Source organism: Platichthys flesus, chromosome 19 (assembly GCF_949316205.1).
Source record: "Platichthys flesus chromosome 19, fPlaFle2.1, whole genome shotgun sequence".
NCBI lineage: Eukaryota > Metazoa > Chordata > Actinopteri > Pleuronectiformes > Pleuronectidae > Platichthys > Platichthys flesus.
The window spans coordinates 18293821-18344816 of record NC_084963.1 but is presented as its reverse complement, the minus strand read 5'-3'; the positions used below and the strand labels follow the sequence as shown (position 1 = coordinate 18344816).

Here is a 50996-nt window from a genome sequence, read left to right as displayed (position 1 = left end):
AATTTGTCTGATGATAACTCAGTGTAGTGGTGTCTGATGTCTTTTTGCCATCGTGATTTATTATTAGCTCCTAATAATCACTGACTGGCAGTTATGTAATACAGCTTTTACCTCTGCCTTGGCTTACAGCGCCACCCACTGGTGACACCACTGAAAGTTACGTGAAGTTGGAAAACAGGTAACGTTACTGCAAAAATGCAGTGTTGGCAGTGGCGGTTTCGGGCACGGGCGAACCGGGCAGTTGCCCGGGGCGGCACCTTCTCATGTCACGTAGGGGGGTGGCACGAGCACAAAAAAAAAAAAGTAAACTAGCCGGGGAAGCCGTTTTCAATTATCTATCATATCACTGTGTGTGGAATTGGCAAATTGGCGCCCCCTACAACTGCAGCGCCCCTGATTGATGCTGTGTGAGAAAGGGGAAGGGGAGGGGGCGCGGGGGATAGGTTACCTCTGGGTCTCCCAAATGGAACGGACAAGGGATGGATCCACTGTATAGAGCAGTGATTATCAAACTGTGTGGCGCGCCCAATGTTTTAACGTCCGCATCTCTTTAATCGCTCTTTCGCCGTAGACAGGGGTCTGCAACCCGCGGCTCTGAAGAGCCGCATCTCTGCAGTGGCTTCCTGTTTGTGTCACTGTCACACAGTATATGTGGAGGTTTTAAGTACAAAGTACTGTACATTCCACTCATTCCAACATTCAGTGGCGGTTCTCCATGGAATTGCGCCCCGGGCGAGACCCCCTCCGAGCACACAATTCTGCACAACACAGTTTAAGTTACAAATGCCCCAAAAAAAATAAAATAAAGTGAATGCAAATACGCTTCCGTATTCTTCTGTTGACTTTTTTTTTTTTTTTATCTTGCCACTGAAATAGGCCATCACTTCTCAAAATAACCCACATACATAAATCGATTTTGTCCTGTATAATTAAATGTTAGAATATCAAATTTAATAAAAAGGCTGTTATGAGGGGTGGAACTTCTAGCTCTAGTTCCAACCCGTGTGCTGCAAGATGATGTGCGTCACACGATGATCTGCACCACAGGATGAAGTGTGCTGCATGATGATGTGCGGTGATGATGTGCTCCGGATGATATGAGCCCCAGGACGAAGTGCACCACACAATGATGTGCCCCAAAGATGAACTGCGCCATAGGACAATGTGCGCCTATATGTGCCCCAGGATGATGTGCGCTGCAGGATGATGTGCGCCGCAGGATGATGTGCGCAGCATGATGAAGTGCGCCGCAGGATAAAGTGCGCTGCAGGATGATGTGAGCTGCAAGATGAAGTGCGCTGCAGGGTCGAAGGATCACATGGGACAATGTGCGCTGCACGATGATGTGCGCCACAAGACATGTGCGCCACAGGATGATGTGCGCCGCACAACAAGGTAACAAAAATGCAGATGAAAGTGCACTGCACATAGCACATAGTCCTATGTGAGGCACATCGCCCTGTGGTGCACTTCATCCTGCAGCACATCATAATGCAGCGCACTTCATAGTGCAGCACATCATCCTGCTGCGCACATCATCCGGAGCACATCATCACTGCAAATCATCGTGCAGCGCACTTCATCCTGCGGCGCACCTCATCGTGCATCGCACCTCATCGTGCATCGCACATAGTCATGTGGCGCACGTCATCATGTGACGCACATCATCGTGCGGCACACATCATCTTGCAGCGCACATCATCCTGCGGCGCATATCATCATCACCGCACATCATCGTGCAGCGCACATCATCCTGTGGCAGACACCATCCTGGCGCATATCATCATGGCACATCATCATGCAGCGCACATCATCCTGCGGCATTTCATCACCACACATCATCGTGCAGCACACATCATCCTGCGGTGCACATCATCCTGCGGCGCACTTCATCATGCCGCGCACCTCATCCTGAGGCGCACACATCATCCTGGCACATCATCACCGCACATCATTGCGCTGCACATCATCACCTCACATCATCGTGTAGCGCACATCATCCTGCTGCGCATATCATCATCACCGCACATCATAGCGCAGTGCACATCATCTTGCAGCATCCTGCAGCGAACATCGGCGCACATCGTCCTATGTGTGCCATCGTCCTATCTCATCCTGCAGCGCACATCATCTTGCAGCACACTTCATCGTGCAGCGCACATCATCCTGGGGCGCACATCGGTGCATATTGTCCTACGGCGGCCATCATCTTGCAGAGCACATTGTCCTGTGGCGCACTTCATCTTCCGGGGCACATCATCGTGTGGCGCACTTCGTCCTGCGGCGCATATCATCCGGAGCACATCATCATCGCACATCATCTTGCAGCGCACTTCATCCTGCTGCGCACCTCATCGTGCAGCGAACATAGTCCTGTGGCGCACTTCATCCTTTGGCGCACATCATCATGGCAAACTTCATCCTGCTGCAAATGTCCTGTAGCGCACATCATCCTTTGGCGCACATCATCATGGCGAACTTCATCCTGCTGCACATCTCCTGAAGCGCATATCATCCTGTGGCGCACATCATCATGGCGAACTTCATCCTGCTGCACATCTCCTGAAGCGCACATCATCCTGCGGCGCACATCATCGTGTGACGCACATCATCCTGCGGTGCACATCATCCTGTGGCGCACTTCATCCTGCGGCGCACCTCATCGTGAGGCGCTGTCAGGCGTGTTGGTTTATCCTAAATAAGAGAAGAGCCGGACTGGTCCAATATAAGTATTTATTGAGATGCAATGAAAGTTGAACAACATAGCTATGGACAATTATCACAGCCTAGGCTAATTAAGTTAGCAATAGGTAGTTAATAATGGCCCCGAACAAAAGGGGTTTGATATAGTTATAACAGTAGATATAATATGATTGGTTATGAAAGATTGAAGGGGAGTCACCGCAAATCAATTTGGTTCTCCCTTGTTGGTGCACAGGCATGTCCACGCCTCTTGGCACAGAAATCCAGGAAGTGACAAGAAGCCGCTCTCTGTAACGCTTCTACTACTCTGATAGTTGCTAAGCAAAATGTTCTCTTCATGAAAGGCCTTGACACCTCTGGTGCCATGTAGGCCATTGGAGAAAGGAATATGATGTTCCTGCTATATTCAAACAATGTCCTGTTGATGTAAACATTAGGATCCTCGAAACCAAAACAACTAGACAAAACAATGTCAACAAAGTCACTCTGTCCGACCTCCAGAACTTATCAGACCGCTGCTTAAAATATATTTGGATGAGTCTAAGGGAATAATGGTTTAATACTAAAAGTTAGAATTCAGAACAATTATAAGATTCATTATTAACAATATGCAGCAAGGGTTATTTATAAATCATTTAAAAAAAGGCCTTATATATGGTTCAAACTGATCATGCTTCCCCCCCCCCTCTTTAGTTGCAAATAGTTTCAGTCAGACCCAAATACCAGCTAGAATTTGAAATCCTAACAATCCCTCTTTTCACACCATTTAATGGTGTGAACCACTTACTTGGGATTTCCATGTACCCCTAACCACCATCCCATCCAGTGCTGTTCGGACATCAGTTTAAGAGTCAATGATCTTGGATTTTAGCCTTGTGGAGATCCTTTTGTGGAATTAATACTTTCCGTTTGTCAGGTTGCAAGAGGTGCAGCTGTCACCGGATGGGAGTGGGTTGTGGAGACATGGAGCCCAGATCCCATAGATTGAAAGGAAACAAACAGAAAAGTGATTAATATGCTGCAGTGCGTAACTGAGTTTAAAGTTGATTATATAAACTTATATTTGCAAAGGAAAATAAACAAGTAATCAAAACAAGACATACAGGTAGACCCTTCTTTTGAGGTCAACAATTTCTTTAAGATTTTGAGGTGTAGTAGCCTAATAAGTGGACATTAAAAAATAAAGATTCAAAAAGTGGCAGAAGAGTGACAAAAATATTTGGCATTTCATGAAATATTAAATGATCAACAAGCTAAATTTCAATAAGCAGCAGATATGACAGCGTTTGAGTATTTGTGTTCAAACCATTCTCCAAAAATCATCTGACTGCTTCTATACATGATAATTCAGAAGCTTTGACTTCAAATTGCCCTGTGGTAACACAGGAATCACATACAAAGGAAAAATGTGTTAGAAATGAGATTCAACAAACCGTTTCAGAGTCGACAGCTGAAACAGATTAAATAAAAGTTATTCTGACACACTTTTCTTTCATGATAAAATAATAAAAACATAGGTAGAGCTTAACAACAACTTTCAAATTAAGAGCATTGGATGTTAAGATAACCAAAAAATAAAAACCTTCTTCCCTGAAATTTAAATATAATTATAGATATGGCATTCAATAAAGTGTAAACAAAGGGCTTGTATTATGGTTTGTGCTTTTCATTTAAGATGAAACACGCTATGGGTTAAAGTGTTTTAGACCTCTGGTCCTTGAATTGGATTCAGATTTATTCCTCTTTAAGTGGTGAAACATATTTATTTTTAGGCTTACAAGAGTCTTACAATAGTTACATTGAGGGTGAATCAAACTCCTATTCTAAATTGCCCTGTACTTGGTGGTCAGCGCTTTGAATGGCACATCAGAAACAGGGAAACGGCCCATAGGCATTTATATGGTCTTTTAAGTGTCGTGTGAATTGCATGTATCGTATTTGTGTACTACTGATGCCACCAGAGTATTTCTATGTTCTTCTGAGTCTGTTTCCTACTGATGTGTGTGGGTCCAGGGGCCTGTTTGAGAAATATCTGGGCTAGTTTGGATTGGAGATCTTCGCTGAGTTTGATCTCTTCTTGGGAGAGGGCCTCAGAGTTATGTGGGGCTTGTCCGATATCATTCCATTGGCCATGTTGATGGGTTTGGATCCTTCAGGTGATTTCAGGGTGTTTGAGCACCTGAGCGCTTTTGGTTTGTCGGGGCCGGTGTAAATGTAATTGCTTTAAAGTTCAGAACTGCAGTGATGCCGTGGTCCGAGTTGACTTTTTAGGGGGTGACATATAAAAATGTGGCTATAATGTCACCTATAATCCAGGTGACTGTTTTTGAGGGTTTTGTTTAAAAGTGGGTATTGGGCTGTATTTATTAATGATAAGGGGATGGACTATCCATTAGTTTTAAAAGGTCACTATGGGGTCTAATTTGGGGTATGACGTGACCTTCCGTGGACACTGGGCAACTTCATTGGTCATAGACGTTGCCGTGTTCCCAGGTGGCAGTTTGCATCTGGTGTGGGTGCGGGGGGCATGCCTCTTCCTTGGCCTCGTCCTGGGGGTCCTCCGCGATGGGGCCTTGCCCTCTGTAGGGGTTAGGGTTTGGGTTAGGTGATGATCGTCTTTGTCCCATATTAGGGCAATCTCGGATCCAATGGTCAGATTATCGTTGTAACCTATGGCTTGATCTCCATACTGACCACGGCCGTACCCCCCTCTTGGTCTGAATGGAGGGGATTGAACGTATGGAGCCATGGGTTGATTGTCTCTTTCGATTTTCATAGCCTGCGCTACTGCCTCTGCTATTTCCAAATGTAATTCTGACACGGCAGCCATCTGATTAAGGGGCTCCTCCCCTGACCGACGAGTCTGCAGCTCTTGGAGTTCTCTCCGAACTTCCAGTCGTGATTTTTCCACTTTTCTGAGGTTGTTGCTTAGCTCAGCCACCTCCTCCTCACACTGTCGCTTCATACTGATTCTTTCGGTGTCTGCACTTCGCAGACTTTCTCTCAGTTGGGTGTTTGATTGGCTGAGAGTGTCCCTCTCTTTGCTGACCTCACTGAGGTTGCGTTGCAGCTCCATACTCTCTTTCCTGTGGTTTTCTGCTGCGTCCTGAGTTTGGTTGGGCTGGCGTTTGCCGTTCATCACATCCCGTCTCAGTTGGTCTCTACTCTCCTCGTTCTCTGCGAAAGAAGCTCTGCACTGGTGCAACTGTTCAAGGGCAATATCAGCACGTGACTGAAGGTCGATACTTATCTCTCGTAGACTCTGGATTTGACATTAGTACTCGCAGGCTGCGTCTTCCAGCTGAGAGAGAAGCTGCAGCAGGTTGGTGGGGGTCTGGACAGGGGCGGCGGCCATCTTTCGGGATAAAACACACTGTTTTTGACAGGTTATTATTTATTTTTCTTTAGCCTGTTAATAATAATACCTCCAAAACAGCACACTCATCAGTATTCCAAGCAGAAGGGACAGACTCAGAATAAACCAGATCCTCTACTTCAGCCACTCAATGTTTTGGTAGCGCTGTGCCATGTCGATGAATGTGTGTGTATTTTGGTGGGTCGGTGTTGGTCGTGGTGGTATGTCAGGGGTGTGTATCTCTGTCTGTAAAAAGTTAAAATCAGAATCAGACTCAAAATTCTAATTCAAAATCTAAATCTAAATCCAAATTAAAACTAAAACTAAAACTAAAAAATTAAATTAAATTAAATTAAATTAAATTAAATTAAATTAAATTAAATTAAATTAAATTAAATTAAATTAAATTAAATTAAAATTAAAATTAACATTAAAAACAATAACAAAGACAAAAATAAAACAAAACAAACTTAATAAAATATTAAATAAATACAATTAAACAAGCAAATCCAATGATGTCAAACCAGTTGTAACCTGAGCTTTAATATCTTTAGTTTTCCCCAGGTGTAATACCCTTTATCAGCAACCAGTTGGTGTATAGAGGCCAAAATGGCAAAAGTATTAATTCAAAAGGTCTAAATTTTAGTATTTTGATAATTTCAGGCAGCACAGAATTAAGTTGAAAGTTTAGGTTGAATTTCTCATCATGACTGATTTTGTTCATCGCAAGCACATGGATGACTTCAGCTCTAAAAAATATAAGTCAGTATTAGAGCATTTCCACAAGACTCAAACATGAATCCCTCTTTTGAAACAATTATCCTTTGCTTTCAGTTGATATGAAACAGTTGTTAGATTATGCTCACAGACATAATTGATGATTGTTTCAACATAAATTGTTGCGAAATAAAGATACAAAATAAAAAAGGGTGGAGTATCGATTTATATTAATAAGGAACAGATAGATTTTCCCTTCTCATCAAACTCTGGTGTCACAAAGCAGACCAGCTCTGTCTAGCTTCACAGGGCTCATTGCATAAGAGAATCAAGTTCTCCATACTAAAAAACAAAAACAATTATCGTTTCATTGTGACAAAACCACAGTTGAGGATGACACTTTTCAAGGGTGTAAATGGCTAATAACTATCAAAAAACAAAGAAAGAAAAATCAAAAAACATAACATTTTGACTGTACTCAGAGATGGACTTTTAAAGGACACATTAATGTGATTTTGTAAGGTTGGTTTATCACTCATCCTTGAAGTTATATTACGAATCAAAGTGTTAAACTGGTGTCTACACTTATCCCTGCTGTCGGGTAAAAAATAAGATATTAAATGATCTGATTTTATGAAGAAATTTGGAGGCCTAAACCTTTTTCCTTTCCTCTAATGGATTGGATATATTTGAAAAATCTGAAACCACAAATTTGTGCCTAAAAAGTATAATTTTAACAATTAAGTTTGGAATTTATTACTTCTGAATGAGGCAATAGTAAAAAACAAACAACCCAACATAGAAACAAACAACCAAGCCTCCTTATGTGGTCAATGCCAGTTGCAAGCTGCAAAGCGTTTGGCCTTCCCCATGGCTTTCAGACTACCAAACACTCTTATCTCCCTCCCATTCCTCCAGTTGTGCACGTACAAAATCTTTCTATTCCTAAACATAGCTTCATCTTTCTCGTCATCAGTGAATCTCTCAAACCTTCAGTCAACATTCTTTTACTTTCTTTGGCAAGTTCTTTACAAGTTTACCCCTCCCGTCCATACATACAACATACATCAGATGGCAGGCATATAGCCTCTAGTCTATTTTCCTATTTTTCTAGGAAACAGTCGTTTTCCTGTCAGTCAGTTTTTCGCTCAGTCAGTTTTTTCTGTGTCTCAGTCAGCAGTGTGACCTTGACTCTTTTTCCTCCTCATCTCTCGTTTTCATAGACATACTTTTTAATTCAACCTAGATTTGGTATTCTTTGTGATTCCAGGCAGCCTAAACATAAATTGAAAGATTACTCTCCCTATTTTGTGTCAATTTAGTTAGAATTTCTAGTCGCTATTTTGTTTATAACAATAGCACAAAGTTAAATCTGATATCAGGTATATTAACTTCCCCTCAGAATAAGCTCTTTAAGCCAGTGCTTGATAATAAATAAATGCCCTGAGAATAAACTCCTCAATTCAAAATAGTTCATTTACACGAAACAAAAAATAGGAATCTTAGTAATAGCCCCCCATCGACCTCCTACCCATTTATTTAACCATGACACCTCTCCTGAGAGAAGGGAACAAAACAAAAACAAACTTTTCTGTTCACCTTTGGTGCAAACAGAATATTAATGTCTCTGTGCTTTATAATTTGGGCCTGATTCAAGCAACAAATGAGTCTCTAGGTCACAAAAACATCCTTGAAAAAGTCTATGATCAATGCGTTTTACACAGAGCTAATAATGATTGCAATGATTTTAACAGGTTTTTATAGTGTTCCCCTGCTTTTACGTCTTCAGTCACTGTCTGAAAATCTCAAATAAGCTCTGATTTCTAAAGGTGAAAGACACAACACAATAACTTTTACAAAACTAAGCCAGAATAAATCCTCTCAGGTCTTTGTGTTATGAATAATAAACCACATAAGCCAAAACGGACATTGCATATATGTATGTACATATGGAAGCGTTACCGTGGCGACTGCAGCAACAGCAGCTCCACGGAGACAAAAACAAAACAGCAGACAGCTTCCTACGGTGATCAGCCACTGTGCTGAATCACCATAGATTTTACAAAACTTGTACAATTCAGGTGAGCTCACAATAATATTAATAGCAGCTTGGCGTCTTACCCCATTTTTATGCTAGACTCAGAATAACGGTAAAGTCTGCTAGTCAAGCTCCTGCCTCGTCAGCACAGGTGCTAGATGCAGAGATATCATATTATTACCTGAGTCCCGTTAACTAATCTTAGGCACTTGATTCAAAGTTGCACTCTGGGTTGTTAAGCTCCGTCGAAACTGATGCCACGGTCAGAATACAATATTTTCACAGCCGTTATATTCCGAATTCAAGGGCCGCTCCAAAGCTTTGTGACTGGTTGCAGTGAAGCGTCTGGTCTCGTCATAACAGCGCTGACTTTCCAGTACACAATATTTTCGCAGACCCTTATTATCATTGCTTCAGGATCGATTCAACAGGGTTTCTGGACCATTAAGCAACTGTCCCCGTCAGAACACCACTCCGTCTCCAGATCCCACTGCAATCGTGGTTCCTGAATCCTCTATCTATTAGGACCTGATTCAACAACAGGGTATTTGGCAGTTTGGTCCCTCACTCGCCGGTGCAGGCAAAAACCGCTTCCTCCAAAACCCCCTGACTAATTCAGGTTGCAGTTTGTTGTATTTGCAAACAATTGTTTGAATCGTCAAATTTGGAAATCTTTTGCGCCAAGCTGAAAAAAAACCTCAAATCCTTCTCTTGGTTTCTCTATCTCATCCATCTCATTTCTTTATCACATTTCATTTCATGTCTCCATCTTATTTCATTTCTTTATCCCATTTCATTTCATGTCTCTATCTTATTTCATTTCTTTATCCCATATCATTTCATGTCTTTATCTCATTTCATGTCTTTATCTCATTTCATGTCTTTATCTCATTTCAGTGCATCTCAAAAAAACACAGAACTTATTTATATCTTACCTCCCATCTCTCCACCGCACTCTCACACCTATAACAATGACTATCTAACTAATACAGAATTTGCTTTAACAGGTTTCTGCCTACCTTGTGATTTAGAGCTCTTGTGAGAATGCGGAGGATCGATCGGAGCAGCCTAGACCTCGAGGTCTGCGGTCTTTCTGGTCAAAAGATTCCTTCTCAGGATCACGTCCGTCAAAACTTCTCTTAGGATCACGTCGGGGCCACCAAATTGTCAGGCGTGTTGGTTTATCCTAAATAAGAGAAGAGCCGGACTGGTCCAATATGAGTATTTATTGAGATGCAATGAAAGTTGAACAACATAGCTATGGACAATTATCACAGCCTAGGCTAATTAAGTTAGCAATAGGTAGTTAATAATAGCCCTGAACAAAAGGGGTTTGATATAGTTATAACAGTAGATATAATATGATTGGTTATGAAAGATTGAAGGGGAGTCACCGCAAATCAATTTGGTTCTCCCTTGTTGGTGCACAGGCATGTCCACGCCTCTTGGCACAGAAATCCAGGAAGTGACAAGAAGCCGCTCTCTGTGACGCTTCTACTACTCTGATAGTTGCTAAGCAAAATGTTCTCTTCATGAAAGGCCTTGACACCTCTGGTGCCATGTAGGCCATTGGAGAAAGGAATATGATGTTCCTGCTATATTCAAACAATGTCCTGTTGATGTAAACATTAGGATCCTCGAAACCAAAACAACTAGACAAAACAATGTCAACAAAGTCACTCTGTCCGACCTCCAGAACTTATCAGACCGCTGCTTGAAATATATTTGGATGAGTCTAAGGGAATAATGGTTTAATACTAAAAGTTAGAATTCAGAACAATTATAAGATTCATTATTAACAATATGCAGCAAGGGTTATTTATAAATCATTTAAATAAAGGCCTTATATATAGTTCAAACTGATCATGCTTCCCCCCCCCCTCTTTAGTTGCAAATAGTTTCAGTCAGACCCAAATACCAGCTAGAATTTGAAATCCTAACAGCGCACACATCATCCTGGCACATCATCACCTCACATCATCGTGCAGCGCACATCATCTTGCAGCATCCTGCAGCGCACATCATCTTGCAGCGCATTTCATCATGCAGCGCACATCATCCTGGGGCGCACATCGGTGCATATTGTCCTACGGCGCCCATCATCTTACGGAGCACATTGTCCTGTGGCGCACTTCATCTTTCGGGGCACATCATTCTGGCGCACTTCGTCCTGCGGCGCATATCATCCGGAGCACATCATCACCGCACATCATCCTGCAGCTCATATCATCATCACCGCACATCATCGTGTGGCGCACATCATCATACGGCGCACATCGCCCTACGGCGCACATCATCGTGTGGCGCACATCGTCCTGTGGCGCACTTCATCCTCAAAATCTCATTCATTTGTTTCACATGCTTATTTTGTACTGAGCACTAAGATCTTAATTTCAACACATTACTGTCAGCATAGTACACGCATGTAATATGTGTGTGTGTGTCTGTGTGTGTGTGTGTGTGTTGTCCTAGTTAGCGGTTTTGCTTATTTTAAACACACAATTCAAACACAAACACTTCAGTCGAGTGTCTGGAACAACACAGTATTCATCCTTCTTTAATAAACACTTTCTGGGTTGGAATGCTGGAGGAATCAAGGTCTTTCAAAATCTTTGAATCTTGATCCCTTCAAAGCAAATAAACAAACCGCTTTGTGATAACATGATCATAGGTTGTTTTACAGCACACATTTCTCAGTACTGTCCTCACTTTTTTCAAAATGTTCACTCTACACAGGCAACACAACAGCTCTCAAAGATGATGATGTATTTACACTTCATTTGTCCATTTCAGACAAGTGTTTCAAATTAAACAACACAGAATTAGACTGTAAATTAAAAAGTAAATTAGACGGACATCTGCAACATTCTGTATATTTACCTGTAAAAAACATTTGTTTTCTATTGCATTGCTGGAATAATAAAAAAAAAAAATCAAAGCCTGAAGCAAAGGGCAAAATCTATGACTCACCCTATGATGCAAGGTAGAAAATCAATATTCTTTTAGGATGTGTGGTTCTTTTATTTTGATGGCATCTGGATATATGCATACTCAGGATGCTCCTTTAAAGAGTAGTGATACATTTTGTGATCCCAGTGGTTGTTAGCGTTATGAGAGACAAATGTCAGTGGATTGTAAGATGTGATTGAAGTGCATTTGTTTTTAAAAGGGTAAACCGAATACTAATGTGTAAAAAACTTCAGCTGAGCTTATATTTACATGTCCTGATATGAGTGTGTGTTTAAAAGGCAACATAAAAAAAGCTGAAACCTTTTGTTAAGGCCAATCTCCTGTGTTGTGATTTCTCACCTCGCTGTGGTCAGTGCACCGTGACGTCACTCACTCTGTTCACACATACCCTCTAACAACCAGTTTACAGTTGCCTTCTTGGAGACTGTGGTGGTGACGGTCACTTGACAAGAACTCCAGGTATTGTTGTGTTTACAAGACAAGAGGTTATAAAACGTTGTGACACACAGAAGTCATAGAAGCAAAATTAAAACGTGAGTTATTGATTTAGTTTGATGGTGAGCTCAGATTGCTGTGATTGACCAGTCAGTAAACAGCTATTCATTGATGCTAATATTGGCTATAGCGGCAGCAAAATCGTACCTATAGTCCCTTTAAGTGACTTCCTGTAAAGAAGATGCCTGGTTTGTATAATCGGGGGGTGGGGGATGTTATAGAAAAGTTATTTCCCCAGGTCCATTTCTCCTGGAAAGCGCTGGTTTATGTCTATTCATCTTTTACAAGTGCACGTCTGCATAATTAAAGACTGCAGAGATAGAAAACAATGGCTTTCATTAATTCAGAACCCGAATAGATATGAAACTAACTCGACAGAGCTTGTTGAAGTCAGTTTTCACCACTGAACATTTGACCGGTTATAGATTTTCACTGCTATTTCACTAAGACTCAAAGAGAGCAGCATCTTCTTTTTCCAACATGGTTAAAATACAAACGCCATGTATTCAAAATAAGTGTGGGGTTACAAGTGAAATCCACCCACTGATCTGCTGTTCAGAAACTCTTAAATCAAGTTAACATTAATCACTAATTACAAATGTATACATACTAAGTGAACAGAGGGAGGGAATGGAGAGGTTACTAGTCCAACGGTCTTTTTTTGTCCAGGTGACCCGAAAAAGGTTAATCCATCCCGAGGCTTGATCACTGCAGCCTCCCGTCTCCCCTGCTGCAAGGATTCTGCATCTGTCCGTCCAGAGGAGGAGGAAGAACCTCGACTTTGTAGCTCACCTTCTTAGACTGAAGGAAGCTGTAGCTGTTATCAAAGCACAGCACGTCTGCATAAAGTGAAAACCAGAATTTACAGCGGTTAATCCACAGATGGCTGTTAATTTGGGAGAAATGCCTTTATCAAGTATTTTACAAGAGTTCAACTGAAAAAGTAATCCAGTAATCCGTAAACCTATTCCTGTAACTACACTGATATACAGTAGATTAGTTTATCGAGGTGACTCACAGACTCCAGGCTCAGGGCAGGTGAGCCAGCTGTCTTCAGGGACCAGATGGGCATTGTAGCGTTCACTGGGCAGCACCTGCAGCATCTCAGCTACTTTCTGACCGCCGCCGTCTTTGGTCCGTCGGTAGACTCCGAACCCGATATCTGCTCCATCACTGGCAAACTGACACCTGAAAACGAGTGGGGGGGGGGGCCGGAGTTTCATTGACCAAATTATCACAACCCTCTCCTGTGTTTTTCAAATCTTCCTCTGTGACACATTTTTAGGATGGCCATAAGAACGGCATAAAAATCAAACTTCACATTCGCATTGTAACTAATACAAACTAATTTTTTTTTTTTTTAAAGAAACTCAAGTCCTGGGTTTTACCTGATTACAAATTCCAAGTTTGACAGATTTAATAGTTCTAAGCTGAACACTTAATATTAATTCGAACAGTTTTACACAATCTACTGAAGTTAAAGACTCACTACTGATTTTGTGTCTCTAAGCCCTTAACCTCCAGACGGCTAAAGGGCTGGTGTACAATAATTCAGGATCAGTTTCAAAAAGTGAGGAAGAAAATTTGCAATTGTTTTTCAAAATATTGTTCAAAAACATTATTTTGAAATAAAAAGTCAAAATCACTGTTTTGGTCAAATCAATCTATAGACAGTTTTTGGAATATTCTTCAAATAATATGACTATCAAAAAAAAAGTGTGGCCGACCTTTTTCAATGTTGCAATTTGCTGTGACATGACTTATTTTCATTTACATTTATGTCTGCTTAGGCTGTGTTTAACAATGTTTTGCCTTATCGCAGCAATAAATCTATTTATTAGTAATTAGAATGACAGGCAAAATGTATGGAAAACAGTGATTAAACAAGCTGGTTAAACATCATTTACATGTCTGCACTGCTAAAGAAGGCTCCTAAGAGCACATTAGGGTTTAATGTGTTCGGGTCTTGCTCTGTTTGGTTTGGAGCGTACTGTAAAAAACAAGATCAGTGAGCTTTGTACCTCAGGACGCTGCTGGGTGCAGTGACATCACAGTCCAGCTGGAAGATGGAGCCGCGGCTGATGGTCACGCTATTGTCATACTGAACCTTCACTGAGTCCTGAACATAGTACGACCTGGGCACTGTACCGCCGTACTTGATCTGCAACCGCAAAAAAACACAAAACATCCTCACCCGATCACCACATCGGTCAAAGACAGGAACGCTCCCGGTCAGTGCTTTCTCTTTGCTCTCACCATGGTTCTGCAGCTGGGGTCTCCGTCGGGATCAGTCAGGGTTCCCCCGTACACCACAGGAAGCTGCTTTGGGTCAATGTGTTTACGTAAAACTTCTTGCCAGTTACCTATGGACAGACCAAGGCAGCATGTTGATTTGATTGACCAGCTCGTTTGGCAAGGTCAGAGTTACTGTTTTTTGCAGGCTGAAAAATCCCTTTTTGCCTTGAAGTTAGTTTGAGACATTCCTGGTTCCCATGTGGTCCTCGGCACTACCACTGAGTTTTATGTGAAGGTCACGACAGTAAATGATGCAAAGAGAGCTGTCCCTGAAGTGACAATTGTGTGTAGGAAGGCTGCAGTGCTAAACACTTCTCTGCGCTCCCTCTGGATCAGTCACAAAACCCCATAGAGATTGTGTCTGTTCACCGTCCGATTAAATTATTGAAATTAAACAATAATAGAGCGAGAACTCCACACAAAAATTTAATACAAATTAAAACAACCTCTGAAACAATACAGGAAACCCAGACTTTTAAATGTGGTCTTTTAAACATTAGATCACTGGAAAAAAAGGCTCTTTTAGTTAATGAAATAGTCTCTGATTACAACATAGATTTATTGTCCCTCACTGAGACGTGGCTGCATCCTGATGATTATGTCAGTCTAAATGAATCTACTCCCCCCAGTCATATCAATTCACAGGTTCCTAGAGAAATTGGGCGAGGAGGTGGAGTTGCTGCTATTTTTAACTCCAGTCTATCAATTAATCCTAAACCTAAACTCAGCTACAAGTCATTTGAATGTCTGGTTCTTAGTCTTCCACGCCAATCCAGGAACCACCAACAGCCAATCATATTTGCCATAGTTTACCGTGCTCCCAGGGCTTATACTGAATTTTTAAAGGAATTCCCTGAGTTTTTATCAAACTTAGTCCTAAAGACCGATAAAATTATTATTGTTGGTGACTTTAATATTCATGTTGATAATAATAAAGATTGCCTTAGCGTAGCATTTATTTCAATACTAGACTCTATTGGTTTCAGTCAGTGTGTGCACAAACCTACTCATTGTGGTAACCACACACTTGACCTTGTATTATCGTACGGTGTCGCAATTGAAAATTTAACAGTACTTCCGCGCAATCCAGTTCTATCAGACCATAATTTAATAACCTTTGATTTTTCAATAACTGAATATATGCCACTAATAAAAAATTCATTTTGTAGATGTCTACCTGATAGTGCTGTAGCTAAATTTAAGGAAATAATCCCAATTACATTTAAACCCGTATTAGCAGTAGATATAAACAACAAATTCTTTAAAACCCTGAGCTCCATTGAGATCGACCACCTCGTCGATAGCTCTGCAGACTCATTACGATTAACATTAGACTCAATAGCGCCTCTAAAAAAGAAAAATGTCAAACATAGTAAATTAGCTCCGTGGTATAATTCCCAGACAAATGAGTTAAAACAATTATCAAGAAAACTAGAAAGGAAGTGGCGCTCCAGCAACAATGTTGAAAACCTCATAGACTGGAAGAATAGTGTTAAAGAATATAAAAAGGCTCTCCACAAAGTAAGAGCCGCCTACTATTCAAAACTAATAGAAGAGAATAAAAATAACCCCAGGTTTCTCTTCTGCACTGTAGCCAGGCTGACAGAGAGTCACACCTCCACCGAACCCAGTATTCCTCCATCCCTAAATAGCAATATCTTTATGACCTTTTTTAATGATAAAATTCAAACTATTAGAAATAAAATCAACCATCTCCTGCCCTCAATTGGCACTAATACCCTCCCAACAACAGAGATCTCAGAAACGGCTGAGAATCCTACCCATTACTTAGACAGCTTCTCTCTGATCACCCGTGATCAGTTTACCAAATTAATCTCAGGTTCTAAACCAACAACCTGTATCTTAGATCCCATTCCTACCAACTTACTTAAAGACATTCTGCCCCTAATTGATAGTTCGTTACTTAACATTATCAATCTGTCATTATCATCAGGTTATGTACCACAGTCTTTTAAAATAGCTGTCATCAAACCCCTACTCAAAAAACCCACCCTAGACCCAGAGGTTTTAGCCAATTACAGACCAATATCTAACCTCTCCTTCATTTCTAAAATCTTAGAAAAAGTGGTAGCCAATCAGCTGTGTGAGTTTCTCCAGGAAAATAATATATATGAAGACTTTCAATCGGGGTTTAGAGCCAATCACAGTACAGAGACAGCCTTGGCAAAAGTCACTAATGACCTTTTAATAGCCTCAGATCAGGGACTTGTGTCTGTCCTCGTTCTGTTAGATCTCAGTGCAGCATTCGACACAATTGACCATCAAATTTTATTACAAAGACTAAAACAGTTAATTAACATTAATGGAACCGCCCTTAACTGGTTTAAATCGTATTTTTCTGATCGCTCCCAATTTGTGCAAATTAATGATGAGTCATCTGTGCGCACCAAAGTTAATCATGGTGTTCCACAGGGCTCTGTGCTCGGCCCAATTTTATTCTCATTATATATGCTTCCACTAGGAAACATTATCAGGACACACTCGGTAAATTTCCACTGCTATGCGGATGACACCCAGTTATATTTGTCAATAAAACCTGAACAAAGTAATCAATTAACTAAACTTCGAACATGTCTCAAGGACATAAAAACCTGGATGACCCGCAATTTTCTCTTATTAAACTCAGACAAAACAGAGGTTATAATACTTGGCCCCAAACACCTTAGAGATGCATTATCTAATGATATAGCTGCGCTAGACGACATTGCCCTTGCTTCCAATGAAACAGTCAGGAACTTGGGAGTGATCTTCGATCCTGATTTATCCTTTAATAGTCACTTAAAACAAATTTCTAGGACCGCTTTTTTCCACTTGCGTAATATTTCAAAAATTAGACATGTCCTTTCACAAAAAGATGCAGAAAAACTAGTCCACGCCTTTGTTACATCGAGACTGGACTATTGTAATTCATTATTATCAGGCTCCAGCAGGAAGTCGTTAAAGACTCTACAGCTTGTCCAAAATGCTGCAGCACGTGTCCTGACGAGAACAAAGAGAAGAGAGCACATTTCTCCAATATTAGCATCGCTACACTGGCTTCCAGTTAAATCTAGAATAGAATTTAAAATTCTCCTCCTCACCTTCAAGGCCCTTAATAATATAGCGCCTTTATACCTTAAAGAGCTGTTAATACCTTATAAACCCACTAGAGCACTCCGCTCCCAGAATTCAAGCCTACTTGTCGTCCCTAAATTCTCTAAAAGTAGAGTAGGAGCCAGAGCTTTTAGCCATCAAGCCCCTCGGCTGTGGAATAATCTACCACTTTCAGTTCGGGAGGCAGTCACCATCTGTTCGTTTAAAAGTAGGCTCAAAACCTTCCTTTTTGATAAAGCTTATAGTTAGAGCTAATTAGTGCGCCAGAACGTTACTTGTTCTATTTTATGACACATGACACACGGAGCTTCTCTTTCCAGCTTCTCCTTCCTCTTCTCCATCCCTATCCCCCTTCCCCGGAATCCCTTTGCTTTATCACCCGCAGATCCAGGGCCTCTGTGGCCGCACCATGGATTACGGTTTGTGGATCGCGCACCGGGGGTCGCGGTGTTGGATCCAGTGTGGCGGATTCTGAGTCATGTGGGCTGATCGTGGTGCTGGTGGCGGACCCTGTGTCGCGTTGGCATTGGGCACGGGCGGTGGACCAGGACCGCAGTGGTGGCTTGTGATGGGTCCTCCTGGTGGGCGGCGGTGGACGGTGACTGAGGACTGAAGTGGCGTCTGGTCTGGATGGTGGATCGTGGTCTAGATGGTTGCTGAGCATGGACTGTGCTTCATCAATGCTGCTAGAGACTTTGATTATTGATGATGTTCTCCTGCACGTGGCATCTATTGCACTTCTGTCCGTCCTGGGAGAGGGATCCCTCACATGTGGCTCTCTCTGAGGTTTCTACATATTTTTACCCTGTTAAAAGGGTTTTTTGTAGTTTTTCCTTACTCTTGCTGAGGGTTAAGGACAGAGGATGTCACACCCTGTTAAAGCCCTATGAGATGAATTGTAATTTGTGAATATGGGCTATACAAATAAAATTTGATTGATTGATGATAGGAAGCTATTCTCAATGTCTATAGGAGGCTCCAGCAGTCTGAGCCCCAGAGTTTGTTGTTTTAGCAAAAAATAAATGTCCCCTTAGTGTTTCCCCTCACAGTGTTCTTTCTGTTTTCTGCTGAGTCACAGCAAGAGAAGTCAGGAAACAAATCAGGTTCAAGGTCTATGGATATTATACTCATCACACACACACACACAAACTCACAATCACTATTGATGTCAATGCTACCAGTGAGGACACAACGAACAATTACAAAGACTCCTTGTGTTCATCAATATTGTTCGATGAAAACCTGAAAAAGTGTGAACATGTTTTTTAAACTCTTGCCCTCACACATACACTATTTTTATACCACAACACTTAATTGAGAAAGAGTCTGGTCAGTTTATGAGATATTACTTCTTGTTAAATGTGAAATATAGAATAACAACAACAAAATTATAATAATAATGACAGGGCCAAATAAATTAACTGGATGTGTTTTGCTCTGCCTGCTTAAGTTATCGTTGTGAGCATGTTATCGTACTTAAATTAGCATTTGAGCGCCATTGTGCGGCAGGACTCTCTGCACCCTGGGTTAAAAAGACAAGAGGCAAAAGTTGACTCACTTCCTAAAACGACGATCTTGTGTCGTGTTTCCTCAGAGAGGAAGTGCTTGATCAGGTTGTAGGCCATGGGAAACAGTGTAGGAGCTGCAGCAAAAGCAGAACACCAAGGGAGAATTAACAGGGTTACACTAAAACTAGTCTGAAATCAGGGCAGACAAGCACTGTAAGGCATAAAGCCACAGAGGAGCTGAGGTACCTTTGATAAGAAACACCCTCTTCAGCCCCTCTGGGTAGTTCTCCTCAAACATGGTGAGAATCTGCAGGGGAGGGAGAGAGCGGCGAGATGCTGCAGCAGTTAAACACGGATAGAGAGACGGAACATCAGTGTTAGTGCCGGACAAACCTCTCCATAGGTCTCAATAGCAGGTTTCCATATGTGTTTCAGTCCCAGGCCTTCACAGTCGTGGATCAGAGTGATGGCTTCAATGTTCCTCCCCAACTGGGGAAGAGAGAGATGGATAAGTTGAAGAAATATTTAGAGATGGGGGAGAAGGAAGGGATGGAGAGGAGGAGCCACAAGGAGATACAAAATGAAGGGACAGAACGACAGCAGAGAGGGGAGGAAGAGACAAGGGAGTCAGATGTTTTGGTCCTGACCTTCTCCGACTGCCTCTGACACTCCTGTCGCAGCATCTCCGTGTGTCTGATCTTGGTCTTCAGGATGTCCTGTTTGGTGGCTGACTGCAGCAGCCCTTTAGGATCCAGAGGACCAATCACATCGTACCAGATGGGGCTCCCCTCTCTGTCGTAACCACACATTCCTCCGGACTCATACTTCTCAATAACCTGACGAGAATAAGACTGAGATCGTGAGTCGACACCAAACTGCAGAGCGCTCGACACCACTCTTCAGAACATTTGCAACAACTGTCTCATTTAACCCATTCAAAAAAAGGTTACTTAGATAGTCCAGGTTTTACTCATGTTGTCTGAGCCTAAATCTGTTAACACTCCCTTATGAGAACTAAAAGCTAGTCCCTGTAAAGTCAATCATTACATTTTACAGTGAAGACATGTTTTCAGGTTAGGTTATGGTTTAGACAAGTAGTAAGTATGTTAGTCCTAGATTAAGTGTGTCTATGTGTGTGTGTGTGTGTGTGTGTGTGTGTGTGTGTGTGTGTGTGTGTGTCAACATGTGTCGTTATGTTCACCTCTGGAGGCTTCCAGTCAGAGATGATGGTGTCTGCTTTCATCTGCCTCCTGAACACCACATGCTGCAGACAGACATACACACAGAAAGAGAGGTAGCAGTTATAGGCAGTATTCACACATGCTGAGCTCCCAGCCTTGTGATCTTCAAACAACCACATTCTACACACATGTTGTGGATCAATATTGAAATTGATTCAGTTTCATTTTCCTGCTTTATCGATTGTTTTTTGAGGAAATGTTTTGGTTACACGTTACACATTTGAGATCCGATCACTCATGTGGCCACTATCGCTTGAATTGAAGGGCACGTTGAAGGATCGCCTCCTCAGCTGACATCCTCTGACCTACTACAGCTTCATAATGAACTGAAAATATTTTACACATTTACACAGACATGGTAAAAGTGTCCATATCTGGGTAAATACATGTGAATTTGCATAAAGCGCAGGGAGGTGAGATCCAATCAAAAGTAGACACTAGAGACACATCCAGGACATATTTCAACAAAAGTTGTGATCAGCTTGTGATCACATATCTGTTCATAAAAAGTCTGAACAGAAGCTGAAAAGTCATGAGATGATTAATGAATGACGACAGAAGTAAAAAAAAAAAATGTTCTGCCACAAAAATGTGCTTTTGAACTTTCCTCGTATCCTTACTTTTTTGACAGAGGACAATTTGACCCCTTTGAACTGTGTCCTTGACAAGAAACAGAGTAAACTAGATACAGGCTTTTACTATCACAAGTCTAAGAGGTTGGTAAACGCAGGTTTAATCTTTAACCGTATCATAAGATTAGCAAAGTCTTTTTTTGTGTACGTCCTAATTTCCCCTTTAAAAAGTGGAGCAGTGGAAGGAGAAGCAGTATAAAATAGTAAATACGCAAGGACAGTACAAGGGCTTTAAACCTTCTGCTCATGAGTCATCACTCAAACAGCAGGAGACTGAACAAGGCGCTCACCTTTCTGATCATGGCTTCAGCTTTCACAACATTGAAGCTACGGGCTGGAAAAGAAAAACATCTTTATTAGACATCCGATTAGGCTAGAGTTGGTGTTAATGAACACTTTAAAGACAAGTTATTGACATAATGAGGATGTGAAATGTGCTGCATTTCTCATCTTATAAGATGTGTCAACTAGCGTTACCTGAGGTCAGATATCTATGAGAAGCACAAAGACAAATGATCCACTGTATGTAAAAGCTGTGGCACTGCAGCACTGAGCATGGCTGTTAGACATCGCTCAAACGATCAGCCTGTTCTCTGTCGAGCGAGGACACGTCAAGGTTATCAGTCAATGTAAATATTGATCCTGAGTGACGGGGACCCCGATCGATCCAAGCATCCCAGGACAGTCAACAGATGCCATGTCCTGTTGGAGCCTATAGATCAGCTCTGCAGCGGTGGTCGTGGATCACACTCTGATGCAAAATGCTGTTTTATTGTTAAGCTCTTTGTTAAGAACAACAAACCTGCTCAAAGACTGAACACAACAAGATGATATTGCACATATTTTATTAGAATAATGGCGATTGTCATTAAAAAGGTTTATAAGGTATAAATGAATTTGCTGATTATTCTCTCAACTGATTTGTCTAGAAAAAGTAAAACAAAAAGATATGGAAATGACAAGCATATCCATAAAATCGTTCTGAAGAGTACTGGAACTATCACAGAAGGTTTTAGAATGTTAGAAAATCTGCACATTTAGAAGCTCCCGTAAGAGAGTTTATATGCTGCCACTGTATTGTGAGCAAACTGGCATCACCAACTATCTGTCAATGGTTTTATCAAAGGGGAGAATTGTGTACTGTTCGTATTATTTACAGGAGTTCAAATCTACACCTCACAACAGCGGTCTACTGTATGTTTCTCTCATGTTTGGGATCACAGGTGCACAGAAATTGTCATTACTTCCTCCGTTGTCAGCTTGTGTTTTTATCCCACTCCTTCCTGTTGGTTTGTTTGTTTTTAGACAATAAAACAAGGAAAAGATTAAACACAAACCCCGGCGGAAGGATGTGATATGGGTCAGAGAGAACCATTACATACTGTTGCCACTCTGGATCAGGGGACAGATACATGAATGTTATTTATTACTTTCTTTAACAGTGCAATTTACAATGACATTTCATTGATTTCTCAGATCTTGATGGAAAAAAAACTCAAGCAAGTAAGGGGACTGATGCCAACAAGTGTGTGAAATTTGCTGCAGCTTGATTGAATTAAGATGTAAGGTCTTGGCTTGAGAACCGTTCAAGCTTTTTGTGTGTTTTTATCCATTCGCCTGTTGTATTTGATATCATCTCATATATGTTGACGTTTGCGTGTGAAATATTTGTGTTTTTATTTTGTTATGCGCAAGTTGTTTGTGACAGAACAGGAATAAAATCAAAACCCATGTGTCCTGGTGTATTTGTAAGAATAAACGTATATGTTGGTTTGATTCAGTATCATGACGTCTGCCTTCATCTCGGCTAAACATTTAGAGGAGCTGCCAAACTGATGTGGACATGGGTATGAATTCCTATTTTGTCAATACACCAAGATCAAAACCAGTGACGATAATTAATTTATTGCTTACTGAGAGAGGCTAGCAGGGGGGTCCACTCAATAAAAAATAGTCTCCAACCAGGGCAAGATGCCCCAAACAGTGAAACAACAAAAAACAGGGGGGACTCTTTTGTGTGTTTTAGCAAATTAGACTAGAGTCCTGTGAAGTGAATCTGACCTAATTCAGCTTGAAGTAGAGTTAATGAGTTTACGCCAAGGATAGCATATGAGAATAGCTGCAGCTGCTTCTAGCCCGGAACCAAGTAATGGTCGCATGAGATAAGACCTGACTGTATCTGTATTGGTAGGGGGAGTTTCAAGTTTCAAGAGTTTATTGTCAAATGCACAACAATAACATTAAGCAGTCGCTGGCAATGAAATGCTTGGGTCACAGGCTCTCTTATAGCAATGCTCAGTGTCATGGAAATTATTGAATCTAACTGTCCTCGTTGAATTGTAACTGATCCTCCTGTCCTGACAGCTATGCTCAAAGTTCAGTTGGATGGACCTGAGGAAACATCATTATATAAATTCCACTTAATGTTTGCATCTGCCTGATATCATGAAATGTTAGTTACTTTGAGCCTAAATGCCCTTGTAAGTATTTTATGTTTTGCCCAATGTCTATACACTCAGGAGAGAGGGGGACATCTACCCCTTTACTGACAAAGTCTGACCACTGGACATGTCCTGCCTGCATGATATCAAAGGATGACGTGAACCCTTGAGCTGTGCATAAAAGCTGGCACATCTCAACTGGTCTTTGTCAGAATCTTGATACCTGCAGTGGTGTTGAGGATTCTGTCCCGCTTGGCCAAGTGTTTGCTCAGTAACTCTGTCTGTGTTCAAATCCATTCTCTGTAAAATGTTTCTTGACCATTAATGAAATACTTTGAGATCTCACTGAGTCTGATGGTTTATTTCCTCACCAGGGAATTAAATACAAATTCCCACCACACTCAGAATATTTACAAGAAAAAAAAAAATTAATAAAATAATGCAAAATAGAATATCCTTTTTTTTAACATTTTTAATAAAAAAAAAAAATCTAAATATAGATATTCTGCCTGGCCATAAACTGCTGCCGTCTGGCCGATGGTACTGCAGCATCCGGGCCCGCACCACCAGGCTCAGAGACAGTTTCATACCCCAGGCCATAAGACTTTTAAACTCCTCCAATATGCATAACTCCACTAAAACATTACCTTAGCAAATTTGCAAAATTGTTTTTTCTTCAGGTGTATATCAATATCAAGTAGCTCAAATACTGAATACCACTTACGGCTCAAAGGACTCGTTCAGTGAGAAACAGCATACTTCGCTCACCTATAACACCCCACTTGCTCTTAAACAAGCTGTTAGAACACCCTGACTCCCTCACACTGGTTATAGATAGCTCACAAACAGGCCCAGCCCCTCTCACACTGATGCAAATGAAACCCTGACTGACATTTCAAGTAAGCTTCGTCAGACCTGGAGTGAACTGGCCAGGACAACAAAGACGCGAGCAGTTCATTTCTGATAATGATGTCTGATCTGAGATAATATGGCTTTAGTTTTAGTTTGAGGTTCATGTACTGCATGAGATATTTTCCACCAATTCAATTGTACAGACAAGTTGTTTCCACCCTTTTTGGCATCTATACAGTAAAAATAGGTTGAATCATCTAATGTTGCCTCATAGAGGAAACATTCCTTATTGGTAAAAGGTCGCACGTGTAGACAAACAACTGGCGAAATCGTGACAAACACAAGTACATGATCCTCAACTTGTTCTAAGGGCTAGAGGGTGAAAAGGCTGAGGCACATTGGAACAGGTTTGTGTGTGTATGTGTTTATGAACATGATGGGATTCAGGGTGAGCCTGAGGCCTTACCCCCCCCCCCCCCCCCCCGTGGCATCTAAACAATTTTGAATAGTGACATATAATACGCAGCCTTTCTTTGGTTTGTCTCAGGGGTAAGTCGACTGTCGGGTTCCCGCCCATCAACTCAAGTTTCTCAAGTTTGAAAAGCACGGTAATTTCTGTTGTGTTTTATTTTATTAATTATAAATAAAGTATTCAAATGTTTGAAATTGTAAAATCTTATTCTGAGAAGTCACTATAGTTGTCAAATATACATATTTGCTTTAAAACTTCATGCAGCAGAAGCATAAGTGGTATATTTGCAATACTTATACTATTATACTATAATACTATTTTTAGTTGCATTAGAAATAATCTTTACAATTAAAGTTTTGAAAATACTGGCTAAGCGAAACATTTAAAAACTATCATATATCTTTTATTTCTGTGTATTCACCACTGTCCATTTGTTTATTGGATTGTCCTTTAGGAAGATTACACAATAACTACGGATTTCCATGAAACTTGTTGGAAGGATGTGCTATTGATTCGCAAACAACCTGTTACATGTTGGTGCAAACCTGGATCAAAGGGCTGAACTTATTTCCACTGTCTTTAATATTATAGGATCTTCTATTTTCCAACGTCTAATGATTTCTCAGAGAATAATTTGTGGGTCTTGATTAAAAGTGTGTGCAACGTGGAGCAGATCCAAAATCTGGTGCCTCGGGTCTTGAAAGAGGTATGCACTCTACTTAGTACTAGTTATAATCTACATCCTTATGTGTATAAGTAAAAGAGCTGTTATATCAAAACAAGACAAAAGCTCAAAGGAGATTATGTAACTAATACTGTAAGGACTCAATCATTTCATTTAGCTGCGATTTTATACAAAGCGTCTCACAATATGTGCATTCAACCATGATGGTACAAACCCAGAACAACAAGAATCAAGTCAGTACAATTTGCTTCAAGGGAGCCAAACTACAAAGTGAGACATGTAAGTGCCATATAAGTGCTACTAAATATATATATATATATATAGATATTTTTTAAATGTCATTGTATTTGGATGTGTGTGTGTGTGTGTGTGTGTGTGTGTGTGTGTGTGTGTGTGTGTGTGTTTCCTGGGGGTCTGTAGGCCTCACCTCTGAGCCAGCGGAGGAGGTAGTGGTCGTGCTGTGCAGGCAGGTTGGGGAGGATGTCCTGGATCCTCCCACGAAACTGGAGGGAATGAATCAGAAGGAATTGAAAGTTTAATCTTTGGATGTTTTCACTTTGATTTATAAATCTAACCAGGGATAGTGACAAGGAAAGGCTCTACATTTTGGGAAATATTTGTCTTTTCACAGAGTGTAACATAAGAAGATTTATACTTAAGTACTGTCACGATATTGGATTTTCAGCATTTCAGATTATCAAGGCCAGAAGAGTTCACAATAACAATACTATTGCAGTATTGAAGAATTTATACAAATATCTACGACGCTGTAGCGTGTACCAGATAGTTATTGCATTTCAGCGGAAACAAATTAAAAATATTTGAGAGGTGATCCAATAACATGACAACAAAATGAAAATTTCTATTAGATTAGTTTAGCATAAAGACTGGAAACCGAGGGAACCTGTTAGCCTGGTTCTTTCCAAAAGCAACAAAAGCCACCAGAAGCTCTAAAGCTCATGTATTAACATGTTGTATATCATTTACAACTTTGTATGAAGCTAATTTACAAAAAATGAGTCTGGGTTTTATCAGAATATCTCTCTTAACCTGACGAAGTGATGTGAATGCAATACAGAGTGAATTATATTCTACATTATTTTTCTAATCTCCACTTCTATTCGAGTTTAAGAAGTTCTGGTTGCATCCTTGATCTTAATGTCTGTCATCTACTTACTGTGTTTTATTTTATAATCCTGGTCTTTTTTTAAATGGAGATTCTTAAATATAGTTAATTGGAGGAAAATTCCATCTGAAAGATCTTGAGCAACAATATCAAGTCGTATAAAACATAATTATACTCAACTGAAGTGCATGTACCTGCAAACTACAGCACTATGGATACGAGTCACGGAAACGCAAACTTAACGCAATGTTACAAAGGACACACAACGGTCACATTATAAGTGATAACAAAACACAAGCAACCAGTAGAGCCCAAAGTTAAACCAATCTCACACATCACAGCTGCACACTCAGTCCTCCTGGATATTGACTATGATATTGATGATCAATATTTTACCTCTGTTAAGATTTCAGCCTGTCTCGGGCTCAGGTCTCCAACTCGTCCACTCATGTTTCAGCTGAAGCGTTGCTCTGACAGAGGCTGAGTCTGTGAAAGAGCTGCAGTGGAGGGAAATGGAGGTAGAGGAGTAAATACCCCGCCCCCCCCCCCCCCCCCCCCACACACACACACACACACAAACACAAACATTTACCTTCAGCTAAAGGCCTAGGGTTGTGACACAGACAAAGTCTTCCCAAGTCTCCTCCTGGTTGTCAGAGATAACCAGTGTCAGAAGAAACAAGAGGACACTTCTCCCTATAAGCAGCACACTAACATTTCATAATTGATGTTCACATTATTATGTTATATTTATATTATATTATATTATATTACATTATTAAGTGCTTATATATTTGTAGGCAACTGTCACTCCTGTGAACATCGATAACTGGAGGCTGCTAGATTATTTTTAATGGGGTTTCAATTAACATAAATGCTTAATAGGGGGATTGATAGGGGTGTTACATAAGAAATATATTAATTTACAGTTGTTACTCATGCATTAAAGTAAAATCATTCACATTTCATATCACTGGATTTTAGAGTAATTATTTTCGCATTAGTGAAATCACTTTAATGTTATAGCTGGTAAAAGTCTGGTATGTTTATAATTATATTTTATAAAATGAATGAATAGCGTTTATCTTTATCGATAACAAATGATTTATGTTGATTATGTTTTGCATTAAATAGTCATTTTTTCTTATTGATCAAATGCAACGTTACCCTATGAAATATAAAAGTTATTTTTAGTACAGTTACAGAAAAGTTCAAATCCTTTAGGTTAAATTGTATTAGAGTATTTCAATAAAGGAAAGATTACAACATTTTTGATAAAACTTAGTTTATTCTTTAAATACACAAGCTCTTCAGAAACTGATTAGAACCCAGATACCAGGTTCACCAAAAATAAAGCTGGTGCTTATGAATAAATAGATGATTTACACATAACACTTTAGAAACAATCATGATGCATAAAAGTATTTCTTATTTTCACAAAGTGTAGAGTTGTTTTTAATTTTCAGAGAAAGAATAATAATCATTAACCTTCACAAATATTACTGCCCTGATCCAGAATAGGAAAAAAAAAAAAAATCAAACCTCGGGAAGGATTTTCTAAAGATAAATCATCCTGTTTCCACAACTCCAAAGTTCAACTGATGAAAACAAAGTAGTTTGTACTTTTTCGAGATCAATCCGCTGTCCACAAACCATCTGCTCAGTTTTCAGCTCATTTGCACAGAAAGTGAAACCGGTTGACTTTCCCAGAATTCCACACCGCTGCCACGTGGAGGAGAAATTCGAACATGTATGTCACACTCTTAAATTTCCTGATGATTTAAAAAGGAAAAAAATCGTTGAACTTGCGTTGAACTTTATCCTGCTCTGTCCAAACATACTGATAACGGAGGACGACTACATGACGGATGTCCCTGTTGACCAGATGTACTGAACTACCTGTCATCTTTTAACTTAACGTGGAGGTTTACGAATCAGACCGACAACTCCTCCTGGGATACATGTCACATTCACTTGTGTCACGAAACGAATATGCTGAATCATGTTTTAATAAGCATGTATGTGCTGGCTACATATTGTAAAAAATAAAAGAGTTGTAGAACAGATCAAAGCCACTTTTGTTTCATCTTTACTTCCACATTTGTCTCAAACTCAAGCTACCTGCATTGCATTATGGAAATTTATATTTTCCACCTTAAGCCAAAACACTATATATGATTTGTTTAATATTCCAGGGCGTCTTTTTTCTCTCATTGCTACACAAACTGCAAAATTAATTTGGCCTACATCCTATCAAAAATATTCTAGTCTTTTTTTTTTACTTTTATACCAATGATTCCAAAAATAAGTCTTTGATATATATAAAAAAAAAAGATACAATCTCTATGCATACAATATATCTTATACACGTGTTGGGACAGAGCTGACTGAGAAGTGAGACATGTGAAAACGGAGACCCTCACCTGGGGCAAGGGGACAAAGCTTCTTCAAACTAATCTGGCTGTGTATGTTTTAACAGAGATGTGACGTTCTCTGCGCTCTTATCTTCTGAATTTTTAAAGAGTATTCATTAACCACATGACCCTCCTGTAACCACAGCACTTGTATGAGGAAATTGGCAGTTCTGTGCAAGCTCTACATTTTGAGGGAGAGACGAGAAATTGGCGAAGAAAGGAGGACCCACTTCAAAACCTAATCACAACTATGGCAACACCCGGTAACTGAAAAACCTTCTCCTGTTCTAATGGATCTAAGGGCTCAGAGCTGCTCAGGAGATATACTGAATTAATTTAAAATACAAAAACAATACAATGCTCTTCACTAAACCTCCCATGCATATTAATGCATGTGACTAACTTTGAATTTGTTAGCTCCCATCTCTCTCTCTCTCTTTGCAGGTATCTCTCACTCATACAACTATTATAATTGTTATATGAATTGTTGCCGTCATTAATAACATCTTTAAATGTTTACATATAATGTTAATCTTAATGTCTTCATTATAACCACTAGTCTGTCAGCGCTGAAACATGATATTTACACAACTGGTCTCTGTCTCCTCTCTCCCCCTTATCTCCCTCTCCCCTGTCTCTCTCTCTCCTCTCTTTCACCCACCTCTCCTCTCTGCCCCATTTTTCTGCTCGCCCTGACCAGTCGTGGCAGATGGCCGCCCATGGAGGTTTCTTCCAGTCAATTAAGGGCATTTTTTCTCTCCACAGTCTCCAAAGCCCTTGCTCATTGTGGGAACTGTTGGGTTTCTAAAGGTCTTAGACCATACTTTGCAATAAAGTGCCTCGAGATAGTATATGTTAGGATTTGGCATAACACAAATTAAATTGAAATACAGTTTGTGTTGAGACGCCTTAATACGAATGAATTTGGAGTCTACGCAAGTTACTGACATCAACTAAAATAAACTTCATGCCTGTATCAATACATTTTCTTAGTGTTGCTGCTAATGCAGCCGTGGGTTTGTTTATCTCATATCTGACCGCACAACTTTCAACCCTGAAATAGCTCTATTTTACTTTTGGGTGATATGTTTGTGAGAGAAACTCGCCCACAACGCTGCCCAAAAAGGAATAAAGAAACAGGGTCATTCAGCAAAAAAGTTCAACTTGGAGATCATGTTGAGCCGGCACGTCAAAGGACACGTCCACACCAACATGTCCTCCTGCATTGTTTTCATGCAGCATATTGCAATAACATTAGGAAGGGGCCCCACCTCGTGAACAGGAGGGATTGATCGTGTGTGTAGACTGATGGCAACACCTCACAGTAAAAAGTTAGAAGTTTGGAAAAGAACATAAAAAGCTCTGTGCAATATCATTATTAACCAGCATATGAAATGACAGCAGAGGAGTTTTAGAGGACATTAGAGGTTACATTTCTTTTCATCCCTGTGCAGCACTTTTTTTTCTTTTGGAACGGCTACAGCTACAAATGTGAAGTGGCTATAGAGTAGCACCTGATCACATGGAGTAGTGAATACTGCAGTCAGTAATATCCCTCACTTTAATATCACCATTTCATTCAATATGCCCATATTAAAATAAAATAAAAGACATTTCGATAAGAGTGTCTGTGGGAAACATTCACTGAGGTGCTCCGAGCTGAAGGAAACCAGCGTGGAGCCTGAAAGGCAGATCTGAGGAAAGCGGTTTGAATAGGTTGGTTGTATTTGGTCGTTTTGTCTCATCTCTAGTTTAGTGTTTGGCTTCTTGAATTAAAGCAGCTTCGGTGAGCACGACATTCACAAACACACACCACTTTCATAACAGAGGACCAATATCAAATCAGTTTACATCCCTCAAAAAAACACATGCCCAACCTAAGAGCGGGAATGTTGTGCCAGCAGCTTCATGTCCTCTGTGATTGGCTGCAAGTCGCAGGTAGCTGTTGCATTAGCACGTTGTGCCACAGTCAGCAGCTTCTCTTTCTGTACTCAACCACCTTCTGTTAAGTGGATTTATTTGATACTTTGTGTGGGACACTGTCTGCATGTGCATTAGATTGTGTGTGTGATGTAGAAGATGAACTCCATGTCCATGGCAGTCTGTGGCACACTAGCGCTACCTCCATGGATGACAGGGATCAGAACGCTGTCCAGCTCGTTCATGTAGCACTGAGGGAGGAGCCTGCCTCCAGAGCCAGCCTGGTACTCCACCTGAGAGCAAACACACAGCTACTCAGCATGCCTGACTTTAACTGAACAGAAGACATTCTTAGACCTGTACTGTGATACAATGTTTCGTACCATATCGGCCTGCGTGGAGATGCGGAGAGAGATGGCGTTGATGCCACTGGAGGTGAGAACAGCAAGGTGAGGAGTCAGAGCGCTGCAGGCGGCCAATGCCATCTCCTTCTGAAACACGCTGCAGGACGACAGCACTGACGAAAGGCTGCAGTCAGGAGTCTTCAGCTGGTAGAACACCTGGTGGATACATTCAGGTAAGTTCACAGGTCTCACAAGCTGATTTAACGATGATGTCAGAGCAAAATGTTCTGGGGTGCAGATTACTGACAGTTAGTTGGATCAAGACCAAGATGTTTTCAGATGGCCCCCTAGATTAAGTCATTTACACATACAAAAATAGATTCATAATGGATTGTTGAAATAATTAGGATTTAGGATTATAGTATGCCGGTTATAGAAATCATGAAATCATGATATATATATATCATTGATATATTATTAAATTGTAATTTAAATACATAATTTACAGTGTGTACAAAATCAAACCAAATGTAGTTTGAGATACGGAGAGCAGAAACACTTACTTCAACCACGAAAGGGATCTAGTTGCAGAACTTGAATACAAAATAATCCTAATGATGGTTTCATTTGTGTTTATAATCATCTAAATTATACAAAGTGTTGTTTTCTTTACCCTAGAATTGGCCCTTTATATTTAAAAAAAAAAAATGTTTATCACATCAGGAGCAGGTCCTGTATACGAATGCCGTCATGTAATTTGTTCAGACTGGACAAACTAAACACCTTTTGAGTTTTTATAACAATTGATGGCTGCCACAGGTTCTCTATCATGTTTGGAAGGGGAGGGCGAGGTGAGGGGTATTCAGCTGCAGCACAACACTTCACCACTAGATGTCACTACATTCTACAGATTGAACCTTTGAGCCCCATTTATAGAACGGTGTCATTGACTGTCAAATAAACCTTAAGCTCGGTGCACAGAGGGGGTGAGTTGGGGGTATTATGGAAAAGACAAGTTCACCTCAGTGCATCTGATGGTGCGACCGTCTGACTCGAACTCTGTGTCCTGCTGCATCCTCACACTGCGGACTCCACCCAGAGGTCTCTCATCAACACCACTAGTTTTACTGCAGAGAAACACAATTGTTACAAAAATCACATTTACAGATACTTACATAAAAGCTTTTATAGAGTAAAGCCAGTATCATGTCCTACAATCAGTATAACACGGTTATGTCACACTCACCTGATCAGTTTCTCGTTTCAAAACAAATACCATTTTCATTCAAAAATTATCTTCACTTTCTTTTATAAGTAATGTAAATTAAACTGTGTACTGTAAATGTTTCAAAATAAAATTTGAACACATAGAAGCTTCTTATGTAAAACCTATGTGACAAAAAATAATATTTTTTATAATATTGTTTTCGGTTTAAGAGGATTGATGATAATATGTACATTACAGTATATTTATTAAGACAACGAGACACCATGGAGGAAGTGTTGACATTACACCATTGATTTCTTCTTTTTGTTGGCACCTGATTAGCACCTGCTCGGTTGCTGTGTAGTTGAAAAACTTCAGATTTTACAACTGAAAGCTTTGCTAGTACCTTTAAGAGGAGCAGGTACAGAGATGTGTGGTATGGTTGAAGTGCAATCAGTGGTTGGATAGATTCTTGTGAGTGTGCACTGTGTACTGCTGTTACCCTGTGTTAACAGGTGAACTCCAGTCAACCCAGCGGACTGTGACGTTCTCTCGGACCTCCCCTCCGTCATTCCTGCCACAGGGTATCTGAAAGTCTGTCTGCTCCCTCAGGGCAGAGCGCAGAGACTCCATAGTCTCTGGAGGGATTTGAACCATCAACCCATCTGCCACACAAAGAGAAACTCCACTTATTCAGGTCCAGCAACTGTCAAGTTACCATGCTCTTGCTTGATTCACGGCTTTGATGTGATAAAATAAGACTCAACAAATGTTACCTTCAACAATGCTGGACTTTGCGATGAAGCCTGATGAGGCTTTCAGCGCTCCATTGAAAACCACAAAGCTGGCGCCAGTCACTGAAACACAACACAGACCTCTGCACAGTTAAGCACTGACGTTACATAAACAGAGTTAAGAGACTATTGATATGCTTACTGGTCCCTCGGAGCAAACAGCATCACCAATGACACTGACCTGTGCGGGTCTTCCCTGGCATGCTGTTAGCCTGGGTCTGATAGTTCCCCTCCTCGTTCTGGATACACACCAGGTGAGAGTCGGCCTCTGAGCTGAAACTTGCTCCAATGCTGATGACGTGCTCATTAGACGCATTTACCACCTTCTGCATCTGTTAAACCAAGAAAATATGTAATCCACAGTGAAACTCTGCTCTGCACTGTGGTAGCCAGTGTTCTTGCTTGAATTCTTCAAGTCAGATAACGATTCTGAGCCTTTTTTCTTAAGGGAAAACAGAGCTTCAGCTTGCTGCAAACGTAATTCAACTTTTAGCCTTTTTTATTCTACAAAACCTAAAATCCATAGTTCAAGGCAAATCCCTTTGCATATTGTATAACAGAATATGGCCTGAACACTGAAACAGATTTTTCTTGCACTTCTTATGCTCTCCTTTGTTGATTACTGTTCAACAACCCGCTATTGTTTTCTTGCTGTTGTCAGATGAAAGGTCTGTTACATATGAAGACAAGAGGCATATCGATCCTCAACTCTTTTCTGCAGAAAATTTGAAATATTTCTTTGAGTCTCATACCTCATTGAAGCTACATTTGGGAATATTGATGTAACTGTGGCCCATCTCCATGTGGATCCTCAGGCCTTCCACGACTGACAGACTGTACTGGTAGTTTCTCAGGTCCTGCATGAACACAGTTCAGAGAAAATGATTCACGTGTGGCAAGCAAAAATTCTGAACAGTTTTCATGTTTGCCTGTGACGGCAGCACAGAGGCCAAAGTCCAGCTGCTCCTGTGTTTACTGGAAATCAAAACTGATACTTTACTTTATCATGAGTTTATCTTGAGATTCATCATACAGCTTAAATTAACTGAAATATTTAATATCTCATAAGAATCAGTGATTGTCATTTTGATTTAACTTAACTACGGCAGTCTCTTGGGTCATTTGGGAAGTAACCAGACTTCAGGTCAATTAACATTAACATCACAACAGAATGTAATGCACATCTCCACACAGATCTGTTTTTCACTTCAGTGCATGTTTAAGTCACTTCCTGTACATTATCATTTATTTAGTAAAATGAGATTTCTCTTGCACTTAATTTTTCCATCTTAGCTAACAGCACAAACAAAATGTTTAAGGTACACATTGGAAATGAGCATCAAACAGGTTGAAGGAAATGGTTGTACCGATAACAAGGGTATATACTACATCTAGTTGTGTTAGAGTACTTACAGCCAGTAAATTCATAATGGTGTGTCCCGTCTCTCGATACACAGATTCCCGAAAACGAACACTGGTCAATGTCGTGGGATACACTGAAATCAGAAAACATTGGTTAGTTATTGCAAAATAAAAGTATACATTTACAGGTAAGCAACACAGTTATAAACTTCATTAACTAATTTAATACAATCCTTTACAAAGCTAGCTTCAAAGGCACAATCCATAATACAGAAATATGATAATAAAAACATTATTGCTTGAGGTGATGTTTCTCTTAAAGCAAGTTATTGGCTTGTTGATATTATTTTCTTGAGCAAACTATAATCTGGTTTATGAAATTTCATCAAATACCTAATGATCCTATTATCACAACCATAAAAATATGTCCGACATGACTTTAAATTGCGTCTTTTGTCCCAACAAGATGTTTTCAGATTACAATAAACAGGGAAAAAAATACTCCGAAACATATCAGTTTGGGTTAAATTTGACCATGCCATGATAACAAAAGGCTTTAAATGTTGACATGCATCCCATTCATAGATCACCTCAAATCCACAGTGTGGCCAAGAAGTGCTTCCTAAGCAGACTTTATGTACAACCAAGTTTGTTCCAAATAGAAACTAAACAATTACTTGTCAGTTTCAATAACGTCCGACAAGTAGATGACTGTTTATTTAACTGTCTTGTATTTGAACTCAAGGCAAAATTAAACTTTACTAGTCTTATGTTTAACGCAAAGACAGCAACAATAATAAACAAACCACTGTATTTAGCTCCAAGCCGCAGGAGAAGCCTGAGTGGAAAGACTTTGGCCCAGGGCACCTCCAATTTCTGGATGAGCAGACCAAACAGGAAAGGCTTAGAGGGGAGAGTGAGGCCATCCAGAGGCTGACACGAGGGAGAGAAGAAGACCATCCCGGCGTGATCTTTACTGCCCAGGAAACTGCTTGTGAACGTCACATTATCAAGCTCCTCCAAAAACTTCCCTGTAACAGAAAATGTTGACATAAACTTTGATTTTTATGAGTGAAAACTTCTTCTACTGAAAGGTAAATAAATGGAACAGACTGAGCTCGCCGTGTACCTTTTTGGGCATCTTGGTAAATAGTGAGATAGAGTGTGAAGAGGTCCTTTGGAAGAGCTTTTTCCTCTGGCAAACACTCCAGCAAAAACACCAACTCTTTCTGTCCCAGAGACTGCAGCCCATTAGAACCGAAACACCAGCACTGACAACTGGAATCTGACAGATGGAACAAAAGGTTAGTTAGGAGTTAATAGCGACTAGGATTTGAGGTTGTGGCATCTGAGGATATCCGTAATTCTCGACTATGTTATGTGCAAAGCCTCAAAAGAAAACCCAAGTTTGAGGGATAGAGATATACCCTACTCACATGTAACCAGTTTCACATTGACCAGCAGATTGGCGTTCAGGACAAATGTCAGAGGTCGGGGTCCACCTTCCTCCAATAAGTGCAGAATCTGGCAGGGGGCGGGATTTTCCTCAACCAGAACATCTTAAAGAAAAAGAGCAGACCATAATATGTCAGAAAAGGCTAAATACATATACGATCAAAAGCATTAGTGTGAGATTGCTGGTTTAGGTGATGCCTTACTTTTACCAGGGTTTCTGCACCATTTACCCAATTCAATTTTAAGTTAATTATTGAAAAAACTAAGTTTTTTTGTTTTCAGTTTTATTATCTGCAACCCAATATTCTGCTTCCTATTTTATAAGGTCCAGTAGTGCAGAGGAGTAAAACATTTTTATTCAGCTGTAGCTGCAAATATAAAAGGATGACACATGGACTGATTATTAATGTGGTTGTGCAATTTGATTTTATCCATTTCTCCATCAGAGGATCTTTGTTGAATTCAATTGAAGATATAATACTTCTGATGCATTTATTTATTGTGACGAACTGTTTGTTGGATGCTCTGTATACTGATTGGTCAGTTGATCCATCATCTCGAAATTAACCTGCTCTGGACCAAAATGAGTTATAAAACCACCGAAACCATGGCACCTCAGATAAATACACACCTCCTCCATCATCCTCGCCGGTGGTGAAGAGCAGAGGAGGGAGCTCATCCTCATTGTCTGGCAGCAAACTGGGGACTCTCTGAACTGAGGAACCAATTGCAGAAAGCAGGGCATAATCCCAGGGTCCTGACAGCGGAGGTCTAACCACCTCTACAGCTCCAGAAGCCTCCGGGGAGGAGGAGCCACTGACTTCCACCTCTGACCCTGCAGACCCAGGCTGAAATGAGAGTGTCAGTCACTTAGTTTATGTGTCTCATAAACTCTATAACAAATCAAACAGACATTAAGTAAACTTCAACTACTGTATGGGTACTATAATAACTTAAGATTAGTGTTTATTGTTAAAGTGTAAAGTGAGCGCAGGTCAGCAAAGGAGTGAGGAAAAGAGGAAGGGTAATACAGCACGGAACAAGGATACCCTTGTGCGTCTGCCCTGATCCTGAAGCAGCAGCGGGCCAGCGCTGCAAAATAAACATAGCGGAAACCCTGCGGTAATCATGCTAATTAAAGATTAAACGGTACAAGTAACTGTCTGGAATTTTACCACAGTGCACCATGAAACTGGAATCTATTCATCCCTATGTACAAGTCATAAAAAGTGAGAACCAAGTGCTTCCCTGTAGCTTGGCTACATGGATGACATCTCCATGACTTACTGCCGTCTGGTCTGGGGTGACACCAGCAAACTCCTGGGAGCTCCTGCGGCTCGTCACCGACAGCTTGGCTGTGTCGGCCACCTCTCCGTTGGGTAAAATACCATCAGCAAACCACACACGCTTCTGCTCACGAGGACAACCTGACAGATAACAGAAAACAGAGCTCTTTCCAAGGGTACCTTTCGGGTGGGAAATCCAACGAACAGCAAAGTGCAGACTGAATATGAGAGTTTACATACTGTCGTTGTTGGGTTGTTTGAGAACGGACACAGGCACCATGACAGTGGGTGGAGGTGAGTTTAAAGTGCCGGCAGCACGAGCCTGCTGCAAAGGGGGGATGGTGCTGCAGTACTCAGATGGGACGTTGGGGTTTGGACTGGGACCTGTAGGACTCATCATCCGCTCCAGGGCCTGGGCTGCAAAGTGGTATACAGAAATAGATGTGATAAGACTGGTACTCATTTCAAAACCTTCATCTTATAACTCAAATTCCCGTCTCAAAGCTTGTTCTCTTCACTGGACTGATTTTTCTTCGCCATGCTAATGACCTAAAACCAGCATTTAGAAGAAATTCAAGGTCCCCAGATAATGAATGTCTTTTTTTTTTAAAACCTCTGACCATTACCTCAGCTTCTGCACGAGACTTCCATTTCACTGCTCAATGTTTAGATGGATCTTGTAAAATATCTAGAACGCTTGGGACATTCATAATCCTCACGCGACTTATCATATTGACCTCAGTGACTTTGACTTCATCTCCCATCACTCCAAACAGGAATTTCTCAGCTTAGGATCAATCAAGTTTGTCCGTCCATCTGTCCTCCGTGGCTGTATTTTGTGTGTACTCTAACTTAGGCCCTGTTCAGGCTGCCTCCTTCGTGGGCCCTGTAGACTGCGTCCTCTGAAGCCCCTGACTTGTGACACAACTAGCATAATGTTAGTATTTTCGCTCATAACACCACTGCTTATAAAAAAAAGAGCTGCTTCCATGACTCCCTTTTAATTTAGAATTGACTGTTGAAAAAAAAAAAAATGGTTTACGTGAAGTTGCTCTCAGTCTCCACAGACCAGTTGTACATTGTGGGGAGAGAAACGGTTTGCTAACTTTGACAGAAACTGCTGCAGCTGCCGGATGTGTAAGAACTAAGAAATAATTTAAGGCAAATGAACACCAACATAGCTTTAAAAACTTGAAAAGATTCATATAGCAGCTGATAACAGGGTGAGTAGCTGTAAGGTTGTTTAAAAATCTATTCCCGTCCCTCTAGTTGTAACAAAGCTAAATCCAGCATAGTAGTACACTACAGTGATGTTTTTACAGGCTTTACCTTCACACACCAAGTTAGATCTTTAGAAACACAGCACTATATTATATGCTATCAAATACATTACATTTCACTTCATTTAGCTGACGCTTTTATCCTAAGCGACTTACAATAAGTGCCTTCAACCATGAGGCTACAAACCCAGAACAACAAGAATCAAGAAAGTACAATTTGCTTAAAAAAGCCAAACTACAAAGTGCTACATGTAAGTGCAACTAAACTGAATTCTTTTTTATTCAGCTAACCCCTAAGGCACCTTAAGGATAACTTAATTGTTCTTTTTACAGCAGATATGAGGTCCTCCTTTTATGGCACTCATACCATAAATGAACACAGGGAGTTTGCTTATGTTTTCTTTTTCCACTGCTGGTGATGAATGCATCTTTGTGCTCAGGTGTCACAGACAGCTTATGTCTGGCAAAGTACATTATATATGTAAATTTCTAGAGCTGCAATTTGCCATTTTCAATAAAAGGAATTGAAAAGGCTTGTTTTGTGCAGTTCAGTTACTGATTGGAAAAAGAAAAGATTCTGAACAAAATGAGGCATTTTAACATTCAGATTTAATCAAAATCTGAGAAAATGTTTGTTGAAAACTGGACAATTCATTAATCATACGAGGTGGTGACAGAGCAAATGACAGAGCCTACACAACAGGACAGCTTGTTACGATTGAAAAGCTTTCCCAATGCCATCTGGTGCACTCCCAGAAAATGCTGATGTGGCACTCGTCTACATTATATTGACTAAGCATCATAGATCTTTATCGATCAGGCGTGCACTGACGATGAGTACAACGTGACAAGAACGTAAGAAGAAGGAAGCATGCATAGCTCAAACACATCACAACTATTCAGACCCTTGTTTATGGTTAAAAAAAAAAGTCCAGAGTCAGTCACACAGCATCAATGAGAAGGGCTGTTTCACCTTGTTCCTACAAGGAAAGGATGACAAGGCATAAAAAGTCATCCAGGGCTTGAGGCAAAACTGCTTCAAGTACAAGTAAATATACATTTGTGACGTCATTTTACATGGAGCACAAATAGAAACTCAAGTCGAGTCCAAACAGCCATTTGCATGTTTTGCAATGGTCAAACCCGTTAACACACCAGGGAAGTAGATTAGCACTACGCAGTAGCAAGACAAAACAAAAGTCTACTTATTAAGTAGTCAACAGCACCTTACCTCATCATCCACTCGACTAAAACTTAACCGGTCCAAATCATCACATGTCTATTCCCTTGTCTGACTTTACACACTGGCATTACAGCACCTCCTCAAGCCGCTCCCTGCTTATTTCCATGAGTCTACGTCTGTTGTTAGTCGTGATAGCCTGTTAGCTTTAGGCTGGGCGCATGTGGCGAGCCTTACATGCAGTTCGCCACACTGATGAGAGATGGAGAGCGAAGAGAAGAGAGGGAGGCAAGGAGAGAAAGAGGTGACAGAGGGGAGAGAGAGAGAGATCGCATCACACTGCTCGAGCATCCGCCTGGCACTAAAAGTGGATCACCTCTTTCCTTCTTAATTTAGACTGAGTGTGAGCGTCACATGTCTACTGCGTTAGGCAGTTCCTGGATCTCACACAAACACACACATACACACACACACACACACAATCAAGGACAAATGCCAGCGTCCTGCTATAACTCTCCTCCCCTCTCGGTCTCCCCCCTCCCGTCTCCATGTCCGTGCTGCAGTCTTTAACTATGAAAAGATGCCTCTTTGAACATGTCTTTTATCATCAAGGCAGACACAAACCACAGAAATGGAAACAACAGACATGATTTTATAGAACTGAATTTGTACATTGCCTAAAATGGGAGACACTAAAATGCCATTTATATAATAGTAAAAATAGAAGCAAGTATTTTTATGAATGTATGAATTTTTAATAGATCTTGTGCAGGAGAAGAAAAAAAAAAGCCCCTGAGCCATTTTAACAAAAAATCTTTTTGTGTTTCATGTCTTAAATATTCATCAGATGCATAATGAAAATGTTGATGTGAAGTATTTAGGTTTGACAACTCATGAATTCAGTCATTTTGCGAGACCACTCTTAGAGTTGTGTCTCTACCTAAGAGGCAATAAACACCTCAAACCTATACCACTAATGTAACTAATACTACTGATGGTAAACTAGATTGAGTTATATTCATATACAAAACACTGGCAGCTCATTAATCAAAGGATTTTTTTTTTTAAATAAGAAATATTAAACCTGCAATAATTATTTTGGCAGCACTGGATTTGAATATTAAACACAACATGGACATCTTCTAAAGTTGTGAAAGTATTAACTAATTAGCATTCATTTAAGTAAATTTAAGTATTTTTTAAGTGCACCTTTCTGCTCTTGTCTCGGCAAAATATTGTTTGATGCAGGAGAGGTAGTTTAACTGAATGGTGAGCTGAATCGACACCGTCTTCACTTACAGGGCCATCTCATCCACTGTTCATGTAAAAATGTTAGTGAAGCTGTTGGGCAGCAAAAAAAAAAACTTGTTTTAACTGATGCAACCCCATCCAAAACTCGTGGCCCAGCCAATTCATTGCTCATTTCTGAAGTATGTTGGAGGTGGTGTCATGGCTACTTATGGAACGGGATCACTAATCTTTATGGATTATGTTATCATGATGGTAGCAGGAAAATGAATTTAGATGTCTACAGAAACACAAAACTGTGACTGAGAGCAGAATGCCAACACACCAAGCAGTTTCATCAGGGGGTGAACGAGGACAGTTTTCTACTGGCCCAGTCAATCACTGCACCCAAACCAAGCAGAGCAGCGTTTCACCAAAAGAAACAGACAAGAACTGAAATAAGCTGCAGCAAAATAACTCAAGTGAAAATAATTAAGCTCCTCCAAATGATTATCATTATTCAGATAACTCCTGAATGACTACACCGTCTGTCATGAAAAAAACATTAGATTTAGAACACTGAAACCGTATTTGCGAGTCAACTCTGTGTCTGTAGTAACCTGCTTTGAAACCACAGTGGCTGAACCCAATTTTCCAATCAGACCAAACCAAGGTCTTACCTTTGTGTATGTTATCAAAGCAGATGACGCACACACGTGCCTCTTTCTCCAGGTACTTCAGTTTACACTTCCTGTTGCAGCACACAGCACAGTATACCTGCCACAATAGAAAGAGGAGGAGATTGATGAAGCATCCAGCATGAATAACAAGTCCTTATATATAAGAAAAAAGGTCTAGCAATGCACAGGAACTCAAAGCATGTTTAACTATCTAGTTGTTTAAGTAGCAGTAATCATGTTGTGAACAATAAGGCATCCTAAAACAGTCCAATGCCGTTTGATCGCAGGCCTTTAAATGACTTAGCTCCAGCTTTAGGACACATGGCTCAGTGGAGATCTATAGGGGAGCTGGAAAAAGAAGTGCTGACTCACGCTCTTTGTTTCCATGAATTCACTATGCTATATTTAGTCCAGGAGATTTAATCGGTTTTATTTAGACATCTCTGAAACACGGAAGCTGCATCAGAACCTTCTCATCGCATCCCAGTGTTTGAAATAAGACTGTATGAAAATAATCATTTGGTTACTACAATTTAACAAAGGAAAGGACAAAATTAATTTGTTGGGACAAGCTCACAAGAACAGCTGATAATCTTTTATAAGCATTTGGTTAATGTAGTCACATTAGAATGACAAACAACATGAGGGTTCTTAAAAATCAACTGCAGATGCTTTACCCTGATAATTTTAAAAACATTTGAAACTAGAGCTGAAGAAATAGTAGATTAATCGAAAAGTTAATAGACAAGATTAATCATAAACTATTTAGAATTTTATCAACCATTCTTTAACCAAAAAGACTAAATAATATCCATTTACAACTGCTCAAATATAAGGATTTGGGGCTTCTTTGTCATGTGAGATAGTAAATAACAATCTTTTACTGGTGGTCTGTTGATAACACAATTAGAAGACATCAAACTGTCCGTTTTGGGATTTGTATAGATTAAAACAATGAGATCCAGAAGATAATCGGCAGTCAGGAAAGGAAAGATCCATTAGTTTTGGCCCGATATGAAACATTTAAAGTGTTTACTGTAAAAACAAGAATGTGAATGTACGAGGACATGGCAGATCAAAACTGGGATATCGCAGGCATTTCATGCAAGACTAGAAAGATATATAAATGTTTTCCTGTTTATTTTATCAGCTGAGCTATGCAATGAGAATAGAATGAAGCATTAAAGACACTTTGGGGCCTTACTGATCATTTCAGCAGCCGATCTTGGCCGATCACAGACCTATTGCTGATTTGAACTTAATGCAAAGAAAGATGCTTGGAGATATTTTGAAATGGAGTCATCGCTGAGTTTGTCCAGCAGAGCGCACTCTGACTCCGTTGTTTACACTAGATGCAGAGACAAGTAATGTCATTGTAATGGGCATTTCTGCTGTTCTACAGTTATGTTTACCAAATAATCTGGAAAAAATACAGTGTAGCAGTAGCAGGTTAAGATGCAAAGATACTTAAAACCTTTATTTTGATTTATCAATTTGCTTTGTACCCTTTTGCTCTTATTTATACTATTTCAGAGCAAGGATTAGTAAGCAGGGCTGGGAAGTGCGACTGAAAGTTTTCTTTGGTAGCAGCGGTGGGCCAAACATTTAGCTGGTTTGTGTGTTTTAGTGAAGCAAACAGTGGCGACAAAAAGTGTGAATACAGGGTTTCCACTACAGACCGATGCTGGAAAATTAAAGCGCCACTGTTTCAGAATCAGAGCAGACACACTGGTCGTTTTTTTCCATGTCAGATTCTCTTGGCTGGGTGTGCTCCCTCCATGCTCCTGCTGACCTGCGCTCACTTTACACTTTAAGTATAAACACCAAAGACATGAAGAGTTTTCTCACTACAATGAAACCGGCTCCAAAACATAACGGATTCAATTAAAAGGTAAAGGCTGATCAACGTACCTTCCCACATGCTCGACAGTGATGTCTCCTCTTGGTAAACGTGAACCTCTGGTAGCAGTTCATACAGTTGGGGGCTTCGGAGTCTGGCACCCAAGGAGGCTGCCTGCACCCCAGCTCATCCAGTTCCTCTCTCTTCCAGTTCGCTGCCCTGGGACCATCTGTGGGTGGCTCCCCTGGGTAAGGTGGAGGCTCTGACATTTCATCATACCCCAGACTGTAATCCTGATGCTCCTGAGTGGCATATATAGGACTTAAAGCACTAATGTTGGAATGCTCTTCTGTAGGGTTAGGGCTTATGGGTGAACTCTCTTCATCCTCAACTGCATTTGGCCATTTTGAAAACGTTGAAGGCTGCTTCCCTTCTTCTTCTTCTTCTTCTTCTTCCCCTGCTGGTGGAGGTCTTACAGTTTGGCAGTGTAGCTGTTTAGGTCTTGCACCTCCATAGGAGGACTGCTGATCTGGGCTACTACTGTGCTGTGACTGGAAAGCGTTGCTGGTCAAAGAATTCCTCGTACCAGAGGAAAGTTCTGGCTCTTCTTGACAAGGTCTGCAAGAGTCCTGTGATTGTGATGGAGAACCAGGGTTAAGACTTCCCTCCACAGACACACACATTATTCTGTCACTTTCTGGGGAAGCTAGACCCTCTAGCTCGTCCTGTCGAGCTCGACCACAGCTTCTCAGTTCCTCTTCGAGAAGCCTACCGTCTAGAGCTCCATTTGGTTGCGACAGACTTTCAGGCTGCTTACAATCTCCAGAACTGCTGCAATAAGAGACACTGCGGGCCTGCTCTGCTTCCGTATGTGCCTGCAGGAATGCATCCAACTCTTCGTCAGTAACCAACAGCTCAGCCTGGTCACTCTCAGGAAGATACTCAAAACCAAACTCAGCAGGATCCACTGGACTGGGTTCTGAGCGATCAGAGCTGGTATGGTCTGCATGAAGCGGAACAGCAGCAGGTTCAAGAGGGACATGCTGCCCCTCTGGTGACAGCCTGCCCTCTGTGATCAGCTGGGATCGATAAACAGGTTCCTTTGAACAGGGCCTATCCTCCTCCGCCTGTAGTGCTGACAGCGAGTCTGCCTCTGTGCTCTCACACACATCAGCCTCGTCACACTGCTCTGTTGCTTGTCCTGACTCTTCTGTGGTGTTTGGTTGCACCAGAGCTCCACATATGGACACAGCTATGGGCAGGCACGATAAGCCTACTGGTTCACTGTCTGATGCTCCAGATTTTAGACTTGCCTCACCTTTATCTGAGGCTTCAAAAGCAGGCAGGGAGTCCTCCGGTTCACAGTGGTCCGAAAAGTTATCCACCACTTGGTTTATAGAAGCCTCATCCTCACACTCACTGTCCTCTCTGTCAGCTGACTCAATGGTCCTTGATGATGGTGAATCATCTGTAGACTCACAGCACCTCTCCACTGCTGCAGGAAGAATGACGTCCAGCAGACTGAGTGAGGCAGAGCATGCACCGCTCTGCTCATGGAAATTGAGACTGAGCAGCTCGTCTTTACCTACAGAGGCTCGCTCTTCCATGGTTACCCCACAGCATACACTCTGACTTACCCCCCCCTCCTGCTGATCCACAACCACAGGACTGTCAAAGTCAACAAGCAGTGTTTCCTCCTCTTCCATTTGCTTCTCCACCAAGTCCAGTTCACTGAAAGCATCATGACTGCTGGCCCTTATCAGTATGGCCGAGCTTGTGTCATTCACAAGGTCACAAACTGGCTTCAGAGCTCGATCGGGGCAGGGAGGGGCAGAGCTTATAGCTGGCCTACGATCCACAGAGGAGAGAAGGTCCACTCCAGTTAGAGGCTGACCTTTGACCTCTCTGTCGTCTGTGCTGCAGTTGTGACTGCTGGGGCGGTCAGGACAGCTGGTGGCAGAACCATAATGAAGAGAGTTAAGGTCAGGGAGGCTTGGTGAGACAGTGGGTGCCTCCAAGGATAAACACTGAGAGCCCAATGAGGAGAAGGGGTATGCAGAGGGCTTCAGGAAAACGGATTTGCAGTCAAGTTCCTCTGTTTAAAAAAAAAAGGACAATACAAGTTAAGCTCAGACTTACACATAAAAGGATCATGTCAGATTTTAAAATATTTAAAAATATCACAATCACTGGCTTAGCAAGATTTACAGATCCAAAAATCAGCTTGCTCATACAACATGATGGAGACACTAAACCAATGTGTTTTTTAATGATTCTTTTAACCTTAAAAATTGTCTACTATTCAGTTGATTAACAGAATATTAGGCACCAACTATCAGTAAACAGTCTATTAGCCTGTTAATTTCCCTAAAATAATTCACTCATCTCTGGACTGATGTTGGCTGGAAAAAAACAACGATTTTAAAAAGTCAAGTTGGGTTCTACTAAATTGGGATACACATTTTGTCTTTGTCTTAGATATTCAATAGACTGAACTAAATTATAACATTGACAAAGGACTATACAGATAAATGATTAAAAATTAAATCACCCATAGCAGGCCTACAGCTTACCAGTATTGAGCTCAAAGTCATCAAGCAGCTTGTCTAGATCGCATACAGCTGCCTTGAAGAAACTGTCCATGCTGCGCCAAAACAAAGGGCCCTTACTCCCTTTCAACTCCTGAAGAGGGAAAAAAATAAGTCATTGTCATGCCAAAAAAAGGAATTCTAAACATGCGTTTACAGTCTTAATGTCTGTTTTTTAGTCAGTAACTGCAAACATTTCCTCAAGCAGGAATCCAGGTCACTTCGTGACAATCGTGACTTTTGATTGTACTCTATTGTAACACAGCAGAAAAGCTTTACGAGTTAATGCAAACAATAACAATTAAGCAACACGTGACAAATGCCAAAATAAGCAGCATTCATATTCATACTACAAGGTCCCAAGGCTAGAAATGCTGTCCCTCTCTAGGTTACATGTAGGCGTTCACATCCTATTTGATAGTTAAGTATGCATAACTAAATGCATAACTAAATCCCATTGTGTCCTTGCGTCTAGCCACTAGTTAAATACAAAAATAGTTGAAGTTGGTGCGTCTCTGTCTGGTGCATCTGAATAAGATATGAAAGTCCGTAATCGTAGACACTATAATGTACTGTTGGTTGGGCCTTTATCTATCACTTGAACTTTGGTACTGCTTTTAAAGAAAAGGGAGATTCTGTTTAATTAAACAAGCTCTATTCTCCTGTACAGGTATAATGTGATATAAATGATATACATAATTTATAGTGGCATAAACAGCACTGTGTGAGGAGCCTAAAGGTGAGCATTTTCACTAGCCTCACGATTCGATTACAATTCAGCAATCAATGTTTCAAATGCACAACGATGCATCGGTGCATCTCAATGCAACTTGTATCGATGTAGAACGTCCACAATTTCCTATATTATTGCACATGACTGCTTTTTCATCAGTTAATAAAATCAGTCAGACAAATATTAACTCACTTTTTATTGAGAAAGTGCTTTTATAAAGTATTATAGACTGTTATTGTTAAGTGTGCTTTAATTTATAACAAAATAAGGTTTTCAAATCAGAAATTATACTACAACAGTAAAGCCTGAAACATGCTTCTGCGTTTTCACGGGCCCGTAAGCGCAAGAGCCCTTCCGGGTCCCTTACGTGCTTATGTATCCCTCCTTACGTGCTGACGGGTGTCGACCCCCTTTTCTAAAATTTACGGCAAAGCTCCGCAAGCTCACTCAGCCCGCAAGGCTGTGATTGGTCTGCTCTACATCCCTTCTGGAGCTGCATTTCCGGTTTCATGCCCCATAATACCGGCAGAAATCACGGAAGATTTAGAAGAACGAATATGGACCAAATAGAAGAGCACTTGTTAGAAGATATCCGATAGTATGATCACTTGTATAACCTCTCACTGACTGGCGGATTTGTCCGCCAGAAAAAGGCTACGAGGAGCCGCAGTGGCTATGTAAATAAACAATCGACGAAGAAGAAAGAAGGCGTCTCTAAGGTCGTCTCGACAAAAAGCATTACTCCGCCTAGTGTTCTGGCGCGGAATTGCTTTGTAAGACGCGCAACGGTTGGGGAAGCATGAATGAAAACGAGTCTTGCGCCACAGCGGCGTGAAAAGACGCAGACGCAGTCGCAGAAGCATGATTCAGGCTTGAGTATTTGACAGTGGTCAGTGCTTTCCAGACTGATTTGACATAAATTCTGTTTGAACTTGTGTGCTGCACATAAGGCTTAAACTCTGATTACAGCCTTTACTGTATCTAGGTAGCCCTGCCTGGCCCCCCTGGACCGCCCGGCCAAATTGAGCTGCATTACTCCAGTGGTCAACACTGTGTGTTCTGAATTTCAAAAGCTGTCAAATAAATTTAAAATTAAATGTATGACCTTGATCGAGAAGGGATTGTCACAAGTGTCCTCAGCAGAGTTTAACAGCAAACAAGTCATGTTGCATCATGTGATTTTCCTCCATCAACAGTCAACACATGAATATTACCTAATTTTTTTCTTTTAGTGGGTAGGAAAATAGTTTGGACTTTGTTAAGCTGTAAAAACCTGTTTAAAATGATCTAAAACACATCATTTTTATTATATATTTTGTTCTTTTATTTTTATCTAATGAGGCTTGAGCACAACCACCTGAGGGAAATGTCATGACTTTCCTTTTCCATGTTGCACAGAAGTCACACTGAGTGATTTCAGATGACCTGCAGCTCTTCAGCAGAGCAAGATTCAGAAAGCTCCACTGAGTGATCAACTTTTTGCAGAGAATCTAAATGTCTGGAGAATGTTTATGTCACGTAGGGCGAAACCTGCTAAGGAACCTCAGAGTAAGAGATACATTTTTTATATGACCGTGTATTGTAGTGGCACAGTGGCAGTTAACTGCCTGCAATAACACACAGTTCTAACACAACAACGACCCTGTTGCTTCGAGTCTGTGAAAGAACACACTGAGAATATAGTATCACTCCCACTATGTTGAACTCCTACCTGAGAATCAACAGTAATAATAAACACAGGAGTCCTGAGGCCAAGTCGTACAGCACTTTTGCATGATACTGATCCTCCCACAGTAAGATGTGTTAAGATAATTATCTAACTCACCTCTTCACTCCTACAGTAAATCTCCATGGATCAATCAATTACTCTCGAAACCCTTAAAATATAACCTATACTGCACTGACACACCCTTTCTTTTTAATTAGATTCATGGATTGGTTTATCAGATCAAATCTCTTATCAAATGTCTGGCATTGCAGAAAATAAAACCAAAGGCAGACGTCATATAATTTCTCCAAGTTAAATCCATGTGCTACATAATTTGAGTAAAGTCCAAAAAGGTTTATAGTAGTTGAACTAGATTCTAGAAGATCCTGCCATTACAAAACCGAACGAAACTGGCATGAAGTCCAGTGTTTTAACCAGAAGACTGATGACTCTTTGTTTTACTGCAAATCATGTGATTAGAACAACTTGCAGAACCTGATGGGCCACATCCCACAATGTCAATGCAGAGCTGTCTATTTTTAACACGATTTAACTTGTTAATTACTACCGCTTTCTGACTTAACAATAACTTCAAAGCCATCATATGTCCCAACAATCCACCCACCATTAACAACCGTTTGCTGTTACATTAATCACAAAATAATTGTTATATTTTTTCTTGTTGTAAAATCATGTATTTGTTGTTCTTTTTACTTTTAATTATTTTGTTATAATAAGGTGGACTTGAACCTGTGTTTGAAAGGGTGCTAGATAGGTATGGTATGTGGATATTATTATTATCATTGTGGATTGATAAGATTGATTGAAGTATTCCTGTTACTATGTTTGGTGACTGGAAGGATTTAACATTATTGTTCTTCTAGGGTGTGACGCTGTCTAAATACTATTGTTAAGATAAGCAACACACCGTGACGGGTTATGGATGACACTGTGACACATATAGAAACTTAACAATACAATATCATGCAAATCAACAGACTCTGTTGGCCTTTAAAGAGCGTTCACACAAAACAACAACCAGCGAACCTCAGTAAAGAGGCAGCTAGGTTGACATTTTCACCATGAAAGCGTCCACTGTTGTTTTCTTTACAAATTTAGCAAACAAGCTAACTAACCTGGGGGGCTGAGCAGAGAGCTAATGGACGCTTGCTAACGCTGATGACACTAGGCACAGTTAGCAACCATCGTTTCACCACCACTAAGACGCTGGTCACGAGTTTGAAATAGCACCAGCTATCGACAAACCACCGTGGTTTACCTGCAGCAGGTGTAGCTCAGGTTAGCCTGCTAGTTGCTAGTGGTCGCTGGCTAACGGAGGCTAGCTCGCAGTGGGTTAACCCGGGTTGTGTCTGACTTTCTCACCCAGCGGCGTCTTACTCCATGGCCTTTACAACGCTCGTGCTCGTCTTCCGTTTCAATATGGGAACAAACGTGGCCGGTGTCGACGTCTCATCCTCCGAGCGGACAGCTGAAGTTGCCTGGTGTAACGACCACTGTTTTGATAGTTGTGCTGGAGACTAGTGATTCCTCCACTCAGGCGGCCATCTTGAGCAGGCTGCTGCCGGGGGGAGGTCACCGGTGGAGCTCTGAGCTCCCACACACAGAAAGTCCGGATCGTCGGGGTTATGATGTGTCTTTATATACAGTCTCTGGTTCTTTCTTACATACTGCACCGTGCATAGCTTTTCTGTGCAGCTGTCTGTTATCTGAGTGAGACACGACTTTCCCCTTACAGGTGTTTTGCTGCTCAAGTTTGGCCTCAACAGGTCAAGTTACACTTTGTTTACTGTTTTAGAGAAACCAAACTGCAAGTAGCACATATTAAAAATTAATCTTTCTTCAAATATGAATGCACAGATGTCACTTTTCAGAAAAATTGAAAAAAAAACAATAGCACTTACATAGCTGGAGGTGTACATTTGTCTATGGTCCTGCACATACACGCACACAGTATGTGTCAATGGGCCTACACATGTACAGACATACATTATGTGTTTGTGGTCCTGCACATAGACACGTACAGTATGTCAATTAGATACATAAAAAAGCAAAATTGCCACTGAATCCAATATGGCCGACTACCTGTTGCGTTAATCAAATTGGTGGCGGGACCTTTTTTTCTTTACGGTCATAATACACGTGTGTATCACATTTCATGAAGATTGGTTAAACCAGACAGAATTGCAGGTCAGTTGACTTAGCTCACTTTCTTCTAGGAATATAACGTCATCTGCCCTCTTTTTCTCTTTTATCACCGTTGCCACTTCCTCACTTCCTTGATTTACTGCACTGTTGAGTTTGGTTGCTCAGGTA

The 50996-nt window shown here is 40.8% G+C and overlaps 2 protein-coding genes across 2 annotated transcripts; both read right to left on the bottom strand.

Annotated features, from left to right (window-relative positions):
- Positions 1–11337: 11337 nt before the first annotated feature.
- On the bottom strand, positions 11338–27160 carry sec14l7 (SEC14-like lipid binding 7). Its single transcript, XM_062412421.1, has 12 exons — positions 27041–27160; positions 25946–26021; positions 21359–21402; positions 20397–20459; positions 19843–20031; positions 19589–19684; positions 19442–19502; positions 19246–19329; positions 14535–14641; positions 14300–14439; positions 13297–13466; positions 11338–13117 (listed from the first exon to the last, which is right to left on the bottom strand). The coding sequence occupies exons 1-12, from the start codon at positions 27092–27094 to the stop codon at positions 12984–12986; spliced, it is 1218 nt and encodes a 405-aa protein (XP_062268405.1). The 5' UTR covers positions 27095–27160; the 3' UTR covers positions 11338–12983.
- A 749-nt stretch (positions 27161–27909) lies between these two features.
- On the bottom strand, positions 27910–50229 carry zfyve16 (zinc finger, FYVE domain containing 16). Its single transcript, XM_062412420.1, has 18 exons — positions 50046–50229; positions 46207–46315; positions 43705–45728; positions 41794–41890; positions 37667–37843; positions 37428–37567; positions 36772–36988; positions 36122–36244; positions 35815–35970; positions 35492–35716; positions 34737–34819; positions 34076–34180; positions 33505–33655; positions 33306–33386; positions 33032–33194; positions 32344–32449; positions 31362–31538; positions 27910–31271 (listed from the first exon to the last, which is right to left on the bottom strand). Exons 2-18 carry the CDS (start codon positions 46274–46276, stop codon positions 31113–31115), a joined length of 4254 nt encoding a protein of 1417 aa, XP_062268404.1. The 5' UTR covers positions 46277–46315; positions 50046–50229; the 3' UTR covers positions 27910–31112.
- Between the last annotated feature and the right edge of the window lie 767 nt (positions 50230–50996).

Bases quoted from the DNA above. Each gene is read 5' to 3' on its own strand.
- sec14l7 (XM_062412421.1), bottom strand. From the start codon at position 27,094: ATGAGTGGACGAGTTGGAGACCTGAGCCCGAGACAGGCTGAAATCTTA. The intron at 20,032-20,396 runs GTGAACATAACG...TATTCTCGTCAG, and splicing joins CTGACTGGAAGCCTCCAGAG to GTTATTGAGAAGTATGAGTC. The intron at 13,118-13,296 runs GTGAGTCACCTC...CACTTTATGCAG, and splicing joins CTGCCCTGAGCCTGGAGTCT to ACGTGCTGTGCTTTGATAAC.
- zfyve16 (XM_062412420.1), bottom strand. From the start codon at position 46,276: ATGGACAGTTTCTTCAAGGCAGCTGTATGCGATCTAGACAAGCTGCTT. The intron at 37,568-37,666 runs GTATGTAAACTC...GTTATCTGTCAG, and splicing joins CAAACAACCCAACAACGACA to GTTGTCCTCGTGAGCAGAAG. The intron at 31,272-31,361 runs GTACGAAACATT...GTTTGCTCTCAG, and splicing joins TCTCCACGCAGGCCGATATG to GTGGAGTACCAGGCTGGCTC.